The sequence below is a fragment of the Tyto alba genome, unplaced genomic scaffold (assembly GCF_018691265.1).
Source record: "Tyto alba isolate M040663 unplaced genomic scaffold, T.alba_DEE_v4.0 Super-Scaffold_14, whole genome shotgun sequence".
In the NCBI taxonomy this organism is placed as follows: domain Eukaryota; kingdom Metazoa; phylum Chordata; class Aves; order Strigiformes; family Tytonidae; genus Tyto; species Tyto alba.
Window position 1 is genome coordinate 29410964 of NW_024881276.1, and position 64557 is coordinate 29475520.

Here is a 64557-nt window from a genome sequence, read left to right on the forward strand (position 1 = left end):
GAATTTACCAAGCAACTCATTTGCTACAGCTTGTGTTTTTCAGTCAGATGTTACGTGAAATCATGACAGCAACAAAGTTTGAAAAAAGTGAATCATAAACTCTAAAAGGCCAATAAAAATAACCTCACATTTTAAACAATAATCATGATTTTTAAGCCCATGGCTACATGTCCTAAGTTCAAAATACCTGGGGGGTTTGCCTTATGATCCTTGAACATTTAGGCTGGAGACACTGGCAGTGCTGGACAGATCCTCAGAGCCTCTGAGCAGACACTGGTTGTGTCTTAAGAGAAATTTCTATTACTCCCACAGGACTGCTTTAAATGTCAAATTCTTCCTTCATAACAGAGCATAGCAACTCACTGATCAGAAATTGATCTCATTAACGGACGGGTGATGAGTTTCAGTGATCAAAGCCTAGATCCACCAGTAGGAGCCCACGAGTGAGGTCACCTGCTGCCATTCTAATTACTCCTCAGATGACTTCCAAAGCAACACATCCCTGTGTGCTTGTTGTACCGAGCTCAGCCTGCAGCTCCAACAGTTTACTCCTAAGTAGAAGTCCAACTGAAAGAGGACTTCCAGAGTGTCATTAAAACATTTAGTGACAGAAATAGTCTACTGATGCTGAGGATCCTGAAATTCCTGAAGCTCACACTATCAACAAACAGGATTTTGACAGACTAGTCAGATGTACGGAAGAAGCACTCTCGGTCCGTGGGAGCAAATCACTGCATACACAAACCTCCTGGGGTCAAGCCAGTAGCCACACCGAGTGCTCTGCAAGTAGAGTGCTTTGACAGTGCAGTCCACTGAAGAAACCTCCAGAGTATAAGATCCAGCTGAGGAAGAGAGACAAAATTGGGAAAAAGGAGTGATTGAAGACATACCTAAGATCTTTACCGTAAAACCACTTGTGCTCATTTGTTTGCTGAAGGTTAAGATGGAGAAAACATTTCTGAGCCAGGAGAACTGCCAGTTGCTATTTTAATACTTACCCAATTCTGCATATCTCCACAATCCACAAACAAGAAAACCAGAGTATCTAGGAGCATAAAACTACTTATTTTATACACTTGGGAATATAATCTAAGGAAGGGTTGAAGAGCTTCACTATCGGATTCTTTGGTAAACAAAATTTAAAGTAGTGGTATTCAAACTGTTCGGGCCTTTGGGAATGCCAACGGAGTTTGACATTTTAGGTATTTGGCCATGGTTTGGCTGCACAGACTCTTCTGGCTCTCCAGCAACACCACATAGTGTCCTGAAATTTTATTCTTGGACATCAAAAGCCACTCACAGCCCAGTGGGACAAACTGGCTATTGACAATCAAAAAGGCAAAAGCATCTGAAAGACATGCCAAGGTTTCCCTTGTTCTGCAGGGAGAATTTATGCTCATTCAGGGTACAGTTACTCGTTTTCTTCCACGGCACAACTCAGACTGTTTGCTCAAACCCAGAACTGCTCCAACCTTCTGATATACCCCAGCATCCATTCCTGCGTTTACAGCTATTGAGAGAGAAGGCGCACACTGTTATGCATTAGCTTCCCAAAATAGCTAACTACCAGTCTGAGTGGCTGACTGGGCTAAACAAATTGCAACCCAAGACTCCTTCCTTAGCCTCCCCCACCCCACCCCCTATTAAGGCAAAAAAAAATAAAAAATGTTCTCATTAGAAACTATCAATTATGAAGAAAATAGTACATCCAGTTGAGAGCCAGCTATTCAGCAGACCTTTTATAAATAAATCCTGCTGCTGAGAAAGCACCAGTGCTTATGTAACCATGTACCAGTCCAGCAAGCACGGCTCTGCTTGTGGCCACTGGTTTCAGTGGTCAGTGTTTCTATCCCAGAGGCAAAGGCGGCTTTCAGTCACTCCCCTCTGCATGCTCAGTGCTTCAGAAAACAGGATCAACTGCAGCTTTGAGAGATGTGCTACTGCTGATCCACTCTCAGGATGAGCTGGACTCAGGAGCCCATGTCTTCTCCTCTTGACATCCATCAATTTTCTGTTAAGGTCAGAAATGGGTCCCACAGAAAAGAATGGCATGAATGTGATTGACCAAAGGTCCTAATACACAACAAATAATGTCTCTTATTTAACAATAAGCTGATGCGCTCATCTCTAATGAACATCTAGGATTTTCCTTCTGAACACAAGCATCAACCTAGAAATTGAAACAAATTAAAGACAAACATACAACATTTATATGCATACAGCCTCTGTTAACAATCTTAATTTTGTGAAGTTGAAAGCTTATATATTCTCCTTTCTAGTCCAATGAAATCTAGGGCCCAAAGTCCTAGCCAGAGGCAATGTGACTGTAAACTACAGGCTTTCTGTTTGCTTTCTATTTATGAAAAGCCTCTGAGAAACTTTTGAGTAAAACACTTTCTTTTAAGCATTCTGCATTTCCCTACACGTAGTTTGAACTTTCTATGCTGTGAATCTGATTTTTCAGCAGCCCATCAGAAAGGGCAGCTCAGGGAGACAAACCTACGGCTCCTCCTGGCTAAACTCATGCACATATGGAATGAAGGTCTGCCCTACAAGCAAAAATCATTAATAAGAAAAGCTCTGCATACACAGCAACCACAAGATCAAAACTGGCAGTAAATAAAAGAAAAAAAAAACAACAAAAAAAAACAAAACAAAACACGAAACAACCAAACAACCAAAACCAAGTACATCTAATATAGATCCGGCATCAGTAAGCGTGTAGTACATTCTCTCTGCTCTAACATTTTTTCCAGGAAAGAAGAGACAAGAGTCTGCTCTTAAAAGAAAAGTGGATTTAAAAACAGAAAAAAACACCAGAAAAAACCCAAACAAACAAACAAACAAACACCCACAAAAACACACGCGTTCATGCCTTCTAAATGAAGATGTAGATGTACAGATATAAAATTTCCTCTTTCATTTTCCTAATTCACTTTTTCTTTGGAAATAATAATAAAAAAAAAAAGATAGAAGAAACACAAGTTTCTTTTCCTCCTGAAGTTCTGCATCCAAGGAAAAAAAGCAGAATCCCCCCCCAAAAATGACCCACCTAGCTCCATGAAAAAGAGACAAACTCATGATGAAATAGCACACTGAAGAGTGATCACACCAAGGACACCTGTCACAGGCTTCTGGGAACCTGCCCTTGCCCTCTGGACTGACCTTCCCTTTGGCAACACACAACGCTGGAGTGCTGGAAGAGGCAGCTTCCAGATGAAGCTCATTCAGGTAAAAAATATCCTCTGCATAACATCGTATCGGTGTCAACTTATTTTCTTCTACAGAAATAACTATATGACACACACACTCCTTCGGAAGAAGAAATGGCCAGTGCATTCCTTCAGTAGCATGGGGGGAAAGTGGAAATCCCCTGGAAACTATTGAAATTATGTCCAACCTGCAGGACGTCATTCGACATTATCTCCATCTTTTATGTGCACTGCTTTTTCTATGGTTTTCACAAGATCAAAAGACAAACAAAATGTGCATTAAGACCTTTGTCCTGACATTTTCTCAGTTTGAAATGTCCACCTGGGTCTAGCAGATGGTAAAACAAAGCATCTTTTATTCTTCTGTTCATATTTAAGCATGGTTATTCTCTAATCTGCCATCTGGAAGTTTCTGGGCTTTTCTATAAAGAATAACTTTTTACCTGTACTTTGAACAGAGTTATCACCTTAAAGAAAGAAGTATGACGTGCCTTTTGGCAATGCAAGTTATTTTTTCTTGTACCTTTTCTGCTTTTAAAAAATGAGTCAAGTTTTATTTTTAATCGCGCTTTTATTACCTTTTTCCAAAATCAAGCAAAAAACCCACCTCCAACAAATCAAAAAACCTCCAACAAATCACATCCTATACTGCTATATTTACACTGTAGACTTCTTAGTCTTTTATGTAAATATACATATTTTGAAGTAATATGTCTTTGGAAAAGAACACTATTTTTAGCTTTCTGATAATGGATAAATCTTCATTATCAACATAATGCTTTAAAAGAAAACTAATTTTCAGAGTTGTCAAATATCAAAATAAGGGTACAGATTAAGCGTATTCAACTTATTATGAACAAAAAGAAACCTCAAACATTACAATAACTCAAAATAGTGTACTATACCACACACATAACATGGCCAAAGCTGATTATTTTTGATGGACATTAGTTATCACAATTGTTCTCCAAAGCAGGAATAAAAAAATATTTTTAAAAAGTCTCAGACATGCTATTTGGAATATTCACTTCTTCTTGGCAATTAGTTTCTCTTCATAGTTGACTGGGATTATGCCACTGCATTCTTCTGTCTTTGATACCTGATGTTTTACAAAACCACGTCTAATTACATCAATATCACGTCCTAAATGATCCATCATGGTTGATACAACTGAAGGTGGGGCTTCTATGTCTATCAAAAAATACCTGCAATGAGAAACATACACACAATAAAGAAAAAGTTGATGCAGTACAGGTATTTTTAATTCAAGTAACTACTCTGTGGAATTTCTTAAATGGAGCTTTCTAATTTTTTCATGCATTTTGGTACCAGAATGGCTTGAAATAAAAGCTGAGTATTACCTTGATTTCAAATAAGAAAAGTTCAAGTGAAGCAGGCTCAGCCTGAACTTTTCTTTGTTGTACAGCACTGCTTACCCAAGGAGATTAAAGAGAGCTTGCTCTTCTTGTACCTAACTCCATTCATTTCCACACCTTGAACTGAATAGTCTTTAAAAAAATAAGTAGGGTGGCATATTCATTTCAGTTGCAAAATGCATCCTCCTCCTTTGAATTCACAGCGTTGTTTCTTTGGCGAACAGATGCCAGCATGAAGCATCTCAAGCTTATATACATACAGGCACATTTCTTCCTTTAAAGTTCTGCCTTAGAGCTAATGGAAATTTTAAAATTACAGCAAAAGAAACCCAAGGAGATGGACTTATCCCAAATTAGGCACATCTCCGATGTGAACACGGCTTAAATTCTCAATCTGAGAGTGGGAGCTGAAGCCGCGCACGGGCAATGCCCACTGGCACAGCTGATGAGCATTCTGTCGCGCTGGCCTTGGTGGGACTGGAAAGGTCCTTCCACATGTGCACAGCTCCAGGTAAGCACCCTGTGCCCACCACACTGCTATCTTTGGCATCTATAAAGAAAAAGACAACCACCTACCTATGGGAAGGAGAACACTGCTCTCCATTAATATCTTAGGCCACCAAGGTTACTTCTGCAATAAACTCCTTTGCTGAAGAGCTGCACCTTCTTCATGAGCTCAACTATAATTTTGCAAGAGGCTTTTCAAATTCCAGCACACCCGAGCAAGCAAAGATTTCTACTGCACTTTATGAGCCCCACTTCAGACAAGGGACACGACTACACACTGCACTAACTTCACCTCAGATGCAAATTCATATCTCAGAAGAGATCCCATCTCTTAATGTGAGATGTACCTTAAATTCGATAACAACGTTATGTCTGCTTTTCCCACAAGTTATGAGCAACCTAGTGCCAGCCATCGCACTAATGCAAAAAATGAGTAATCCATGTCACTGGCCACCTCTCCTCCCTGGAAATGCTGTGAATGAACCAGCACTGTCAACAGAGCTGCAACCAGGACACTTTTCAATCACTTTGCCTGCAGTTGCCATGGTACTCCCTACTGTACAGTAAAAAGATACTGAAACTGCCTCAAAAATCCTACTGAAGAGAACTAACCACACACCTTGTTTCCAAGACTATCAGTAATTTAAAGGCTAAGTGTACAGCACAGCATCTCCCCGCTAGCTATTTCATTTTAAGCCTTACACACTCTCTTATCAAAGCTCTCCCTTCCTTCTAGTCCACTCAAGCACAGCTCTTCACGAAGCATCAGTATAACCTGAAAGTGATATCCCTTAAATGAAGTCATATTATCCAGGCAGGATTAAGCATCCCAGTTTGATTTAAAAACTGTACCTAACAGAGAGGACTTCGTTCTGCAAGAGGTATGGATTCTTATTCAGTCAACTACAGCATCAGCATCACAGTCCATCTTCATAAAAGTAATCTTGGAGGGTAGGTCCCTAAGACCAGATGCTGAACTAGGAGTCTGAACAGGAGATAGAGGAGACGGGATCATGAACAACACACTCACTCATGTTCTTCACGCTGCATGGAGTTTTCATACAACTAAATGTGTTACATAAAAATATTACACACAGAGGAGACCTATCAGGCCAGAAATGACTCAAGCAGCATGTGTTGGATTACTGCACAGGGGTGGAATCCACCCATGGAAAACATGGCAAAGATGCTTCTCCTTAGCCAGATGTCCTAATCCTGAAGCTCTTACGCAGGCATCTACATCAGCAGCCTCTGAATTTGCCTCTGAAGTCTTTTTTTTTCAGAAAGACCAGACTGAAGCACTGAATTCTTGTACGTGAGGGGTCTGATGGGAAAAAGTCTCCCTGCGGCCCATACTGCAGCAACGAGTCCTCCCGAACAGATGCCCGGCGAGTGCGGGCTGTGGCCAAGCGTCACTGAGGCCAAGGGACCAGCGCCAGGTCACGTCAGCAAAGGAGCTGCTCCTGACTGCAGCAGGCTACTGAGAGCTACAGGAATAACTTGCCTCAAGAAGGATTTGGAGGAACCCTGGTGAGCTCAGTCCCCCCTCACACATCCTCACAGGTTTCAGTGGGGAACAAGATTTGGCATAACGTATTTGGAAAACAACGGCCCACCATTTTCTGGTCTCCAGAATTAAGAGCTGCCACCTGGTTAAAAGTTTAGGGAAAGAAACAATTTTTAAATTTGGACAATTCTTTAGAAATACTGCACAGCAACATCTGAAGGATGCACACCCCTTAAAAAAGGGAAAGTTGTGTTTTCTGTTAAAACCATTAAAAGCCACTGGTAAATTTAACAGATGACACTTAACTCTTCTCGTTGGGAAGAAGCCTTCCAAATCCTCTCACAGCTGCAACTAACAGAAAGGAGGATGGGGGAAGGAATTCTCACTGGTAATCCACCACCACCTTGCTGCCCCCTTCCCTTAGCAAGAGCATTCGTCCGTATTGCAATTCGTGCTCTTTGCTGCACCATTTCAGTCCCACCATTTCTCGAGAATTTAATTTCATTTCTGCTTGCAAGTCGTATGCTGCTTTTCATTGTGTTCTTAAAACAGCAATAGGGTTGGGATTTTTTTTCTCCAAAGGCTGCTTTGCAACTTTGTGCTTTCTCACATTAGCAAAGGGTGGAAATTTCCACTGACGCACTGTTGATAACTGAAGGAGAAGGGGGGGATGGGAGGATGAGCTGTTACAGCATATCTTTATGACTCCTTGCAGAATAGGTATTTTATCTGAGGATACAAAACTGCAGTAGTTAGGGACAATGCCATTTTTTAAAAACAACCACCACTCTTCAACATTAACAAGCAATGAATGCCTTCCTGTGCCAAAAAAGAGAGAAGAAAAAAAGGCCAGAGTAAAAAAAATATTATTTCTTTATTAAAGAAAGGGAAGAAACTAACGGCTGCAAAAGCAATAACCAAACACAATTGACAATGCAAACCCTGAGGAGATCTGGAACCCCTTCCCCCCCAAATTATACATATTTAAATCAGCTGTCACGAAGCTGTGGGGTTTTTTTAACCCACTCTCAATAAGGCATGCAGTGATCTATGACCCGATACGCAATGCTGTAGCTACTGTTTGTGTAGTAAACAAAAGCAATCCCAGTGAGACTTAAAGATAGGGAAAAATACAGAATGCAGGAGGGAAACCACCTCATTCTTGCAAGCAAAAATGCAAAAGCATTTAGGCTCTCTAGGAGTCAGCCGAGTCATCAGGGGAGAAATGCAGGAAAATTCCACTGATTCACTATGAGACCACAGTTATTTTTGTCATCCTGCTTGACTGTAAATAGAAGGATGATTTAAATACAGGAGAGCAGATTGAAACATATTAAAACAATGCATTAACTGGAAAAAAAAATTTCAAATATCATATGATCTCAAATAAAGGAGGACATGCCTTTGCATATGAGAGAAAAAGGAAAAAAAAAAAAAAAAAAAAAAGGAAGAAAAAGCCCAGTTTCATTTATCCTTTTTAACATATTCAAGCCAGAAATTGTTTGAGTCTCGAGTCCTAATGATACTCAAATATTTTTCTTTTCTTTCAAACTGACAGTCTAGGATTTCAAAGAACCCTGAAACGCACCTGGATCAAAACTCACTTTTAAATCTGCCTAGATTACAACTCACTCGGCCTGGGGAGCCAAGGAAAAAGCACATGTATGGTGGACTTGGAAGATGCTGTGAGGTCCCATGGTTGTACCCAAAAAGTGTTTGTAGCTTAAATTTCTCCTTTACATAGTGGCAATAAGTGTATGTAAGCTTCCCTGGTGGGGAGGTGGAAGATACAAAGGAAAGAGAATGTTCTGATGAACAGGTAGAGGTGAAGCATCAAACAGGGAAACAGGAAACCAACCAGAGGCAAGCAAGCTGTGGCACTCGTGGGAGAGCAGCTGGGCATTCGTTCCCATTAAGGTAATCCTATACAAATCAAATTTTTTTGCTACCTGAACGATCACTTCATCTTTGGGACCCCTGCATTGCTCTGAAGAGAGGTAGTTGCTTTTCTTCTCAACTCTTGTGGTAGCTACCCTTCCTCAGCAAGGCAGGCAGGCAAGTTCATGCTCAGAAGATTATCATTTTGTAGCTGGAAGGACTAGTACACGTTACTTTTAGCTTTTAAAAAACACACATGGAGTAGATGGAAGTCCCTTGAAGATCACAAGGATATCAACGGGGACGTGCCAGATCAAAACCAAAAGCTGGTACCTTAGTAACTAGACTGTGCCACAGCAATGACGCAAACAATCCATAATGAGCAAGTACTTTTGGGAAAACTATGTTTTACAATCCACAGTCTTCAGAAGTTTCATTTGCCAAATTCCATACATAGATGCCTGTTATTAAGCTAATTTAATAATGGAAAGACAATCTGCAGCTTTGCAGAAAAATAAAAGAAAATACTGTTACACTGCAAAAGAGAACCAGTGTGACCTATTTGGAGTATTTGAAAAGTCATGATCACTGGGCAGTATTTGAAAAGTTTATAAAATTGTTATGAACGGGTCCGAAGTTACACCGCAAGTATTAATTCTGCTTGTGTCACTTCTTTGCTTTCTGTATAATATACGGCTAAAAAAAAAAAAACAAATGGTGACTGATTCCCATCCCACCAAGCCCACTATTTGAAGGCAACCATCACATTTAATCAATATGCTTGCATAAGGATGCTACAGAATTCAGCGCATCAGAAAATCATACTGGAGCCTTAATATCACAAACTATTGCACAGTGCCATTTCTTCTGAAAAGCAGCAAAATTGAAAACGGCACTCCCACAGGTAAGGTGGAGGTAGAAAAAACATTTCAGGGCTCTGATATTTGAGGCACATCCACACTTACGTGCATGTACATGTTGACAAAAGCATTTGAAGGAAAAATAAAGGTTCAACTCATCAATGAAGAAAGCCCCATCTAGTGGAAGAAAACAATCAATTTAGCAGAAAATACTATAAATGTGCATAATACTCAAACTGGTTTTATTCTCATCCAAGTGCATTACAGACTCAGAATTTCTCTTCGCTGAAAAAGATTAAGATGTTCTAAAATCTGAACAGAAACAAACAACACAGGTTGTGCATTAGCTATAGATTTAGTTTGGTGGTATTAAGAAAGGAAAGCTTGTAACCCCTGTCATCTGTTTTTCCTTCCTCGAGTCTTCAATAACCATGAAAATCGTCAAGAGAGTCTACCTGAGAGAAGCTAAACGTGTCGGTACATTTATCTGCAGGATGAAGTCCTTTAACTATGCAATAGTTTGAATTTTACTAGGGGGTGGAGAGAAGGGTTTTTAAAACTTGTAAACACTCCAGAGAACAATTCTGATGGGCAACTATTATTTTACTCTTACAAATAAAGTAAATAAAACTGTATCCAGACAGCATGGGTTATTGGAAGACACTTCAGCATCTCTTGTCCACAGAGTACTATTCTGCCACAAGATGCTTGTTTAAAAATAAGTTGTGCCAGTACAGTTTCCTAAGCTCAGATACATTATGGAAAGAGGAAAAGTTTGACCATGTAACATAATTTACATAGTTTTGCAAAACATTCAAATGTCTTAAACAACATGATGCTCAATTACTGAAATACTCCTCTTCATAACTATCTATTCCTTGTGCATTAGGCCACGGAGGCACCAAGAAATGAGAAAGAGTCATGCCCCCTTTCCTGAGCTTTGGCAGAGCAATGTTATGTCACGCACCACCCAATGAAGGCAAGACTCAAGGTGCTCCTGCAGCAGGGCCAACCACTTTGGACCCTAAACCACCCAGCAGAGGTGGGAATGATTTGCAGGAAGGCCAGGACAGCCCCCAAGCCTTCCCCACTGCAGCGGAGGGGAAGCTGGTACCGAAGCTCGGTGCTCCAGCTCCTGGGGAGTAATTGCAACACTGCACGGCCTGGAAGCCAAGTTGAGCTCATCATGCTGCACCCTTGGGGAAGGAACTCGCCTCGCCATCTTCCCCCATCACACAAACAAGTCCGCAGCACAACCAAAACTGCAACCTGGATTTTCAACTCCCGATCCCCTTAGATGCTATCGGTATGTATCCTGCGCTCCTCGGTGGACCTTGGCAATCACCAGGGTCCCTGCACACCTCTTACAGAAAACTCCCCATGCATGTGTTAAGATAAGCACCCAAAATACAATTCAGCAAGAACAAACTCAGTAAGACCTGAGCTTGCTATTTCAGAGAACAAGTGGGCTGATGAGATAACTGGGAGTGAACAGCAAAACAAAAAGATTAAGAGACAAGCAAGCAAGTAACAAAAGAAAATTGCCATCTTTTCAAAATCAAATTTGAAAGGGAAAAAAACAACAAGGCAACGAAAAACTGGCAAATAGAACATGGAGATTGTTATGAATAATCAGAACTGTGCAGAGTTTAGCTGGAGAATTCACAGATAAAGTAAATGAAATAATAAAAATGTGAGGAGAAAGGTCTAGAAACATTACTATGTTACAGGTAGATTTCATAGGGGAAAGCACACACATACATGAAAAAGTAGAAGGGAAAGGCCACTGTGCTCTATCGATTTGCAAAACTGTACTAAATCTGAGCACTGACAAGGCTGACGAATATCATTTTTTCTATAACAGAGATAACAAAAATAAGAATGGAAGCAACATTAGGGGGAGGAACAAAATCACTAACAACAAATCTCTAGGGGATAGCAAGACACTCAGTATTCAAAACCCAGTTTCACCTGGCCACTTTCTACTCCCCAAAGCCCCTGTCGTAAGTCCTCCCAGTTTAACAGATTCCTGGTCTGCAAGAAGTTTGAGACATTACCTTCCCAAAGGAGTGTCTGAATCTTATTTGTTTAAAGATCTGTTTTGCAGCTGCCCTTGTACCATCTCCCCTAAAGTAAAAATATCCTACATACCAACCACGTCCCCCAAACCACCTCCTTTATCTGATGCCCTGAGGCATGAAGTGTCATAAGCATATGATTAAGGCACAGCCTGGCAAGGCCAAAGAAAACGGGTATGCCGCAAAATGCAAACCCACTGACTCTGCTATTGAGATCTATCATTTTACAAACAGTTGCAATATTCTCCAGTTTAGTACTGACCAAGTACGTGCAATGGCTCTGCAATGTCATCACCCAGCCCCAGTCTGGACCCTTTATTTGAAAACTCCTTTGAGGGATTCAGTGATTCTGTATCATCTTAAACAGCAAACAAATCCAGAGTTTAACATTCCTTGAATTCAAATGCTAGTACACACCTTATTTAAATCAGCTCACTTTTGTTTGTTCCAGAAATAAGCACCCCCGATACATGTAATACAGTATTAAAAAAAAAAAAAAAAAAAAAGCATTGTGTTAAAAGCAATTTAAATTCAACTTATTAAAAATTATTAACAAGTAGTGGCCAGTAAAACAAATACTTGGCACAAATCTATTGCCCATTAGGAGATAAACTTGGTAATCTTTATTTACATTCTTCCACTGTTTTGTCAGAGAAACAGTGGCCATGGGCAAGTCACTCAGGCTCAGTGCCTCAACTAAATTTACATACCTAACCCACATTGGAAACAATGTGTCCTCATCACATTTTATTTATCAATAAGGTGAATAGTGTTTGTTACAATTTTGTTACAATTTTGTGAGATGTTACCTGAATCATGCTCTTAAATACTTTAAAAACAAAGTACTAATGTTTTACTGCTGCAGTTAATAACATAAATGTGACTTAGGAGCTAATTCAACTCTAGTTTAAAATATCAGTAAAGCAGTGATTTAAAAGTTTGATTCTTCAGACATATCCACGCAGTTCCTGAAACATACTATTTTCATAATTACTTAAATGCAAAAGCTGTCAATATTAGGTCTCTAAAAAAGGAGGGTGTTTTCTGCCAAAAGAGATGCATTTAAGAGAAAGACCTAAATTTGTTTTAATATACCCTCAATGCACATGCACCACCTGTTCGGTGAATATAATTTCCTGAGAAGAAACAAGTCAATTATACATACGATTTGAGCTCTTCAAAGCTGCCTGGGAGAGTAAAACCACTCATTCCAGTGACAGCTGTGGGCCACAATCCCTTATGGCAGGCTTTGAAAAATTTCAGCTTTACAGATCAATTGGCAGTAAAATTCTCATTCTCTGTACAGTCTCCTGGATATTCTTAAATTTATAATGTGCCTGTAATATAGTATATCTGAGACAGATGATGCCAAAGCACTACAGAACTCAGGAGGGAAAAGCACTTTATTAAGGAGGCAACTATCCTCCCTACCAACTTATGAATATATGTTTTCCAGTTTAATTCTTTAGTGTTCACTAAAGACACTACCAAAACCTCGCTAAGTCCAGCAGCAGCTTTGCTGCACACATCACACTTGCGTGCCCTTTCACTGTCAATCACTCAGATTTATGATACGCTGTATATAATGACTTGAATTGCAGTTAAAAATGGAATTAACGAAATGAAGAAGACATATCAGCAGAAGTCTGGGAGAAGGCATGCCACAGAGCACATCTCAGTTGAGCAGCAAGTAGCTGGTGCTGCCCTACCGATGGCCCTCAATTTGAGGTTAAGAGGCACAACCTTGATAGCACTGGGAGTTGTACAAGGCAGCAGAGCTAGGCTCACCATGCTGGTGAGAACGATTTCCAGTTAGTTTTGTTTTTCGGGCAAACACCCCATGCAGGTGGGAGGATTCCATGCCATTCTGAGTGACAGGGAGACGGTTCTTGCAGCGGTCACCAGGACAAGAGCAGTCTCTAACAGACACACTATTAAACTGTGATCCATGCTACAACTACTGCATTGAACTGATTTTCATACAATTTGTTGCTAAGAGTAGGGTGTTCCACTAATTCTCATATAATTCACCAGCCAGGAGGTCCAAGAAATAATGGATTCGGTCTACATCCTAAGTCTCCAACTATCTACACCCTGTTGGAAAACTACCTGAAGCTCTGCTACGAATCACCAAACTAAAAAAAAAAGTAAAATTAAATTTAAAAAAAATTTAAAAGCAAACAAACAAAAGAAAAAAATATTTGAAAGATTCAACACTCTTCCTGCCACAGACACACAGTATCATTTGCATTCTCACAGAAGCCCTTTCAGTTACTTCAGAAGCAGCCCAGACTAAGGAAAAGGTGACACACTCTCTGCTACTTAATACACTACACTACACCAACTTGCTAAGAAAGGGAACATGGACAGAATTAAGAATTGGCTATGAAGGAGAAAAGACCTTAGGATTGATTTCCTAGTAAGTACAGGTATATATTCACCTTAGTGAAGTATCTTGATAGGCCTTTTTTTACTTTTTAACTCTGTCCTGTTAAAAAAAAAAACGATTACTTCTTACAGATGCTGTAAAGTAGAACTGACTGGTTTTATAAGGTGGATCAAGAACTGACTTTTCACTTCCTATTCCTAGATTATGTTTAATACCTTGAGTAACTTATTCTCCAGACCATGTAAAATATTGGATGGTATACCAGGAGTCCACCACACCCGTACTCGGAACTGCAATCTCCCCAGCAAAACCTACAGAAATACAATTCTCCGACATTACTGGGTACTGAAACTGCCTGCTGCTCCCCCTTGTAGTATCTCATGTCTCCTGAATTTGAGTTCTCCAATTAAAAGCACACAAAACAACTATTTCCTGCAGTACCCTCTCCCAATCACTTCTCCCTTTCTTTCAAGAAGCCAAGCAATTTAGGGGAGGGAACTGTTGTATTCAAATACAGAGGATCCAAATCCAGGGCCATCAGAATGACTACTAAATATTTAGAGACACTTGAACTGGGAGGTAGAGGAGGAACAGTGATGGTAACATTAATCTGACGGCTTCCTGCCTGTGTTTCAAGACACTGTCACAATGATTTGCTACTAAAACTTTGCCTCATTCAAAACACAAAATATGTCTGCTCTGAGGAATCTGAAAAGAGGGTTATGCTCTACAGATCCCCTCGTCCTGCTTATTAAGTAGGCAACCCGCTACAGTAAATGAGTTAAGCTAGTTTACACATCTGAAAGATCCCCTGGAGAAATAGCTTCTATTCATTTCTGCTACATAGTTCTTGTGATGCTGGTTACTGTCGTCTTCTGTTATGGTATCCCTGTTGAAGAACCCAAGACCTAATCTGTAGAAGTACTGCCACCCAAGCCAAGCCGAAACAGTCATCCAAAGTGGTGAACCTCAGAGTGCCAAGTACTCTCTAAAATAAACAAACAAAAAAAAATCTAGAAGCTAAAAGTCTCAACTTCAGCACTGAAAATTAGGGGAACTTAAATCTCTCTGCCTTAGCTCCCCACCTGTACAAGGAGAGTAACACCAGCTCCTTGTTCTGCTGAAGCCATTGGAAAAGACCTTAATGTTTATGAAATACTTCAACAGAAGGATGAGGTAATTAGTAATTCTGTCTTGAGACAAGGCTTTGATTAGCTCCCATGTGTAGGCAACAAGACTGCATCGTAAAATGAAAAACTGGCAGGATCAAGCTATGTTTTGAAGGACACCATGGAGCAGGAGTGCAAGACAGTCATGGCCACAACGCCATTGCTTTTGGTTAAGTAACAGGCACATGGTGAAGATTTCCTCCCCTACCCTTCGTGTCAGTCTGCTTTAACTGGCAGCTGTCACCACTCCCACTTCACAGGAGAATGAAGAGGTCCTCAGAAGAGGGAGTGAAACCGTGAGTCACCCCTGGGGAGATGATCCAAGAAGGGCTTCATAAAAGGTGCACCTCTGGAGTCACCTCGCCTTCCCCAGTGCCAAACACCCCTCAAGGAAGACTACAGGTGGGTGGGTCGGCCAACCACCCGATTGTGAACAGTTGCATTACAGGGATTAGGAGGAGCGTGTCGCTAATTGTTATTTTGATTACCGCAGGCAGCCCCAGCACAGTGCGGGTTGCCTAGCAACATTTCTCAGTCCTTGGGAGAGCCAGCATCCATTTCGGAGGTAGCCTCAAGGAGCAACGACACACCGACATCAGTGAGCAGGGGGTGTGATCCACAGCACCTTCCTCCTGCACCACGGGGGAAGCCCGACACTTGAGGTGCCAGTTCACAGCTTCATTTACATTTCTTGTACTTCCCATAAGCCACACGGTCAACTTTAACAGCCTTAACAAAAATTGTATCAGAAACACAAGGCAGTCTTACTGGGTACACATGGTAATTAACATTTAGTTCAGATGCATTAGAGAAAAAGAATCAATCCTGCCAATTAGCAACCAGAAGATTAAGTACGACTTCTACCAGTAAACAGCCTAATCAGCTTGGAAAATAGTTATGTAAAAAAGACATAACAAAATAACATTGTGCACATTGGGGAAATAGTTCTGCAGGCCTGGACTCAGGCTACGTGTAACACAGCAACTAAACACTAATGAGGACACCTCACAGAATAAAAGATACAAAACACTTGAAGAAGCAGAACACTCGCGTGCACAAACAGCCACACAACACCTTAACTGAGACCACAGACATTACAGCTGTACTCCCAAAAAGCACAAGAAAGATCAAACAATGAGAGTTACTTATGGACATTATAAAGGAGCACTTAAAGGATTTTAAGGAAAAATGCATCATGCATACCATCCTCTTCTGTGGTGCTCGTTGTGCTTGGAGATTCTGTAAGGTAGAGACTTTTCTCCCAGGTTTTCTAGGTTCCTCACAATGGCTCCTCTCTCCATAAGAGCCTCAACAGTGCGCTTCAGCACAGCTGCAGTCTCGGGCTTTAAAAGAAAAAAGAAAAAAAAAAAGAGAGAGAAAGAGGGAAATGTACAAAATCTGGTTATTCTTTAGAAGCAATTAGAAGGGACACCTGTACTTGCATGGCTCAGCACTTGAAGAGACCATTCTGTAACCTGAGAGGGCAAAGTGGAAGCAGATCTCCTCCTAAGGAAGAAAGCTTTTAAGAACAAACAGCCAATTCCTCTGTGAATTATGGCAACAGCAATGTTTCCACCAGTTTCGAAGTCAGGCCCCAACAACAACAGGAAACAGGAAATAGTTAATGGCTTTAACTCACCTGGTATCACTTTGGCTGACCCTTGTACAGGTGTAAGTAAATATATGTGGCAAAGAGCAATTATGAATTGGCAACAGTTTTAAGGTCCCTGGACCATCCATGCTAATTAACATTGTTCAACGCAACATTTAAAGTGAACAGTGTGGGGGGAACACTAATCTGCTACAGAGACAACATTTAGCACCACATTCATTCTATATTGTCATTTCAACTGCACATGCACAATATTTAGACCCTTGGCTAAATCACTGCACATCTCATTACTTTTGCATAACACACATCCAAACCTTTTGAAGAGTTAAGGAACTGACGTGCAGTAATTAGTCTAACATGCAGAGATTTCACTCCTTAGAAAAACAAGTTTGAGGGACAGGCAGCCAAAAAACAGTAGGTAAAACAGATGCAACATATTCTTGCTCACTGCAGATCAGAGCACTTTAGAGTGCTGAATCATTTCGGCAATGACACTCAACAATATCTGTGAAAATGTTAATAAAGTACAAATTAGAATGTTTTGGAAACAACTACCAACTTATACACTCTCAGCAACAAGAAATATTTTAAGAAACAGATCTCCTACAGAGAAAGGAAACTAAACCGATGTCCAACTGAACACAAACCAAACTGTACAGCTTTCTTCTGCGTTTCTTGCAACATTTCACATCAAGATATATTCCCAAGTCTACTTGTCCAGTGAGATGGCAACAGCTGTAAACGGAAAAGTAAAGAAAGAACTGATTTTCAGCTTTAACCAGATTTTATTTTGTTAAATCAGACCACCATAATAATTTCACTGTCCCTTCTCAATCAGAAGAAAGCCGGTGTAAGCCTTCAATCACCTCATAAGATGACTGAAAGTTAGTTTCCTCAGTTTAAAGTAGAGATGTACACAATTCCCTTAATGGAAATTTGTGGAAAAAGGTGATACCAGAATCTCACAACATGCAGTGCAGACCATGCTCCTGCGTGTGAAATTTCTCCTTTGTTTTCCTGAGGATACAAGGTGATTTGAAAGAGCCTCCAAATGCAGAGAAGAGATGTTCAACATACGATGTTTTGCAATGTTTGACTGCTCTTTGAAAGACCTGAAGTACGGACAGTCTGAAATGTTTTCTTGTTCCCATGGGCTAACGGTCCTGTGGCAGTCAAAGAGTCAATCACGGGATCACACCTACTGCCCCTTGCTATCAATCAGAAATTTTATCCCCCTCTCTTCAGTTGCATAAACTGCCTGGGAAATTTATTATCAACAGAAAGAGCCTAAACAGTTATAAGGTCAGCAAAAACGCCTGGACTTTTTTTTCAACATATGTTTAGATTGTGTTGTAAAACAATTACGGGGACCAGACAAGTATGTATACACATGGAGAAATGTTGCTAGCTTGCCAAAATTCCTCAACGCATTAAAATCATTGTTTCTCACAACAGATAAATTCTAAAAGTATCTCTTGTCACAGGTGAAAAGTTAGGATGAAGTGATTAAGACATTTTATGGATTATACTATATTAATTTAAATCATATTTTAGCTGAAAATCAGGAATAACACTATTTTTCAGTTGACTTGGGATGGCTGCCTCCATTATCACTCATCAGATTTTCAAGCAAGCACCTTTCATGATTAGGATGCCCTTCTCCAAAACATTTGCAGAACTAATTGGGTCTCCCTACAACTCTTTTTGACCTCTTGCCACAAAACAAGCCATTCCCACAAACGTTACAGGAGTCTGAATTTCTGAGATTTCCAAAACTCATTCAAGGTTACATGGAGCAAAACCAGTGTGCTCAAAACTTACAAAGGAGAGACTGACAGATGGACAGGCAGACCACAACCATGCAGCTCTTTGCTACAAAAATAGCATAAAACCAACTCTGTAAAATCAAGTGGGCCCTTGCCTGTCAACGCTACAGCTGATGATGCTGACCATATTAATACTTCCATTCCTCCCTTTAAATCTACCTCTTGTATCTCACATACTTCTGCATATTAGATTCAAATACTAGAGAGTATCCCATCAACACAAGGATTTTTTTCCAAGACTGGGTTCTTAGCCTTCTCTGTATGCTCATATTTTACATTATTTTTCATCCTCTAATACATCTGACAGCTACCACCAATCAGTCGCATGCAGTCCTCTCTCTCTCTCCACAAACCCAAGGAAAAGGACAAGCAAATACTATCAGAGAACTGGGAAGCGGCAGCTATGACATGTTACTCAGAACTTTGAGCAGCATTCAAGGAGTGGGAAGGGTAACTGTGAAATCTGTTGGCTGAGCTGACAGGACTGAAGGTGAGGAACAGAATCATGCTAAGTCAAGTAAGGAGATCAAGTAGTATGTTCACAATAATGCCAGCAACTTGGAGTGAGCATAGAACAAAATCTCTTACTCTGCATTACACCCACGTGTTCTTTTGCTGTAGAGGAAAGTGTTCTTTCAGACTTCTGCTATCGGAGAAACATCAGTAACAGCCAGAGAAAAGGTAGCAGCTCCACTTTACTTGACCCTTTTCTTCACACTCCACAAATGCCAAATCACAAGCAGATAGTGAGGAGCAGAGGCTCTTAAGACTCTCCCCATGAAGAATTTCTACCCAAGCTCCTTATGGCTGTTTTAGCTTGACTTACGTGACACAAAGGTGAGAGAAGCTGGCCCAAACTCTAGACAGTTTTTATGCTGCTTTCATCAATGCAGGATCTCAGCATTCAAACCCATCTAAATCAGGAGCTGCTGGTGAGACACCCTCATTTGTTGTGAAGCAGCAGGCTAATATAGACAAGCCAAAAACTACAGAGTTAATGGAGCTGCGAGTGACATCCATAGTTTAATGCTGTAAGAACTACACCAGATATCTGGCTTCAAGAAAGAACAACAACAACAACAGAGTTTGTGAAGAAGGCACCAAGTTATGCATTACTATCTAGAAGGTTTTGCCTTTTGAACAAGAATCTGACGTTGACCATTGGGATTTTACATACCCACATTAGTAAGGGAAAAGAGCAGTTTTAGGAGAGAAAGGGCAGCTAACCTAACAGTTTTAATATTCTGTGCACTGCTGTGCACCTGTAGTGCTTCCAACCCTAGTCTTGAAAGCACATTCTTGGAAAGCAATAGGATCTGCCATCTAAGTCTTCTCCCACTGTGCCTGCTGTGTGTGGTTAGGTTGCAGAAGCCTCCATGGTGCTCACACAATTATCGCAGGAGAAATCTCTCGGGTCAATGAATAAAAATACCGTTATGTTTACTATTGCCACTTATCTCCCACTTGCATTAAAAAATGCTGATCCATACACAGAGCTCCATTCAAAAGCGATTTTAATTGATGGAGACCTTCAGACAAACAGCTGTCTGCCCAGTGGTGGAGTTGTTTGACATACCCTCCTTAACAACCATGCAGATTTAAGTTAAATGTTATTGAGTAAGTTTACTCCTCTACATCCCTCATATCCTCAAATGACACATAAGCTTTTTGGCTCTTTTATACATGCCAACAGATCAGCACATTCCCTGAGCGGCTGCATGTCCAACATGATGTGCAGTTTCTAAACACAATGAAGCCTAAGATCAAGTCCCATGTATTTAAAAACAAAACAAAACAGAAAGAACAAGAAAAGAAAGCCACAGATTTCTACATTAAGGATTGTAAAATATTACACGTTTTTGCAATCTCCCCACTTGTGGACATACTTTGAAAACATAAACTAATTGTTGGTTTTGAAAGCTTGTCACTGTAATCCCTCTCATTCTTCCTCTCCAAAAAAGATCATGGTTTATCATAGCTTGCCTAAAGCCATCAACCAAACTATATATAGGCTAGCCTTTCCTAACCATAATATCCACAGACACAGGTTCCTCGGTTTGCCTCAGAGCCAGACCAGTTGAGTACATAGGAAATGGTATTGCCTGGCTCCCAACCCAAGAGCCACAACATTTTTTTCCTGAACAGCCAGCACTAATTCCAGTACCACAGATGTGGGGAAGCAAAGATGGGGGAATTAAAAAAAAGGAGAAAATGGAAGCTGGTGCCAGGATATCCATGCTGGAGAGCAGGAAGCACTAGCAAGAGCATGTAAGCCCTGGTATGTAATTCTAGCTCTGGTTCCCCCTTCTGCGTGCATACTCAAGCCAGAGCCCTTTCAACTGGCTTCACCCTCAGTGGACTTGGTGAACTTTGTTAGGGAACTTGGCTCACTATCATTCAGCCACCAGTATTTACCTTGTTCTCAAAAAGGTACATGCTCCTACAGACCCGACCAAGCCATGGAAGGAAGAGGAGGTCACTGCAGACAGTCCTTGGAAAAATGACCCTGGAAGAAGTAACTCAAGGACTGTTGTCTACAGATCAAAATTCCCCACTCCTCTACCCCCACATTTTTTAACCCTACAGCTGCCCAGAAGAACATATTAACTAGCATGTCAACCCTGTATCTGCTGGGCAAATCACAACAGAGGTACATTACAAAACATACTTTCAGTGTATTGTTGGCTTTCTCCATGGATGAGGATCACCACAGCCGCGTTCACCAGGCAGCTGCACCACCAGGGAGGCCCCACGCAGCTGCTGCTGATGCCACAGGAACATCCAGATCACCGAGCCCCTTTCCACAAAGAGTCCAGTTCAGTTTATGCAGAACAGCACTACTCCCATGAAGGCATACATAGCCCCAGGTGTCACGCAAACCACAACTGAACACCATGACCTAAGCACTTTCTCCACACCTTGGCTTCTCCCCTTCTCCTCACCAGTCTTTCAGCTTAATATAATCATCACCCAAGCAAACAGAAAGCAGTTTAAGGCACAGCCTTCTTCAGCGTCTCACCAGACCATGCAGATGGAAATGGACGGGGGCGCACCATCAATTCTTGCCCAGGGCCATTGCCACAATCGCACAGTAATAAACAGCAAGTACTGCAGCACAGCGCCAACCACCTGTTTTTGAGGGGATGTTACATACCACCAGTGTGAATAAAAACTATAGCATGGGTTTTATCAGTCATCCAGAATTCACATGGCAACCGGGAAGTGTATTAAAAATAGGCGAAAAGGAAAAAAAATGGGGAATACTCTGACAGCAAAGTATCTTCTGTTCTATCAGAGGCCAAACAGACATGAGCTCGTCAGCCATGAAGCTGCAAAGAACAGGCTGGAGACAGACCAGAAACATAGCAAGGGCTTGAAATAAAGCCTCTGTAATGCTCATGTCTCCTAAAAAACAAGGAGCCAGCCTCCCAGTCCTAAAGCGAAGGACAACGCTGGGGCTGGAACTCTAGACATGTGAAAGGACTCTGTGCCACTGCTCAATTTTCCATCCCATTAGTTGGCCTGAGGGAGCTCAAGAGAGGACAGAACGAAGGATAGAAAAAACAGAACTGGCTAAAACAGAAGACAACTCAAGCCACCAAAGCGCCTCCAAAAAGAGTATTTAGAGAGAGAAAAGGAAGCGGACACCAAATACCTAGTTTTAGGGCTAGGACTGTACTCAAGTTCTTCTGGCCACTTACTCAGTTCAACAGGAAGCATTTAAGGTCAGTGGGCACATCTCCTTAAATTATAAACAGAAAGAAATCCATCATAATTAGCTTGATTATCCCTTCAACGTAGTAGTAGTAGGATAAAATTATGTCTTTTTTTGGTCGTTAAACAGTTACAAAAAGGTTATTCTGAGATTATTTAGTGAGGTAGAAATCAAAGAATGCAAAAATCTATGTTCAGAAGAAAGCTGCAATTCAAAAGCAGCAAAACTAAGGGGAAAAAACCACACAACTCCTTACTGTCATTTACCACATAATAAAACATTAGAAACTTATTAGTGAAAATGATAAAAAAACCACACATACATTGTGAACTAGCCAAGATCAACACTGGCATAAGAAAGAGCTTTGCAATGAGAAACAAGGGGAAGCTGGAGTTATTTAATTGTCACACCCTGTTTTAGTACACAAGAAGACACAAAAGAGAGATGAAAAAATAATCAGCAGATTAAGAATGGACAGCAAAGAAAAAATTAGTGCTAATATTAGTAAAAATCACAGCTAGACATACAAGACAGCTAGGGGCAGGGTTGTTTATCTGCCTAAGGTACAAACTTGAACAACCTGGTGCAAGATGCAAAGCTGCAATTACTACAAAAGCATAAGCAACACCAAATAGCAGTCCTAAGTAGGGTACAATCACTGAAGGATACGTACACAGAAGAGATCAAAATACAGATAAAAGCAGATGATCAAGCTTACAGAAGATGTGGGAGCTGTACTACACCCCTGCTAAAAACGGCCTGCATGTGACCAATGAGCACAATCAGAACATCCAAAAAGTGAGCAACAAAAATGTGAGGACTCTGGGCACCTGCCTGGAAATTCAGACCTGATCAGGGGTCAGGGGGGATCAGTCTAGGGAAAGCTGGACATATGGCAGCACTAGGTAGGGACAGAGGTTTCTGTAACTATAGCAGTACAATTTCCCCACTATAGAATACAGAACAAATGGAAGAAACCCAGGTGCTCCTGAACGTGACAACCATTTCATATTTCCATCAAATGTTGATTGAACAAAAAGGCATGATACTATTCTAGAAACAGATTTGGCAAATAGTGAGAAAGTTCTAGCAGGCGAGTCACCAAAAATAAGTTTGGGGGAGTGATCAAAATTGACTCAGTCTGAATTAAAAATAACACCCCATCCTCAAAATAGATCTTTAATTAGCATTTTAACAGGGTATAAGCCAAGGAACTATCAACTTCACTTGATGTGAACATGGAGCCCAGGGACTTGGACACAGAGGAATCAGCAACTTTTAAACTCAAAGTGATACTAGTATCTCTTCTGTCCCAAAATCCACCTTTCTTCTTCAAATAATCTAATTCCACAATATCAAAAAACATTATTAAAGAAACTGAACTAAAAACCAAGCAATACAAACACCCTACAAATACCAAGTCACAGTTAAATTAACACACTAGTCTCAACACCAAACTTAGTCGAATTTAATTCATTTTAGAGAGCTGATACTCTTGCAAATTCTAAAAAGAACTCTACAAGGTGTCTTGTAAGGCTGAAGTGAACAGCAACCAAATCCTCTGTGATTCAGGACCATTTCAAGGGGTTTTTACTAGAAACAGTTAATGTAACAATTGGCCACAACTTCAGAATCAATTAAACACCTTCCTTAAAACTCCATTTAGAAATTTACCATCTGCTTCTCAAGTACAATAAATTATAATATGGACTTCAAACTAACATTCCTGGTCAGTTAAAGTCTGCTTATCAGAAACTTGCTAAGACCAAGCTTACCAGAAACTACAAGTAAGTTTTGTTCTTCTCATGACTGTTAGACATGGATACGTTTCATCAAGTTTACTTTATATATTCATTAAATTTAAATAAATCGGAAGTGCAAAGCGAAAAAAAGAAAAACAAAACAAAACATAAAACAAAAAATCCAAACCAAACATGGAGGGAATTATTTTCAAACACCTTTTCTCCTTGGCTTTTGAAATGCATGCACACACAAACACACACACATATTCCAATAAAGAGAATTTAAAGATAACAGTAGGAGCAGAAAAAGGGGAAGGTGAGAGGAAAAGAAACCTCCTCCAGTCTGGTGAGACAGAAGCTGTAACCAGTCAAGAAGACAGTACTTCTCTCACCATCTTCATACTTCTCACTGGTAAACCTCTCCCTGAGCACGTGGCAGGGGGGATAGACAGACAGGTGCACTTTGCCAATTCAGGTCATCAATTTCTCTCCCAAAAGCAATGACTTGCCAGTTTTAAGATACCCTGGAATTTTCTCTGACTTTTCAAACTTTCTCTTTGATTCCTCAAGTTTTTGGACTGCAATTGCCCAACCTCACAGATCCATCTTCAGAAGACCCTGAGATAAGCAAAATGTAAAGCCAGACTTAACTGCGCAGCCTAGTCTAATCAAGATCCGCATCAAATCATCTTTAGATAAGTTTAAAATAGAAATCCTGTGCATGACAGTATTTTTAGATATATTCACAATTTTAACCACCACAGAGGAGCAGAAGCTTCGCTCTTTCTTCCTACCCATCTTCCAAGATTACAGCTGACTGTTAAAGTTTACTGCTTTCTTGAGAAAGCTGGTTATGCCTCCTCTGGATAAGAGGTCTTGCGGTGCAATTATACCTAGTAAGATGTTTAATATTACATAATTCCTATGAAAACAAGCTGCAGATGAAAAATAACACATACGACCCAGCACAAGAATTAAGATGGAACTTAAGTTTAGAAGCTTGCTTTTCAAGAATGTCACCTATACTATCATATTTCTCAAGGCAAGACTAATTTTAAGTAAGAATTTTAATTCTGGATAAGATCTCCGTTCTCCCAAATACTCTCCTTCTTTCAGTCCCTCCCCTCTAATTCAGCCTTGTTTCCATCTCCACACACTGCTCCATACACACTGTATGGCTCCCCTCGTATTTTTTCTCATCAACTAATTTTAAGCTCTTCTATTCATCCACATATTTAACACCAGCTTGGAAGACTTACAGACATTGAAGGAAAGGGTCCAAAGTGATGGCTGCTATTTCCAAGATAAGCTGAAGCCCACCATCCCACACCCCAAGTTTTCGAAAAGAAAAGGCTGCCTGAACACAGAGCTATTCGCTCCTTCAGCTGCCCAGCACCTCCATCCACTAGTTTCTCTGCAGGTTGGGGAAGGGACATGAATCAAACCACCATCACGCTGCTGCTGTTACCATCTGCTTCCCTGGATACTTCAGGGATAAAACCAGTGGTATTACCAAGAAGGAAAAGGGCTTCAGTGTATTGCAAACAGTACACAACATGACCAGAGCTCACAGCCCAAGCCGCCTCCCTGCCATGCGATACTGAGCCTGGTACTTCTCCTGCAGGGAATAGCTCGCTGTCCAACATGGCACACGTGCAGGCAGCTCCGAACCCACACAGGTTCTTCCAGTGTAATTGCTCTGGGCACGTTCAGCATTTTTCAAATCAGCTTTCACACTTCTGTAACTGGGAGAAATCTGTGCAGCGGCAAAGGAAACGGGCACTGAGAAGCTTCCAGAAGACAAACACTACTTTGGTTGAGTCACAGCTGCAAAGGCCAAACATAGTGAATTTTTACGTTCTCTGGATCACAGGTTTCCAGCCTTGGAGGGCCAGCAATAGTCCAGCTTTGGAAAAAATACCTGCAACTGTTCAAAGCATCCATTGTAGCAGTCAGGTGTCAGAATGTATTCCAAACAAGTCCCCAACACTCCAGACCTAGGGTGTACCACCAGCACCATCAAGGCCAGTCTAAGTCACCAAAGATCTCCCTTCTATTAGAAATCTTTCAAGGAGTAGAGATCTGGTTCCTAACATGTAGCTGTTACACCCATCATGCCCATCCTTACTGCCACGAAAGAACAAAAAGTCAAGACTAAGAAAAAGCTGAATATGGTTAGTAAAAATCTTTCCAAAGAACATGTGAGGTCCACAGACATAATTTTTAAATCCTCATGCTTTTGCAGAAAAGTAACTATCTTTAGCTCTAAACCAGAATGGCATTTAAGGTGGAAGCCACACTGTTTTCACCAATTGATGTGCACAAGTAAAAGTGAACCTTAGCAATTTCTTGCTCAAACTCTCCCGTACACTACAGCATATATACCAGGATACTCAAAGCTAGCTTATAAAACTAGCTTCATGGTTCAGGTAAGTATTAAAAATATTTGCTGACAAATTAAAGGGTTATAAACATCAAGACCATGAAGTCAGATTGTCACCTTATTCCTATCTATCTGCAAACACCGCAAAAACCATGTCTAAAAAGCAAATCAGTAAGTACAACCTGATTAAACGTGCTTGATATATAGGCAGAAAGAAAGCACAGAGCTGAAACCTCCTGGCTTGTTCACCTTCCTGGCACGAGAACATGCACAGGGCAAACTGGGACAGCCACATCCAAGGAGGGAGAATTCACTTTAGAGCCAGCAGGCAAAGAGTACTCATTACCACCACCTCCTTGGGTTTTTCCAGTGAACCCTCAAAATAAATGCCGCTGCAGCATTTATTGAACCTGCCCACAACTTGCCTGGGCCAGGACTCCACACCCAAAGAAACTCTGAAGTCTCAAACATCAGTAAACTGGGGATTGACAGAGTCTTTGCTAACTAATAGGAATGGAACCAGCTGGAGACAGAGGCTTCTTGAACCTCTTTTAAAATCAATGAAATGGAAGGCTGCTCACTGAATGATTACCTAATAAACTAATTAGATAATCAGTTAACAGATAAGTAATGAAAACACAGGAGTTCCACTCCCTCCTGGAAATCACAAATCCAAACCAAGTCTACAGGCAGGAAACAGCTTATTTTTCATGCCAAATCCAAAGATTCTCAAAAAATGTTTTTTATCCATTCCTGTGACAAACAACAGCAAAGCTTCCACTTTTCTTTTACAACACGGCAACAAAAGTAGAGAATACCAAGAATAATTTTGATGAACACAGCATTTCCTCTGCAGCTGAACATTTGGGCTTAGTGTCTCTCCGTTTTCATCAGCATCCCATCTCTGAAAGAACATCTTAACCCCGATCCACAGGTGATTGAACGCCAGGCCTGCCCCACTCCTTGCTGAACCACCATCACTGGACAACGAAGAAATCCTGATTCACACCATGCTTTCTATGGCTATTAGTTCAAACATGTCTTTATGGGGGACAGGGACAAAGGGGAGAAGGAAGCAGAAGACTCATGTTGGGTTTCTGCTTACAGAACTGTGTTGATGTTTTGGTCTTGTTCAAATAAAAATTGTGAGAAGGTATCCTTCCCTCCCCCAAGGCAACTACCTATGCACTGGCTTCCGCAAGCTATAACTGCTTCCTGCAAAGGAGATGACAGCATCACACATCATTCTCAGAGCGTGACTGCTGGCATGGTCTCCTTGGAGGACTTGGCCATCAGGACTGATTCCCAGATCACAGTCAGAAATAAACACAAGACAGACGCTGTGGCATCAAGGCTGGGGCAGTCCCAGAGGGATAGCAAAGCACAGCTGGAGGTATTAAAAAAAAAAAAAATACAACACAATTTTGCACAATATCCAACAAGGCTGCTCTGGTAAAGGAGGGTTCACCCATATTTTGTTTTGCATGCAAGCTGCTGCTCTGCAAGGTGCTCCAGGCAGCTCACCTTGCCCTGCCAGCATCCTGAGCTTCGGGTCGTAGAAGCATCAGTCTGGTGCAGTGCAGCCCACCCCAGCCCCACCTCCCCACAACACAAGCTGGCCTAAAGTGCCAAACTCTGCACCCATATTTTGGATTCAGTTCTTGCAGTTTCAAAGAACCTAGTTTGACTATTTTTTTTTTTTCCCCTTTCTTTGACCAAATGCCCACACCCTCCTTCAAGAGGTCTGCCTTTTAATAACAGGGGAAAAATGGGAAGTATTTTTATATATAGGGATGCAAGGCTTACTACAAGTAAGAATACGTATGACAATTATGGACAGGTTCTCCAAAATAGCTTCACAAATATCTATTCTGTTGTTGTATTTTTTTCTCTATTTTTATTGAAACTTTGTACAGAAGTTTTAAACATTTCCATACAATACTTTTAGACAGGACAAAATGCCATGGTAAAGGAATGTAAACTGCAAGAAACACAGTCTGAAGTATCCAAATACTCTCTAATAAGAGTTTTAGTTTGAGACTAATGCAGTAGGCAAAATAATATGCATACAGTATACAAAGAACAGTATACACAGGGCCAGCAATGCTAACTATGAAAATTTTGCATCAGATTTACTTCAAAGATTTATAGCAATATGATAATTCTATACACTAGACCAAAATTAATTTATCATACATCGTTTCTATGACAAAAAGCTTGTCATTAAGGACAGTAGCAACTTACAATATAATTAAGCTGTATTAATCTCATTAACACTTCTAAATCTATACTCCTACTACAATATTATTTTTTTTTTTCAGTATATTGTCTTATAAGATCTTAACAGACCTTTAAATAACACTTTACCAAAAGAGACCTGGATCCATTATAGTGATCTTATCTACATGCCCATTTGGATTATTTCAAAGGAAAAAAAAAAAAGAGGGACAAGGAAAAAGGCAGGTTTCGAATGCTATATGATATCATTTGGTTTTGGTCTGAAATGTATTTTAGTTCAATAGTTTAAAAAACAAACGAACAAAAAAAAAAGGTAGTTCATTAACTGGTATTTTATATAAAATCTGCAGAAAAATACAACAGCAACAAAAAACAAAAATACTTCACAGATATCTAAAAAAACATTATATCAGAGATACAAGGTAAAGCAGCATCACTTTGACACTGTGCTTTAAAAATAAGAAGATGAATGAAGAGACTGCTCTAGTGATATTAGAAAATTTGCTTTCTTCTTGAAGAAGACTACTAACATTTTGCACAGCAACTATTTTTATAACCACCTCATTTAAAAACGTGTATTCATAGACACAGAGAATTGTCATATCATTACCATTTTTGCTCAAAGTGTCTGACTTTACACAGTGAAACTGATAATGCTAAGTGTCACCAGATGTCACTATACCATGAATTCAGTATTAGAACAGAAGTGAAGCAAATGCCTTTAAACCAACACCATAAAAGAAATAATAGAAAGTGTTTTGTAAACAAAACAAACCACTTTGCAAACAAGAGAGTTCAGAGATCTCACAGTGAAATCAGAAATCCTAATTATATATGTTTACATTCTAGGACTACTCTTTACCTTAGGCCAATTAAAGCACATTAAACCATTAATTATATACAAACATTTTCTTAAAAAAAATTTAAAACATTGCACACAAGTCTGCTTTTTAACATCACATAACAAAGTTAGTTTTATTTTCAAAACAATTACATTTAAGGGCACAGAACATACAGAATACCAAATTAACAGATGAGTATTTTTGCTTCGCTATACATGCTAAATCCAAAGATTTCCTCAAGAAAGCTAGAGCTTAGCAACTCCAACTTCTTCCATGTATCCTGTTCTCTGAAAGGGAGCATCTCCCAACACCTCCTTTATCTTAGGATTTAAAAAAATATATATATAAAAAAAATAAAGCTGTACGTTTTAAAGTTGTAAGCATTTTCTGCTTTAAGTGTTCGCGCAGAGATCCTTGGATGGCTCTGCCTGCTTCACTGTAACCTTGTGGGAAATCCTTTTCACTACTCAGTTACAGTACTTTCATGACTTGCATCAGAAGTCTCATGCTGGCCCTTCTGGGATTAGGGTGGAAAGGGGAACACAGAACTGGAGAAGTAGAAAATACACAAGCAGTATACTGAAGACCATTTTAGTTTCTTACAATCTCTCACTGTTTCCTTTCAGGTATTAGTAAAAGCTAACAGGAAAAATTACAAAAACAACAAAAACCCCTTAAACTTTGGCAGAGAATAGCATCAAATCATTCATTTAAAAAAAATTAAATAAGAACAGTCTCCCAGAATGTACTATTAAACTCTCAAGAAGCCTTTTTTTTTTTTTTTTTTTTTTTAAATAAAAAGCTTCTAACAAGTTCCTGGGAGAAAATTCAAATATCTTAACAGAAAAAATAAGTTAAGGGAAATAACAAAAAAAGGTGTTATTCCAAAATAAGTTTTGCAAGACTGCCATTCTAAGCTCAAGGCAATAAATAAACCAATTGCTGCAAGACAGAAGCACGTGTCCTCCTGGATCTACCCCTGCAAGACTAGCCAGTCCTGCCAAGGAGGAGGCCAGGCATTAAAATTTATGGAACTGATTGTCCATTATGGGAGACACTTTGTAGTTTTACTGGACCAAAAAGTTGGTGTTTAAAACGTATTAACCTGGGTTAACACCTCTTCCATGTAGAACATGATCAGAAGAGTAGCAAAGGCATGTTTACGCTATAAAAAGTCATCAAGCAGCTGCTTATACTAAGATCCATAACACAGAGCAAGGTATTTGGTTACCAACAGACAGTTTACTTGAAGCTTTATAATTTAACTGGTTTGTTTTTTTTTTTTTTTTCTAGTAAAGGCTTTTTATGAAGTGATAATATGCAAAGAACATTAGCAAGTTCCATGACCTCTAAGACATGAAAACAGAATACGACTAAAGAGGCCAGCATTAGGCAGAGAGTAGCATAGAAACACATTTTTAAATGACTGAAGAGGAAAAAGCACTGAAGAAATAATTTGCTTAAAAGCTTCTTCACAATAACAGATCTAAAGATGGGGGGACGCAAAGTATTACTTTATTAAGATCCTGACTGACTGCCAATTTCCACTGTGATTAATGTGGCAACTTCCTAGTTTAGCAAAAATGAGAATACATTAACTGGAAGATGAAGTATCTCAGATTCAACAATCAAATGCTGCACCATACACTTGCAAAGGATTGTGACTTCCTACCAGTCAAAGGATAATTTCACTATGGATCTGACTATAGTTATACTGAACACGATACAGGCATCCCGTGTATTAACATTATAAACATCAAATGACTTGGGGGTGAAGAGAGGAGAAAAAGCAAGCTGGGAAAAGCCATTATAAGCAAACCACTCTTCAGGTGGCAATAAAAGCCATGCCTTCAGCTTCGTAACCATGTAAGGCACCCCGGGAAAAAAAGCAAGCACAGATGAAGCAACAGCAGCCAAGCAAAAGGGTCCCTGAGCTAACCTGGCTTCTCAGGTTAGGTGGCAATGCATTTGTTAATAGAGAGCAAAGAGGACTGGTCTGGAAAATCCAAGTACCAGTCGCGGATAGAAAGACATGCCAAGTTACTAAGGGACAGTGCCTGGTAGATGAGTCTCTCTCTCTCTGTGTGTCAAATTTGGCACATTAGCCAGATCCTGGCCTTTTCAAGACAATATTGTTGGACTAAGACTTATCTTTACTCTCCACAAGTATGTTCATTCTGATCCCACTAAGATCAAATCTTGCCCTAGATTACTTTATCCTGCATAGAAACAATTAACTATGCTTTAACATCTTATAGTACCATCCTTCCCAACTCAGCTCACTAATGAAGTAACTTGAGATGCCACTTATGTATTTCACATGCTAGAATTCTACCATTAAAAAGGATTTAAAATAGGATACCAATTTTACCAACAAAAAGGTTTTTCTGAATGAAGCCAGCCACACAAACTGTAAGAAAATGTGTCCTGTCACACTGGGATTAACATCAAGACTTAGGTATGGTAACTCTCCTCTTCTACATATATTGCAACTCCACTCCTACACTTCTTACTGTATTTCCAGTTAGGAGTAGTCTACTTTCCAGCAGCAACAACTAAACGAAGTGAAGAAAGGTGGGGCATCTTGGCCTCTGTTTAAAGTCTCGGAATGAATGGAATGCCACTGATTTAAAAATACACCAAAACAAACAAGAAGAGACACAAAAAATGGAAGTTCATCATTTTATCTGAAAATACGTATTATACATCATACTACTAAAAGCTATTTGGATGGCTTGCAGCTTACAGCACCACTGTACTGGAAAGCAAACTTTCTCCAGCAGTTGAAGGCAGGATTAACCCAGATTTCATCTCTACAGAACTATTTCACCCACAGGGAGTGGTTCTTGTTTAAGTGCCAAGGAAATATTGCTGGGCCCTTGAATCAGTGCTGATGAACTATCAGCATGGTCCCTCAGACTGTTTTTGGCCTAGCCAGTTTGTGCTTTCCCAAACAAGTCCTGAGACTAGCCTGGGAGCAAAGACAACTGGAGGAATTATTTTCACGGGAAGCCTGGATATGACCACTCTGTCCTAGAGAGTAGGTAGTTTAATACTATGAGTGCAGCCATACACTGTCAGCTGGCCTCTGCACCCAAAACCAGGCCCTGACTTGGTTTAGCGTAAGAGCAAGAGCACCCCAGATGGTAACACGTTCTCCTGCTCTAACAAGGGGGATGTGGGCCAAGTTCTGCAACCGTTTGGTCTGCTGAGCTCCACCGACCTGCTGCACACACACGTCCTCCACACCTGGGAACTGTTCATCCCTGCCTCGGGCATCCATCCTTTGGGACAAAAGAACCTCAGCAACTTGAGACCTGCTGATCCTCTGGGATCACCTGGGAAAAGTTTCACCTTGTTTTGAATAATTGTAAGGGTAGACCTCAATTGCCGACACAGATTACAACTGCACATGCTCCTTCTCTCCTGACACAGAATCCCTCAGGAGTTATTCCTTAAAAAAGAAGGTTTGGCAGGGTGAAAGAAGAAGTGGGAGAAGACATGAGGCAAAAGGACTCTGGAAAATAAAAATCACTTCCACCTCTTTCCCCCACTTCCCCTTCTTGTCTTCCCCACTTGTTTTTCTCCCCTTACAGACTCAGTATGCAGCAATGGTAGGGCTGCAGAGTATTTCCTTCTAGATGTACACAGCAGAGGAAAAGAGTTATTTTTCAGTGTGCTTACCAAACTGAAGACATGCAAAAGTCTCACACTTCTCTTTTTCCCATGCTGTAGAACGTACGTACAGTTTTTTCTCTAAAAAGAGGCTAACCCTAATTATGTCCTAAAGGTTTGGAGACTGAAGAGGCTGAATATATACTCTTCTATTTCAGTATACTACAAAACCCAAATAAAGAGTATTTTATTTTTCCTTTTCCCCCTTCTCCTCCACTGCCCGTTTGTCATCTCCAGGGTTTGCTGGTTTTTTGGTTTGTTTGGGGTTTTTTTTATATTTTTTTTTCTTTTTTTAAATACAGCAACTTTTCAGTAGTAGAATTTACAGTGGGTAAAAATCAAAAGCCAAAAATTTTCTTACAAAAAAAAAAAAATAACAAAAAACTACTAACAGCTATCATGTTTTTAAGTGCTACAAGACAAGACAAAACGTCTTCCTGTTGTTGCCGTAAGAGAAATGAGAAACTGAAAAAAAAAAATCTAGAAGTGAGCAAAATTAAAAAGTGCTAACTTGGCCGAGGTAATACAGCTGTTACAAAGAACAACTACAGTGATGTGCATCGCAGCCCTACATTTTTTAAAAAATAATCTTTTGACACAGCTTTAATCATTTAGATTTTACACAACAGTAAATGATTACTTGTTATCTTCATCTTAATGATAACTGAGCTCTGTAACTGCTTGACTTCAAACACAGCCACCTGAATGCCTTTGGTATATTTATACATTTATACTTGAAAAAACAAAATGTTAGTACTGCAAATGGGAAAAAAAAGTAGGACAAAAGGGAAAAGACAAAGACACCACACAACACTTTCTGCTTTCAGCAGAGATAGGACAACATGTCTCAAATGGTCTCTAAATAGGCTAGAGTTGATCTTACAATTATAGCGTAAACAATGCCTGGGTTGTGGTTATGTTATTTGTAAAGAAAAAAAAACGAAACAAAACAAAATCTCCAGAGACCTGTATCAACTTCTGTATGTTTAGCCATACCCTTAAAAGTTCACTATTCACTCACAAAGAGAAATAGACAAACATGAATATTCCAAGCGAACAGACACAGACCAGTCCAGTATTTAGTAATAGTTTAACTTTTGGAGTCTCTTCCAGCATTTGTAAACAAACAGTCTCTTCCTCAATCTCCCGAACAGCTCTCTTGTTCATGTTTTTACTTTTAAAGCCACAGAACCAATCTATGAATTTCAAATGTCTCTCTCTATCATCAGTCTCTTCCTCATGTTTCTTCTCCCCCATCAAAGCTGCTTGTCCGTTCGAATAACAATCAACTGGTGTCTCAACTTCAGAGTGACTCACAGAAATCACCGGGTTGCTGTCATCTCTGCAAGTGACCAGAAGATTGATATCCTCCGGCTTAATATTTTTAATATTTTCTTCCGATTTGCCGTTTGGAATGATATGGTTAGCATTTTCATTGCACTTGAGGATGCTCTTTTCTTGCACTTTGTACAGCTCCCCCTTTGTGGCATTCTCTTTTACATTCCTGTTTTTCACAGCCCAGAAAGTGGTCGTCCGAACCTGCTCCTTCGTAGGCGGAGGCGTGAGGAGGCTTACTACAAAGGTCACAATCCCAGTGATCCAGAACAGAGCTGTCGCAACATACATGTAATGGATGTTTTTGATAAAGCTTGGCCTAGTATCCGGCTGGTTACACTCCGGAGCACGATAGACAAACGCCAGTATCAACCGTATCGCTCCAAGAACAAACCCGGCCATTCCACCATAGAAAGCCCCCTGCTCATTGCAACGCTTCCAAAAGATACCCATAAGAAAGAGAGCAGCCACCGGTGGGGTCAAGTAGTCTGCTACCTCTTGAATATAAAGGTACATCTGACCACCTTGCATTTCTACAATTATCGGGACCCAGGCAATGCTTATAACTACCATGAACGCAACAAAGACTCTTCCTACAATCATCAGTTCTCTAGACGTCGCACTCTTCCGAATGAGTTTGTAGACATCAAGCGTGAATATGGTGCTGGCACTGTTGAATATCGAGTCCAAGTCACTCATCAGTGCAGCGATCATCACAGCCATCATCAGTCCCCGCAGACCAACTGGCACAAGTTTCATCACCAAACGTGGATAAGCAATGTTAGAGCATCCAGCTCTGCTCCCGCAGACTTGAAAACAGTGTTCCGGATTAATGCAGGCGATATCATCTGCAAACAGTATTCGTGAAATCATCCCTGGGACAACTATAATAAACATCGGCAGCAACTTTAAGAAGCCTGCCATCAGAGTGGATCCTTTGGCATGAGCAATGTTTTTTGCAGCTAAAACTCTCTGAACTATGACTTGATCAGCACACCAGTACCAGACAGAAGCTGGGGTCTGTCCCAACAGAAATCCAGGCCAGGGAATATCTTCATCAGTTGGCTCGCGCAACATTTTAAGAGCATCAGGTTTGGGGTCGACATTGCAGGAATTGGTATTGGAAATGTTGTAGGTTAACAAAATAGACGTAATATTTGGTGACGCTAACATGTACCTTCTTTTAACTTCTTCAAACCCACCAACCTCCGTAATACTTATGATCATAAGTGTGAGGGCACCAATAATCATAAGCAGAGCTTGAAGGGTATCTGTGTAGATGACAGCCACAAGACCTCCAGTCACAGTCAACAGTGCAGTCATTCCAATAAGGAGGATAACTGACAAATAGAGGTTCCAACCTAGCGATTCTTGAATAAAAAGTGCCCCTGAATACAAGTCAACTGAGAGTTTGGTGAAGATATAAAGAATTAGAGACAATGCTGCAAAATATATTTGAATTCTATGCCCTCCAAAACGCTTGGACAAGTATTCAGGCATGGTGTATACTCCCGACCGGATGTAGACTGGGACGAAGACCCATCCTAAAAGCTGCAAAAGCATTAAGGCGTTGAATTCCCATGCACCTACTGCAAATCCACTTGCTGCTCCAGATCCTGCGAGCCCAATGAAATGTTCACTTCCAATATTGCTCACAAATAAAGATGCACCAATAGCTACCCAGGTCATAGAACGCCCTGCCAAGAAGTAGCCACTTACGGTGCTCCGATTGTATTTCCACATGGCAAAAAAACCTATGCACATTACAAGCACGAAGTACAGTGCCACAATGGCAATGTCTGCTGTTTCCAAAGAAGCCCTCATTTTTGTAAACAAAATGACTTCGCACAGCTGACGTCCACTTCTCGCCCCCCAGCAAACGTCTTTTAAGCAACACGTGAACCAGTTAACATATATCAACACTGTGGATCAAATTCTTTGTCCCTTGGTTTGCTGTCCTGATGCTGGTGGTTGTGGTACATTTACTTTCTCCGCTTCTCAAATGGAAATTTGGAACTTAGCACGCACTTTTAATCCACATTCCACAAGAGCATCAGCCTTAACTCAGTTGATGTAGGAGAAATTCTTAGTTGCAGCTAAGTTTAGTGAGGCCTACTGTACCAACCCTGCAAGGCAGCAAAGACAAAAGACAAAGATTGAATTAGAGAAGAATTTCATGAAGTAATGAGAAAAAATTTGAAGTCTAATAAAACAATGACTGAATACCACAGATTTTTTCCCCCTTATATTTCTCTGCTGTATTTACGCAATCCATAATACACATAATTAAATATTTGTAGAACTAAATAGTAATGCCTTTTACAAGTCAACTTTAACATTTACAAGTACCTTAAGAGACGCAGCAATTCTAGAGTATTAAATGACCCAAATTCCCCACAACAAGGCAAGGAACAGAAATACATTTTATTTTTCTTTAGAGTCTCACAAGTCTACTTCTCAAGCCACTAAACAGGCCTTCCTCTTTCAGACAATCTTAGGAAAAAAAAATAAAATTAAAAAAAAAAAAAAAATCAAACCACCACTAAGGAACATTAACCTGGCTAGTCATTTCCTGTATTGCTCTAGCACTGCACCCCACAAAATCTTCACAGATCCTGGCATCATATGCATGCACTTGAGACACCAGCTGGCTGCTAGAGCTAGAAATCAAAGTGAAGTCACAACACTGTCAAAAAACAACATAAATTTAGTATCAGCTGGAGAATCAAGGTTATTCCACAGGTTTTAGATGAGTTTGCACCTGTCTGGGGTACAGATGATGACAGGGTTACATTTTACTCTGAAAGCTCTTAATACATATCCCATGTAATCTAAGTGAAGAAAAAGTCCCATTCAAACAAGTGACAAAAGCAAAACTATGCCTGACATCCAGCTTTAGGGTATTTCTGTCAGCCAAGTGCCTTTTGATACCCACATGGTTTCAGGATTTTTTGAGAGCACCCTAGGCACAGGAGGGAAAACTGAATAGATTTGGTATCAGTCACAGTTGCTAGGATGCCAGGAAGCACTGTGCCCAGCACCATCCATTTGCATCCCCACATGAAAAGGACCCCTAACATCAGAGGTAGAAGGTTTTGAGGCAAAGCATATCCTGATGCTCTATTCCTGAACTCCCCAATCACACTCAATTCTACCAAAGCATGTCAGGAAACAGGCACTCATTTAGGCAAGCAGGACTGAAGTGCCCAAAGCAGAGGAAAGGGAATATTAAAAAGACTTGCTGGCAGATGGCCAGACAGGTGGGAAAGGAAAGGGCACTGAAAAGCTGCACATTGGCTCCTACCTCTGCCATCGAGACAGGATGCTCCTCTCCCCTATTTATACCTGGGGAGGTATTGTTTACCTATACCCACCCAAAACCTTCTAACGAGTTTAGAGAGTGCTGGACATCAGAGTCTTCTACTTCCTACACTGAATGGGCACAGCAAAGGAAGAGAAGACCAAAGCAAAGAACCGGTTTAGTCTAAAGATCAGAACACAAATCTTTAGTATTCAAGATTACTAAAGAAGAGTAAGAAACAGGGTCTGACTCCACTCTTTCCCACCCAGTGGTAAAGGTAATGTAGGCACAAAAAAAATCACCAGATCTTTTTTCTAACCATAAGGTCCACCAGTCTTAGAAGTCTTACAAGCATCAGCTTCAGGCATTCCCCCTTCCACTTCATTGGCAGAAGTGCTTTGGCACTATGCTGAAGCCCACATTTCCCTATTAATCTATGATAAATACAAACACCCAGATAACATATTCTAGTATTTGGGTGGTTTCTTGTTTAGCATCCTTGCAGAATATTAATTTTGTTTAAAATAACCAATTAAATAAAAACATTACAAATTCTCAGATAGACCATAATAAAAACTATAGTTAAGGTTGAAAATGTACACACTCCCCCCTCTGCCTTACTTTGTGCATTACTGAAGGCAGCAACAGTGCTGATGTAAGAATGTGCACTTCTCCTTAAGGCAGATGAATTTTAAAAATACCTTACAGCAAACCACAACTTCAGCCTTAAGGAGAAATTCACTATTATGTTATTCGTACAAGCTGGCTGTTTTTCAAGAGTAGTTCAGAATCGAAAAAGATAATAAGGGTTCCCCACCACCACCACAAACCCACATGAGAATACAGATATTCATTCTGCTGGAGTTATAGCCAATAATGACAAGACTACAGAGACATGGCACAAAATGGACTGATTACAGTAGTGTGCTAAATTTATCATGCTCATAAGCCTCAAACCACAGATGTATTTTAAATTCTTCCATAGAAAAATTCGCATTTATCCCCACCCGGAAATGCAGCAGTAGTTAAATGGTCTATTAGTTTAATCCAACACAAAATTGTAAACACTTCAGATTATATGATACCATCAGATACAAGCATAATATACTACTCATTTTTAAGCACTTCTGAGTAACACTTTAACAGCGTTGCATCTTTTACTATGTTCAGCTAAATTTTCAAATACAACTATATTATAATGTTTATACCAAAACTATAAATATTTTTAGGAAAGGGGAAGAAGAGATTTTACTCAGACACAGTGAAAAGAAAAACTGCTATACAGAAATTTAGAATAATGGACAAGATAATGAAATAGAAACAATCAGTATTTTCCCCCCTCCTATTGTCCTGCTCTGTTACTGAAAAACATTAGACTTGAACTTTAGTTCACTTCCCACCATCTTCCCTTTAGGTTAATCAACGACCTGGCAAAACTATACTATATAGTGAAATGCATAAATCACAAAAATATTTGTTGAAACTACATCTATTTGATACAAGGGGTACCCAGCTCATAGTATGACTATTCCAAGCACGTTCAAGCCCTCTGAAAAGTATATAAGTAGAAGATGCAGCTGCCCTTAAATAAATTGTAACATTTCTCAGTTAGGATATTTGCCAAACTACAATGGGCTCATTCTAGCCCAAATAAACAATATGTGAAGTTTCTTGAACATTTTCCACCGGAAGGTACAGCCAGGCCATGCATTTGAAATAATCAGTCTACAGAAACCTGAACCATCACTTTGTAATCAACATTGTAATTTTGCAGGGTTCAGCTTGCTTGGGCAACACCATGAAAAGTTTTCAGCAGCCACTACAAATTTCAGAAAATCACAGAATGGTTTAGGGTTGGAAGAGACCTTAAAGATCACCCAGTCCCAACGCCCCTGCCCTGGGCAGGGACACCTCCCACCAGACCAGGGTGCTCCCAGACAACCTGGCCTTGAACCCTTCCAGGGAGGGGGCAGCCACAGCTTCTCTGGGCACCCTGTGCCAGTGCCTCAACACCCTCACAGGAACTAATTTCTTCCTTGTATCTAGTCTAAATCTACCCAGTTTAAAACCGTTACCCCTCATCCTATCACTACATCCCCTGACAGAGTCCCTCAACATCTTTCCTGTAGGTCCCCTTTAAGTACTGGAATGCCACTATAAGGTCCCCCCTGGGGTTTTCTCTTCTCCAGGCTGAATGACCCCCAACTCTCTCAGCTTGTCCTCATACAGGAGGTGCTCCAGCCCCCTGATCATCTTCATGACCTCCTCTGGACCCGCTTGAGCAGGCCCGTGTCCTTCTTATGTTGGGGGTCCCAGAGCTGAACACAGCTGAATGCTTGCTGCACTATCAGTAAATTATTGTACTAAAGTAGCTTCTTGTACCAGTTTCTTATTAGACCTAATTCTAAAATAACCCTGGAACGTTTTTTCATTACAAAAATGAGACTCATCCCTCTGAACTTTCAGCAAGTTATGACCTCAAGTCTTAAGAAGGACTTGAGACGCCCCATGCGAGTTTAATCTCAAGTTATTAGAGCAACGTACATTGTGGCACTGACAGAAAAAAAGACAGAAAGCGCTGCTGCTAAAGGACTGTGAATTTTTTTTCCCTATTTTCTAGCTGGATCATATCAAAGACACAAAACAATGCGTTGCCCTCTTGTCTGAAGATAGAGGGCTACAGCTTGGTGAAACAATACACGTCCCTCCAACATGCAGCCTGTCCTTTAAAAAAAGTCTCAAGCAATTCCCTGAAGAGATACCAGATATTGCAAGGCAGATTTAGGGTGAGATTTTCAGGAGAAATTTGTATGATTGTTTTAAAGGAAAACTTTCTCCACAGTGCTTTTCTAATAAGACGGGTCCTTAAATATGCCAGGATCAAACTGTTTCAGTCCTCAAGCAACTGTTTTCTGCTCAATCTATTTCTCTTTCAGCAGATGGGAAGTTTCTCAGCTAACTTCCCTTTTCTCTTACAGTTAGTCAGTCCTAATGGCCAATGCTTTAAGGGTTAATTTGATAATGCAGACACCCACATATCACACAGGAGTGTCCACTGCTATCATTTTTTAGCAAATTAAGCACATGCTTAACATTGTTCATAGACTTCGAAATACTTTTGACATTCGCTCTTAGAAGCAATGTTTTTCTTTTCCACCTTCTTCTAGCAGGGGTATGTTAACTCATACTGGTAGCATTTTACCCATTGAAAAACTCACTTTCATTGAAGAAACGTACCCAGATTGCCAGGCTCAACACCTATATGGAAAATACTAACAATCTCTTGCCCTGAAAAAAAAAAAAAAAAAAAAGAAAAAAATAGAAGTCTCACACCTTGAGCAGGCCTATACAACATTCCACCCCTCAAGTCTGTTTTTTATCCTGCTTAAACTGCAGGCTACCTGCTACAAACACGCAAACAAGTTCCTACCTGTCCACTGCTCCACAGTAAACACAAGGTTGTCTGAGGTAGCCTGTCTAAGAAAAAAAAAAAAAAAAAAGAAAAAAAAAGAGGAAAAAGCTTCATTCCATTTACTGCAGCACTCTAGAACAGAAAAAAAAGCAGCACAAACGTTCTTCATGGAATAACTTATACATATCAAGTTAGGTAGTACATGCCCTTGAAAAAGCAGAGGCTATCCTTGCCAGCTGCTCAACAGAGCCCTAAACGTCCAGGACCGCAGTTTGAGGACTTTTCCTTGTGAACCACAAGCTGGGGTAGAAGAGTCGAGGCAGAGGAGCCGGACAGGAATCCCACCTGGGACAAACAGGGTATGTCGTAGGAAGCAGGAAAGCTCAGAGGCAGAAGTTGACCTGTAGCATCTAATAAATAACTTGAGTTAAGGTCTGGACTGGCATTCCCAGCAGCTCAACAGGCTGGAGTAGAAGAGCACCACATTTACAAGTTACCTGAACCAGCAGCCACCTGACTAACCTGTTTGCCACACGTGCTCTGCTGCCCCAAGGTGGTACTGCATCAACACTTCAGCTGGCCTTGGAGAACACAGGTGCTGCAGAGGCAACTCTATAAACCATCACTACCACAAAAGTCCAATTTGAGGTGCAAGGTTCAAGTCAGTCACTCAAAGGAGTCATTATGAACACATAATGCACTTTTTTTTTTGTCTGGGGTTTCAGGAATCGCTCCAGTTCTGGTCTTCACTTTACTGCAGCATCAGAAAAAGCAGCTTGCTCCACAATACATTCTTCTTGACTCTTTTCTAAAGGACAGCTGAAGGAGACATGAGAGAAATAAGTGACCTCACAGCATGCAGTTCAGCAGAAGAAACAGAGAACTACACTGCATTTGCCAGTCAGAAATGTAATGCTATTGTGGACTATTACTGAAGCAGTAACTGGAGTACTGTAAGGTCCACTGAGGCTGAAACGCACCATGACAGATAGTGTTAGAGTAATAGATCAATTTAGTTGTTGCTGGTTTTAACCATTCTTCCTCCCCATCCCAAGTGTATACACCTGTTTAGGTCTCCCACCAAGTCACAAGTGAAGGAGGGCAGGAAAGGAAAAAAAAAAAAAAAGCAGAAGGAGTATGTGGATTTATTGCAGTGTTCATTCAGTACTCCGTAAACACAACAGCAGCTGCATTACTGCTGAACTGCAAAGCAAGAGGAAGATGGCTTATTTTCTGAAACATACAACACTAGCAGTGCCTCAGCAAGCCACTTCATGCCACTGCCTGTGGCATTCACATTTGGATGGTTTCTTTCCCCATGAGTCAGTCCACAGCACTCTGTCAGGAATAGTGGATTTATTTGCTTCCACTGTTCTTCCAAAAACTCCAAACACCTAAAGGGGAAGGGGGGAAGAGGGGAGGGTTAAGCTAGGGACAGAAGGAAGGAGATAGAAAGTTCCTTTATATTTGTTAAAATAAAGAGGTAACAGAAAGAAAGTCTATCTTCTCCATTCCTACCTAGACATACTGTAGTCATCTTACTCAAGTCTTAAGACAGACTAGTTCATCAGCTTAAGTTAGACTGACTATTAGTTTAAAGAAAATATGTCATAAATACTTCCTTTTCCCCTTGTCAGCCCAAAGAATTGACTTATGTTTACACAGGTGACAGATGTTATCCGGGTTCTCTGAAGAGAGCAAAAGTACAGCTGCTGCTCAGCACCGCTGAGGAACTGGGCCACACTTCCCTGGCAAATAAGGAGAATCATTCATGCCTCTGCCATAAATCAAGCAGATTGACTACCAGAGGCTCAAAGACAGGTTGTCACTATGAGCTGCTCCACCCCTCAGCAAGGAAACCATGCTTTTCTTTGCAACTGCAGACAAATGACATTCTTCCTTCTACACAGGAACTGGAAGCAGAAGAGGAAAGAGGGTACTGAGAAGACACATTGTTAACAGTAACTAGGAGCACAATAGGGCAAACAGGGAAACCAAGCCATTTTAATGGAGGTGGGAGATGGTGTCTCCTCCAGGAGATGGCAAAAAAATAGAAGATTCTGGCCTCATGCAGCACCAGGCAGAACGTTTCCTGCCAGGTAACTGTGTCAAGATGTCAGCTAACATACTAAGCTGAAAGCTGCAGAGGGACACTGAGCCCGAAGACTCAAATTCCTTCTTGTGGCAACCTAAAGTTCAGAAACACAAACAGTACTTGCCAGTAGCAGTGAAAATGTTTACCTAAATTACTCTGATGAAGTACTTAGTGACTAAGAGCAACAGCAAGAGAATGGGTAAAACAAGCATAAACATGCAAGTATTTGACTTCTGTAGAGGTTTTGGGACCACATAATCAAGTTTTCTGTACATAGAGGAAAAATATTATCTTCCTATTAGAAGCACACCATCAGAAAGTGTTGTAAAATCCCTAATACAACTGAAGATACCAGTTTTCTTTAGCTGCAAGGTACAAAGATGCAATTCAGTCAGTGGCTATTACCATTCAGTGGTAACTGATGCAACCAGCATACTCCTAACTAGAAAAAGGTGCTGGTTCACTCCACTTAAAGAAGATTTTGGCTAGGCGAGTTTAGGCTTCAGAAGTTAGCTGGGGAATGAGAAAGGAGTAGTAGAAGTGTCAGTCACCATGCAACTGGGCAAAATACTAGGAAGAAATTCCTAGAATTTCTAGGGAGGATAAAAAAAAATAAAGCCAGGCTCCTTAAACTTGCTTAGGATTTCCCCAAGCTTCCATCACATTTATGGCTGCCCACGATCTTTCCAAGAACGTAAAGCATCACAAGTTTTACTGAAAAGTGAGACAGAAGTTTCAGGGGCTTATATAATCCTAGAATTTAAGTTTGAGGCCCTCCAAGCTTCCTAGTTTGCTGGGTGCTCTTTCAAGATTTCTGATCCTTCTTGGAGATTTTAAAACACTGACACAAGGCTTAAATAAAGTTATCTTGGTTGTAAAACAACTAATGCTATTCTACGTCAAGCTTTGTAATTACCTACATTATAAGCTAGCAAATATTGATTTATTTTTCTAATAGTCTCAAGCACTCCACTGATCACATTCCCCTCCTGTATCCATGCTCTGTATGTTCCTTTGTTTTTAATTATTATTCCTTAGATATCTGCATAACTGAAGCACAAGGACTGGCTTGCAAGTGGACAAACCAGGATTTAAACAAGATGAGAAATGTAGTTTCCTCACAATCGTATTTCTAGGGTTAATGAGTCTTCCTTTACGCTATCTGCCTCCTTCCCTCCCCTCTCCTCACCAGGGGTGATGCATTTCATATCTCATTTCCAGCACCAGTATCTGCACAAGTGCTTCCACAGTACAGGTCCTTCACTTACACAGATCTTGCCTTACTTTCTGTATTTTTACTTCCCATCTTTCCTGTTCCACTTCTACATAAATAGCTGTATATTGCCTGTCCTCTCTTTTATGCCCCCCTCCCCTCTCACATTCTTACCAGCTCTTCTAAAGAATGCACACCAGATACATTCCTACTGGTCCACTGGGCAGGTGGTTTTGAAGGGAACAACCTGGTACCGGGTGATTCCTGCTGCCCTCGGATAAGCAGCAGAGGCTGCTATATGCAGCTCTATCAAGCAACTGCTTCCACATAAGCAACTCTTACATTGCCACAGACTGGTAGCAGAGGAGGTCTGGGCGGCTGTCACTCAAATAATTAGCAGCCTGCTCTCGCTGGACTCTGACAAAAAGCATGATAAATTATTTGATCAATAATCAACAACCACCAAAGTAATGTTGGGGTGAAAATTGCCAGAATTATAGCTCTGGAATAAGGTAATTGGAAAAATCAGCTCCTGAAAGAACATATAAAGAGAGCAAGAACTACTGTCATTACAAAATATGGTATTTATGACGTATTAGAACAAAGTAGACTCATCCATATCTGAATTAATTTAACAGCTTATTCTAAATGATACAATGGACATCTTTAAAAGAGCCAGTCACTTTTGAGGGTTTTTACAACAACTAAGCAGTAATACTACTTTATCACAACAGGTTCACCTTCCTTCTTTTTCAACAGTTAAAGGACAGACGACCTGCTCATGCTGAAGTTTACAGGAGTCTCCCTGTTCATATACAAGATACATCCGCATGTACACATATACACAGTGAACAAATGAGGAGAGACACACAGCCAAGAGAGAAGGGCACATTGCTAAGTAGGTAACAGGGGCAAAGAGAAGTCATATCATAAAGGTTAAGCTGCCATTCCTGCCGACTGAAGAGGGACTAGCCAAAACCCTCTGAAGTCTGTCAGTCCCAGCAGGGACACAAGTGCCTGCCCACAGTCCCACCTCAATGCTCAAGCTTGCAGCTCTACAGCTTAAGGAACAAGAGTGGCAGAATTAACCAGGGCACCCCATTCCATGCACTCACTCAAGCACATCACCCGATACATTGCAGAAGCCTGTATAAACTAAGAAGCTTTTGAGTCCCTTTTTCTTTGTCATCAACTTAGTACTCACTTTGGACAACTGTTTCAAATTCACTTAGCTAACAACTATATAAAGGCTTAAACTATTTTGTAAAAGAGAATAATCCTCTGTCTCCCCCCATGCCCAAGCTAGGCACATATCCCACACTTAGCAGAAACTTTATAGAGGACCGCTCTCAACTCTTAAGATTGAAAAGTGGCAAATGTCAGCCAAGAGGGTATCATTCTCAAATGCTATCTGTATCATACACTTCAAAATCCAGTTATTCTTATGGAAATGCTTAAGGCAGAATACAAAAAGCTGACTACTACAGAAAAGTCAACGCTAGATCTTGTGGTTTTCCAATCTTGTCTTTTAGTTCCAACTCTTCGGTGTTCTTTCCAGCACCACCACCAACACAAGGGTCCTTCCCTGCTAGGCATAATACTGTGAAGAACCACCTGCTTCAGCCTACTAAAGAAGTCAAGGGGAACAGAGGGAAACTTTTGTGCAATTTTAGCCTAAGTAGCAGGGAGGGGCAAGGAAGATGTAATATTCAACTGTAAGAACTGGCAGGTTCACCAGAAGGGAAAGAAAATAAAACCAATACCTGCCTGCTTACTGCCCTCTTCATTCTCTCCCCTTCTTCCTAGCAACAAAGATATCAAAATCCCAATTGCTGCAGCTGCCTACACAGCAATTAAGTGTAACAGTCAAGATGTCAAGCAACCCTACTGCCCATTACTTTGGCTTTCCTAAAATAGCTAACCATCTCCACAGCAGGTAGGGAATTTTTGAAAGATGGCAACCCACTCCAAAGGCAACAAACAGATGCTGAAGACAAGTTACACTGTGTGAACATGCCAGTCAAAGTGAGAGCTCAGATGCACTGTAGTATTACAGAGGCAGGTGGATGGGTTCCTTAATCTGAGTATTTACTGAAATAACGTAATAAGGTTTTAGAATATTGACACATATACTACGTATTTGTCCTTCACTCCAAGTGACATGGGGGAGTAAAGTATGCTGCTATTAAAATATTGATATGCTTCTTAATTTTTAGTGAAATATGCCAGCAAAGTATTTTCAAACTGTTCATTCACTTCAGATCCCGTTATAAAGTTGTTCTGTCAAAGACGGGGTAGCCCAGCTCACACGAGCCGAGCAGCAGCAAGAACAGCACTGCGAGTACCGCCACCTTCCCTCTCTGTCCTAGGTTCTTCCCCAAGCTGGCAATTTTCCTTGGAGGGTGTCTCGCATTGCCGCCCTGTGGTCAGTCTGCAAAACAGCATCAGAGCAATAGGAAGCCATTTCCAGCTCTTCCTTCCATTTCCCACCCCCCCCACTTCCTTCCCCCGGCTCTCCAGGGAGTTTCGGCAAGACAAGAAGGGTAGGAAGAGGAAGGCTCCCAGAAGACCTCTCCTTTCTCCAGAAAGAAGACAACTCCTGCTAATTCGCTAGCGGGTCACTACCCTTTCCTGTTGAAGGTCCTGCTCCGCCATAATCCCCCCACTGAGAGCTGAAGATGAGTCTCCTGGGAGAAAGTTAGAAATAATTAGAAATTCATCTTTTGCTACAAATAGTAAAGGTTAGAGCATGAGCAGCTGTGTCTTCATTTTGCACCTCAGCCTTCATCATAATTGTAGTCTTTGGCTCAGGCTCTTGAGGGTAGGCAACATGTTATTTACATACATCTGTACACTACCAATAACAAGTCTGCCCTCAAACTCCCCAACCTCACCGTACTATTTGTTATTTGTATGCTGGAGTGTAGAAAGCCACACAGGTGAGCAAAATTCATTTACTTCCACTAGAATTTACTGGCCTCACACCTTTCTTTTCCCAAAGCATCTCCTCCATATACTCAGACACAGAGTAACACAACCCAAGTCCCTCACTGCAGCTACTCTTCAAATACAGTGATACTGCAGAGAAGTAGTTTTTCATTTATTTACTTATTTTAGGGGTGCTTTGAGGGTTTTTTATTATTGTTTTCCTAAGAGTCACTGACCAGTCTCTGCTGATGGAGGACACTGTCCATGGGCAATTTACAAATACGGTATTTCTAGTGCAAATCAATTACCAGATAATATGCAAGCCACAAAACAGGACAGAGAATGGTTGTTCAGCTTGGACTTCAGAACAAAGTCACAAGCTTTTGTGAAAAGTACATGCAGACAACTGGTGACGGAGTTTGAAAGTAAAAGTCTTCCCCCTTGCCCCCTCCTCCCCCCAAGCTCTTGGGTGTTGCATTTTTAAGATACAAAAGAAAGCTGAAGAGGCTCTGAGGAAGCCTGCCAAGAAACCAGGGGACATGGGAGCATCAGGCAGGACAGAGGGCTCACGCTCTCTCCCTGTAACCATGTGGAGGCTAGATGGGTGGGGAAGCAACCAGCGGCACAACAGACTCCGTGGTTCACAACAGAAGCCACATGAAAGAAAAGAATGAGGAGGGATCCCCAACCTGAACAGAAGCAATGCTAGGAAGCAACAGAGTTTAATGCAACAAAAATTAATTTGAGGGATTTATTCTGCCTAGGTCTACGAAAATGCCAAGGTAGCTATTAAGAACAATTGTGGGTGGGGGGAGCCCCACAGAATCATGAAGTTTGCCTCTGAAGAGGGGCATGAAAGCCTACCAGGCTGTAGCTCTGAGAAGGCTTGTGCTCAAGCTGCCAGGGAGCTCACAGGAGTTAACAGCCCTAAAGTGCAAGAAAGCCAGGCAGCAGGGCCTTACTTTGGTGGTTTTGATTTTTATTTTTTTTCCTCTCGCAAGGCAGGGAAGCTGTCAAAGATGAGGAAGGGTGCCACAGACAGCAAGAGAAGAGTCAGCACTTGTTCCAGCTTCAGACTAAAGTAGGCACCGGAGCACGCAGCCACCACACAGAGGGACCGACACAGCAGGACCGTGAACCCCTGCCCAGGGCAGCTCCATCAGGAAGCACTCCTGTTAAGGAGCAGTGTAATTTATTCAGGACTGTATATGATCTCCCCAGCTTCTACAGGAAGCAATTATGCAGTCACTCCATAATTTCAGACTATTTTATTAGTCCCATATTCAGGTCTCCATATTCTGACTAATTTAAATTAGCATGACAGTCAAGATTATGCATTGCTATGGAGTTCATTAGAGCAACCCTTTGCTGGGATTCAGCAGCACCATGTAGCATATAACCACTACAGAAGTTTTTTTCAAGTGTTCTCATTACACAAGAAAGGCAGCAGTAAACACTAAAAAGCACACAGATCTGATGTATTGTCAACAGCAACAATAACAAAAAAAAAAAAAAAAAACAGCATCTAGAGATAGACTCTCTAAATTTTAGAATTACAGCAAGGGTAGGTTAAAAATAGAAGTACACCTGAACCAAAACTTAAGTGTTTTAACATAATCACGGAGCTAAAAAACACCTTAAGATACATCTATCAGGAAAGAATATAATAGTGTCAAACTTCAAAGAGGAAAAGGTTGCAGATGTTAAATCCTGAGGGCACTGATGCTCATTAGAAGCTTCTTACAGCTAAAAGATTATCCCCGTATCTCTGAGCTCAAATCCTAGGAACCAAAGATGCCTTCCACCAGACAGCACTCCATGGCACCCTTTCAGAGTAGTCAGGCTTTTTGTGTCTCAATATTATGTCAGTTTTGCCATGCTGTCCTGCTCTGCATTTATAGCATCTGCACTGCATAACGCCTCTCCCACATAAACAGCATGTATACAAAAAGCATCTCATCACCTTACCTATGGATTATACACACCTGGGGAGGTGTGTGGAAAATAAAAATAAAAAAAAAAATAATCACATGTTGACAACCCAAGTCCACAAGCAGCATGTTTTGTCAGAGCGAATGCTGCTCCATGAGGTGGTGCGGCAATGTCACCAGCTTCTTTCCCTGTTGCTGTATTTCTCCACTAGAGGACTCACCTGAGGTCTACTACAGCTTCTGCAGTTAAGCCAAATTACGAAAAAAAAAAAAAAAAAAAACACCAACCCTGACATGTGGATGGTACATGTAAAATGAATGGAAATGTACTAGTATATGCAGCACATGTAATACATGAAGACATGCTCCCATAACTACGAAAGAAACACAGCAACGCTATTTAGCTTCCTGCTATTCTATGACAAATACACATGTTCATTTAAGTGAAGGTTAAATGTGAGAGAAAGCATGTCCACACTGGGTCAGATCAGAAGGGTTACAGCCCAGCAGAAGTGCTGCTACATTCCAACACCAGTACTGCATATTAAGCTGGAAAGTGGCAGATAAACAAAGGCTATAGAAGGTACTAGAGAAGGGCCAGTATCAGCTATTATTTTCCAAATAAAGGGTCCCATCTACACAGAGATGTTTCTATTTTATTTTTACACACAAGTACACACACCCCCCGCACTGATTCAGCTCTTGTAAAATAGACAGAGCATCATATAACCTCACTCGCTCACACCACAGCTTATCACCACGCCGCCAAAAACAGCGGCAACGGCTAGCATCCCTTCCCGTGGGCGATACAGCAAGCCGTATCAGCAGAGCTCAACTGGTGTTAGTAACGGCAGGAACAAAAAATTCCTAAGACTTCCCTGGTAGAGGGGGGCTGGACAAGCAGGGAGCTGGCACCCCACGAGAGGAAGCTTGCTGGAGCGAGTCCTTGCTTTCCCCCACCCAGGCTCACCACAAGGCCTCCCACGGGCGAGGGGACCTAGCGTGTGGCTGCCGCGACCTAGCAAGGGACCCAGCGAAGCCACCGCAGGTGCTGGGGGGGGGGGGGGGGGGGGGGAAGGGTGGTGAAGCACACGGCAAATAGAAAGCGCTGGTGCTGCAGAGGAAGGGGGGGCCGTGGTGGCACCAATGCACAGGGGCAAGGAGAGGGCTAAGTTCACTTGCACCAAACGGGGGGCGGAAGGGGGGGTATAAGAGAGGCAGAAATGCAGATGTTTCGCCGAGCGTGGGATCTGCTTACCTGCGGACCAAAGGGGGGGAAGGGGACTGCGGCTGTAGGGGAGCAACTAAGCAAACTCTCCAAAGGAGCAAGGGGGAAAGAAAAAATAAAAAAGAGGAAGGGGAGAGAGGGCGGAGAAAGGTACGCGGGAGCCTGAAGCACGCTGCGCAACTCCGCTTCCGAGCGCGGAGGCGAGGGCAGGGCTCGCCCCGGGGGCAGGGGCCGGCCGGGCCGCCCCCCCCAGCCCGCCGGGCGCCCGAGGCCGGGCCGTGCGGCTGCCGCGGGGGGGGGGGGGGGGTGGGAGGGGGGCGGCACACGGCGGCGGCGAGGGGAGGGAAGCAACGAGGAGACACGCCGAGGGCTAGGGCGGGGGGGGGGGGGGGGGGGGGGGTGTCTCTCAGATCCCACCTGGCTCCCTCCCTCCCGTCTCCCCTCCCTCACTCACCCTCTGCATGGCTTTCAGGATCAAAGCCAGTTCATAGCGGGGCATCTTAGAGCTGGCTGTGGCGGGAAGAGCGGGGATGCGGCGGGGCAGAGGGTGAGGAGGAGGAGGAGGAGAAGGGGGCGACGATGCCGGGGAGAAGGGGACCGGAGGAGGAAGGCGCGTCCCCGGCGGTGCTGGCGGCGGCTCCTGCCCTCACGGCTCCCAGGCTGCACAGACACCCGGGCGGGAGAGCGGTCGGCGCGGCTTAAAGGGCGCCGGCAGCTGCGCAGGCTCCGCCGTGCCGCCTCCTCCCCGCGCCCGGCACCGCCCCCGCCGCGCACACGCCCGCCGGGGGGCCGCCGCCGCCCGCCCCGGGCCGCCCCGGGCCGGGGGGAAGCGGGGAGGGGGACGCCCCGCCGGGGAGGGGGCTCGTAGTCGGGCGGGCCGAGCTGCGGCGTGGCCGCTTCCCCCCGCCCCGCCACCACCGCCCCCCCCCCGCCCCCTCGCCGCCGCGGCTCGGGGCCTGCGCCCGCCTTCCTCCTTCCCGCCGCCGCGGCGGCGGTTGTGGCTGCTGCAGGGAGTGGAAATTTCCACTGTGTCCGCCCCCTCGCTCCCCCTCTCCGCATACACACACACACCCGAGACCGCACATGGAGGGGGGGGGGCGGCCCTGCGCCTGGCTCCCAGCCTCCCGTGGCCGCGGCCCCGCGACCGTCGACCCCACGCACCTGGGTGAGCTGGCACCGGGCGGCACGGCGAGGCAGAAGCGCCCGTGTGGCGGAGGGTGAGGCGAGGGTGCCCTGGCCGCGCGTGTGGGTCACCCCCAGCTCTTCCAGAACCTTCCACCTCAGCACCCGAGGGAAGCGCGGGTGGATGCGACCCACGGGTGTAGGGACCCGAGGGGCAGCAGGGTCGAGGTAAAGCTGTGGGGCTGGGAGATGGCCGGCCTCGATGCCTGGGTGCTGCCGCCGAGGGAGCTTCGGGGCAAATGTTTCCCAGCCGGCGGTGCTCGGTGCACGCCCTTGGCGCTGTGCTCGCACGCAGCCGTCGAGGTCGGTGATGGGTGGGTGTCCTCCATCGGCAGCACACCCACCACCCGTGCCCAGCTGTGGCCGTGCTGGAAGCCTGCGACCACCTGCATCCACCAAAGAAGGGCATTTGGAGAGCTGGTGGTACGTGAGGCTGTTTTGACAGTGTTTCTTTCCTCCACAGCAGAGACGCATCCCTCTGGGCGTACCCCCTTCCCTCACACTGGTGTGTACCCCAGAGCACCCAGCACACGGGCTGGCCTTGAGGGGAGCGAGGTCACACTGAGTTTCTGCCCAGAGTTTTGAAGCCCTCATCGCTTTCCCCTGTCTGGTCTCAGAAAAGATGGTGGCAGGGGATGAGAGAGCAGAGCCGCCACACCATGGCTCAAGGGGAAGCAGGGAAGAAGGCAGATCTCGAGATTAGAAAACTTTAATGAAATAGCTATCCATGAAATACCAGCCCCACCCCATCAAGAGAAGCCTTAGTGTCTCACGTGGGAACCCCAGCCGTGCCCTTCCACACCAACAAGCAGGGTCATTTGCGTCTGCTTGCACGGGAGCGATACCACAGTCGGTGAAACGAATCCCAGGGGCAGGTATTGCTAATAGAAAACTTTTCCCAGCACTTGCCATCGTGACTTGCACTGGCGGTGCTGTGGGCCTTCCTCATCTTAAGCAAGTGTGAGTTGTAGGTAGTTCCCTACAGGTACAGTGCCCCACAGGCACAACAACGCCGAGGTGGGTGCTAGGAGCCGTTTTGTATACCACTACAAGTAATAGGCTGTTCAGGATGAATTGCTTGTGCAGAAGTGTTTACACATATTCCCAAACTCCCACCACCCCAGTGCTTAGGCAGTAATTGCCAGTCAGCTGACAGGTATAATTTAATGCCTGCTAGTGCTTACCACATGCAAGCACTCCCAGCATTACTTTGCATGGTTTTTGTTTTGTGTTTTTTTTTTAATACGGTGTTGTCTGGCCTGAGCTTCTTCCTTGTTCTGAACAGGTGCCCGGTCTGTTGCAGAGGAAACCCAGAGAGTTTGTAAGTGATGGTCCCCAATGGAGGTGAGAATGCCCAGGGTATTCCTGCCATACGCCCACGATAGGAGAGCCGTTCCCACCTTCCCCGTGTATCCTGCCAGTGGTGGCACGGGCACGCGTGAACCATGCTGTTCTCTTCCCACAATGTGAAACGGCTGTGCCCTGCTGATCTAGCAATGCTCTACCTGCTTAAAATGCTCCTCTGCCAGAGAAAAGGAAACAGTCAATCCCTGTTCCTGAAGCCTTTCTCTCTCCACACAGAACTTTATGCAAATCCCCAGGTCTATATACTGAAATATCTAGTGCCACTTTCAAATGCCAATATTTGATTCTCAGTTGGATATACATTTATATTCACCGTTCATACTCCTAACTATATTCCACATGCGAGCCCTGCAAATACACATCTGCATGTGGCCAACATGCCCTCTCCCACTTTTTTGTGAATCCTACCCACACCCATACTTCAACACTGCGTCTCAAGACCTCGTAAACATAAGACTGAGCCTGAGTCCACTCACATCTGTGCCTAGGATTTGTTCACATATGCAGAAGCACTTGTGCATGAGATCTAATAAACACACACCCAGACAGGCGTTCCTATAGATAGTCACTGAATGAGATCTATATGCCTGAGGGTCTCTCATGTACATTAGCAACACAGATACAGTGACTATATCTATCTGTGTCTGAATGCCACACACGTATGGGCATCTGGGCTCATGCATCATGCCTACATACAGCTGTGTGCACTTGCTCATGGACTGACCGCTGCATACACTGCGACGTCCTGTATCTTTGTGGGAGTTCCTAATGCTTTCTGACTTTCTCGCTACTGATGTTGTGTGTCCACCAGGTATGAACTGCCTTGAATCTCACAAGTTTGGTTTTTTCCTCAAAGCACTAACCCCAACTATCCAAAGACCATAGGAAACGCTCATTTAATATTTAAAAACACACGGTTATAGAGGAAGGTCTGAAAAACATGTAGTGGCCATGCCATAAATACTCAGTAAGGAATTATAAACTCCCCTAATATAGATTCTTTTTTTTTTTTTTTTTTTTTAATAAAAAGTGTAAACTTTTGACTTTTGAAGGCTTGATTCGCGACTTTCTCATGCTGAAGGTTGGGCATGCTAAAAAGGCAAACTGTCCTTTCTGCATTGTAGTGTCTTTCACATCCATCCCTGTGCCACAACAGCACAGAGAGTGCTAATGAATAATGTCACTCTAATAAAGCACACGATAAAAATACGTCCTCGTGTGTTCTATATGCATATGTAAATACAGAACCTATTCTGTGAAAAAGCTGTTGGAAATGTTTTAGGGAATTAAAAACCGTCATGCAATATCTCACAGACTCCTGACAAAGAAGCTAGTCCAGTATGGCAGGATGAAGGGGAAAATTAAAGAAAAAATACTGCACTTCTAAAGCCTCAAAATTACCATTAATAGCCTCTCTAAACACAACTATATTGAGCTTTGGTGATCTCTTTCTTATGAAGGAACATACCTACTTTTGAAACAAGTATTCTGTGCACCACAGAAAAGCCAATTCTCTCCTCTTAATAAAAGCTTTAATTTCTAGATTTCATACATTGCGCAATATCAAACTAAAATCAAAATTTATCATAGGTTTAGGACTAGGACATTGGCTGTCTTGAACTTCAGCTCAGGACAGATTTTCAGAGGTGTTAGTAGAAAACAGGAATTGCCTGTGGAAAGGGTGATTACACTGCCAAGTGTGTTTTCGTTTGCTTGTACTGGTGTTTGTCTACAGACTATAAACAGGGATATAGATACAGGTACAGATACATGCCTGTTCTCCCTAGTATTTACTCACCTTCTCGGTAAGGTTTGTAGCTGAGCACTATACATTGGAGGTAACAGCAGGTGACCCAGGGAGTACAAAGCCTGCATGGGAATACCGGCATGGCTCTGCAGTCATGGCAGCAGTTGTGGTCCAGACATACCCCAAAGAGGTGATGGGATGGAGCTGGGTCAGAACAGTGCAATACCAGGAGTCATCTGGTCCCCAGGGAGCAGATGAGTGAGCAAAGCTGAAGTAAAGGAGATAGTATTAATAGACGGGGCTGTTGTAAGCTTGTATGTAAGGCTCCTGAGGTATCTGGCTGGGAATACAGCTCAGACGTGGGCAGGGTTGCCCCTGGAGGAAGGATTGAGAGGGAACAGAGCTGAGAAAAAGTGGGGCTGTCAGGGTAAAGTGTGGGCCAAAGAGACAAGAGCAGGGACAAGTGGGGTGGAATGTGGAGGAGATTGTGATGAGGTGCTCTCAAACTGGGACTAGGATCTAATGAGAGGATGTAAAAGAGAGGGCAAGAAAGAAGTAAGAACGGATGGAAAAAGACTAGGATGGAGAAAGGGCAGTCTTGAAGGAGACTAGGACAGGGGAAAATGCGATAGTAGGAAGCTGAATGGGCTGTGCCAGAGGAGAACAGGAAAGATCAGGTATTTCAGACTTTCTAATGAAACCACAGATCTCTGTATTCCCCACCCCCACTCACACCCTGCCACCAGTCCTCTTCTGTCAGCAAATACCTGTGAATCCCCCAACAAAGTAAATTTGTCTAATAATCCTCCTCTCCACGCACGGATGACAACCCACTGCTCTTAACAGTTTCCCTGTTAGCTCAGAGTGGCAGGGAGCTCTGTGGTAAAGCTAAAGGCTTCAGCCCTAATGACATTTACAACAATATGATGCTGCATGATGGAAGTGGTTTTGATTTTTTTTTTTTTTACTGTTTGCTTTTTTAAAAGCTAGATAATTGCACATACAAAATCTGCCTTAAATGAGGACTAGGTTGCAAAATCAATACTACATAATGAGGAGTGTTATTTTCTCCTTCCTCTCCTTTGCATATGCATATGCAATGTATATAATTGCATACTTTTCTTTCCATGGGATCTCTGCCACATTTATTTTTCAGGGTGGAGCTGCTCTGGAGCTGTGTCAGGACTACATAGTGGAGGAGGCCACTGTCTGCAGGAGTTCTTCCACATTTTTTTCAGCAAATGGGAGATGTGCAGTAAATGACAGTACAGGATCATGTGAAAAAGGATGAGCTCTTGGTTAAAACAGCTGAGCTCTGCCTTAGGAATTGAATTCAATCCCTCCTTTGCCACATAGTACTTGTATGATGCTGGATAAGTCAGTTAAACCATGGTTCTTGCAGGTGGCCACAAATTTCATGCTTCTAGTTTCTGGGTATCTGAATTGACATTTTGTGGTCTAATTTGCAGAAGTGCTGAATGATCCCAGATGAAACTGAATTCAATTGGTGCTAGACATATAAAATGCTCTGAATGAAGAACGTATCGGCTTCTTGAAATACTCACTTGAAATAATAACTGTCTCAAACCAAGTGACCAGAATCTACAAAACCTTAAGCTACAGATAATTCCAACCCAAGCCCATCCCAAAACCGTCATACCCAAGAGGTAACAAAATGTATGACTGGTGATTCTTTTTTTACAGAAAGGGGGAGAAGAGGCATCTTTCTGCTGTTCAGCCTAATACCCCAGGAGTTGTCTTGCCCACCAAAAACTCAAATCCAAGATGGTACACTAAGGTCGCTGTGACTCATCTGACCCTCTCACAGAGACCCTCTACTGGTCCTCTGCATGTGTGTTAATGGTTCTGCCAGGTAGGACCATGAGCAAGTCAAATACAGCTGCATGGTGGTGGGAGTGACATTGGAGGGATCAGGGGCTCTGACGGGGTCTAGTTCTTCCAGGCAAAGGCACTGGCTGTGGCACAGTGGAAATTAATGTGTGGTTGGGAAGGTGAAGTCACCAGGAGGGCTCGGGTGAGTTTTCAAGAACTGCTGAGTGCCAGTGGGGCCTACGGAAAAAAGTGGGAAGAGAGGGCTTGGCTGTTTAAGTAAGGCTTTAAACTAGGAGGTAGGCAGCTCAGTGATACAAGTCCAAAGGTAATTGTAACAAATGGTAGTTTATGGGGAATACAAGATGATGAGGAAACACTTATAAATGCATGAGCGGGTAGAAGACGACCCTGGAAAGAAAACTGCAGAGCCACAGCAGGGACACCATCGGTTTCTGTGCCTCCGCTCAGAGGCAGCAACTTGTTTAAAACTCAGTAAGTGGCTCATTAGCACTCCAATGTGACCATACACTACAGCAAACTAAGGACAAGAATAAATGCATAAAAGAAGCCTGCAAGAATAAAATTAGAAAGGACAAGGCAAAAAAGTCAATATAATTAGCAAAGGAAAAAGGCTAACAAGAAAACACTTTTATGCGTTAGAAGTTACAGCAAGATAATGGCAAAAAAATTATCTACCCTTGGACAAGGATGGAAAGCTAGTAAGAGGTGACACAGGAAAAGCTAAAATGATTAATGTCTTTTTTCCCTCCTCAGTGAAAATAATTAACTATGATCAGTTGACTAACCATTAATGTCTAAGGCTAAATAACAGAAGGAACAGAATAGAGTACTTTGGTAAGTCGGTTATTTTCCAGTCAGCTAGACCTGACAGAAACCGACTGAGAGCATGTGGGAAACTGGCTGAAGCAATCCTGGAGCCATGAGGGATCCGTTCCCACAGCACCTGGGGAGTGGAAGACCAGTGACAGGTGACTGCAGTACCTGTTTTTTTTAGAAAAGAAGAAAAGCAGCTTGAGGAATACAGGCAGAGAAAACAGCCTAACTTGAATTGCTGGAAATATATTGAAACAAATAATTAAACAAAGTTTTCTTTTGTGTATGGGAAATAATGAAATGATAAGTAGAGGCCAAGAAAGATTTTCCAGGAACATATCATGCTGAACAAAGCTGATTTCCTTCTCTGACAAGTAGCAGGTCTTATGGACAATAGATATTACATATCTTGAGTTGAACAAGGCTTTCCACACAGTCTCTTGTGATTTCTTGTAAGCAAGCTAAAATGAAACTATTGGAAAGTGGACTCATAGCTGCTTGAAAAAAAATACTAGAAGAGGAATTATTGTTTGTTCATTGTTGAAGTGGAAGAATTACGGAAAGCAGTTCCCCGGATGCCCCTCCCAGGACTCGTACCACTCACTATTTTGGTTGTTTTGGAAGATAGCATATTGAGTATGGCTATCAGATTTGCAGAGAAAGTTCTACAAACACCTTGGCAGGATTAGCATCTTGGATCAATTGAAGAAACAGTCTGAAAACAATAGGATTTGGTGCAGTAAGAACAGGTGTAAACTATTACACTTAGGTAAGAATAAAGTCCCAAATGGAGAGCAGCCAGTAAGGCAAAAGACCTGCATAAAAATGCCTTGGGGATTTAGGAAGAGCTCAAGCTAAGAATTAACAATGCCATACTGGTGTGGAAAAGCAAGTATTGAGGTGAAATGTACAGATGGGCTTGGTGAGATATGTGAAATAATTTCTTGACTTCTGCTCAGCACTGGTGAGGTCTCAAACTGGAAAATGGACTGGTTCACTTTGGTCACTGAACTCAAGAGAGGAGTGAGCAGTTAGGGAAAGTCCTGAGAGCAACAAAAAGTACTAAAGGTCTTAAAAAACTGACCCTGGAGGGAAATCTCAAAGAACTGGATTGGTTTAATCTAGAGAAAAGAGGACTGAGAAGAAACATGATAACAGTCTTCAAATATGTAAAAGGTAGCTGCTCAGTGGAAGGTACTAGGTAACTCTCAATGCCTAGAGGGGAGCAGGGAGCCTAGATAGTATCTAGAGTTACAGCTTCTGATATATATAAAAGGAAAAACTTACTAGTTAGGAGGCTAAGAAAGCCTTGGTGACAGTGGAGGTCATTGAGTCTTTAGTACTGGTAGTTTTAAACACAGCTGAAAAAGGCATCATTTAGATATTGTTTAATGTGTTTGGGAAGGGGGCTACTAGACCCAAGGGCAACAGCTTGAGAGGCAAGTGTACGTAACAACTTGCAGACACATATTTGAAAGGCATACATAGCATCTGGAGCTGGGAGTCATGGCATCATGAGTGTGTTGTCATTGGATGAAGCATCTCTCAGCTCCCAGTAAGTTCTTTCCAGCACGTGTAACCTCAAAGCAGGGAAAAAGAAATCAGATCTAATATACAAATTTTGAAAGGTTTCTCACCCCTAGGTAATTTTTGAGGTCTCTTGCTATCTTCTACAATTGTAAATAGACACAGACTGTGCCAGAATGGCCAAATTGCTGCTGCAGTGGTTTCCTGTTACAGGTGAAAAACAAATATTAAGCCTTCATTGGCAACTTAAAAAAAAAAAAAAAAAAAAAAAAGAAATCTAGCTACATCATGTGCATTTCTGGCAAAAGGAGCTTGAAATCCCATCACCTGGGAGACAACCAAATACTAGCATTTCTCCTTTATGAGAGGACTGAAAGGTTTTGTCATGAACCTGAAAGACTGTTTTTGTTGCATTGCTTTGCAAACGTTTGGTAGGCAACAGTTCTTGTCCTTGTCCTGGGGGCCTGGTGTTCTGAATAGCCAAGCCAAGAAAATGGTGTGAGAAGCAGCAAAGGTACAAAGAGGGGGAAATTACATGCATCAAGTTGCACAAAATGCGTATGACATGAGTGGGAGTAAAACCCAGGTCTTTTCTGGCGTTCATACCAGTACCATCCATCTTCTTGCACTGCCATCATACAGCAACAGTACTGGTTGCAACAGTTAGGTTTCCTTTACAGAGAAGTCGTGTGAAGGTTGCATTTTATGTTGGCAATGACTGCAGACTGTGTATATTGCTAAGGCATTTTTCTAGTGCTACAAAAGTGATAATGTAATTCTACGCAATTAAAATGATGCCTCCTACATGCATAATGCCTCTCCCCAGCTTTGCAGCTGTTCGCCATGTTCTCTGTGAGGGCATTTGCTGCTAATAAACTGTGTTGTGGAAATATAATAACATAAACAAGGAAATCTAAACTGATATAATTGTTTAATCTAGTTTAAACCTACATTTTCTCAGAGGCATCCCTAACCCAGATTAATTTAGAGAAGTTATGAGGTTTGATCCCATCACCCTTATAAATCACATATGCAAACCCCATGCTGTTATGTTGCTATTAATAGTGCTGACATGTATATGTATGCTCAAAACCTTGTAAATACATGAGAAAAGCAAAACATAAACAAGCAAATACAATTCTCCCTTTTTTCAGTGGACCCCACCTGTCCCCTGCTTTCTGGGGGAACCCCTTCATCATGGCTTCAGATTATTCTCTTCCCAAATCCTAGTTTATTAAAGTAAAGAATGTTCAGCCAGTCTTTGTCTCTGCCTCTCTTAGGGAGACAATAACCTCTGCACTAGGTTACCGTATACCCACGTTACCTTGGACATTTATTCTTTTTCCATTCAAAAATTGTGTCTGGGCAGGAAACACAGATTTCGTACATTTCTTCAGAACTTTCAGGTATCAGACAGTCTGACTGGCATTGTGACTTCGAGCATGGCTGATAGATGTCTGACTATCATTGACTCACCTATTGCACGCACACCTGCAGATCACCTCTATGCTTCATGCACAGTGAGCTATTGTGTGTATACTATAGAGTTGATTACCACCTGTGCAGGACTTCTGATGCAACAGGACTGATTTGGATTTACTGTGCATTCAAAGACCAACTATAGCACCTTGCAGAACAAGCCTAATGATTTCAAAAGCCTCAGATTTGGTGCACGTGTGTTATCTAGAACATGCACAGGTATTTTTTTTCTGAGAAATCCCCGTGGAAAAAATAGCCTCTGTAGGTCTCTGTGGAGATACTAGAAATAGTCAATAAACAAGAAACTGTTAAGGCTAAAACCTAACCTACACTATGCTTTTTCAAAGATGCAAGGGAAAGAGCAGGTGAGAATCTGCTGAGAAGAGAGGAATATTTGGGGGAAATGGTCTGTTTATTCCAAGTATGTTTAGCAGGTGAGGAGGCAAATCTACCCCTCCCCAGGCTGCCTGCCTGGCAAGTAATCTAGCTGTGACATGCTTTACTCCCACTTTGAAAAGTGTTATGTATCCCACATCATTCATTCCACAAGATTAAGGAGTTCTCTCTTGGCATGACATAAAGAGTATTCGTCAGGCACCTTCACTGTTTCCCTCTCATGCTGTCAGCTAGAGAAAGATTGTTGTGGGGCAAAAAGGCCTTGCTATTAGTCTTGGTTCCTCCATTACAGAGCAACCATTTGTAATTGTCCATAACAAACAGGATCACATATTTTTCCCAGTATTAACTTCAGTGAACAGAACTCACTGGAGTCATAGTACAAGGGAATTTAGTCTTAGCAATATTATATTAAGAAAGCTATTCAGTACAATGTGAATAATTTCAAGTAGAGAATTTTAAATATTTCAGGTAATACAGTTATTCATGCACGTGCAACCTGCTGTAAAAGCCTATACTGTTACAACCGGAAGCTTTGAGTTCAGTTTTTACAGATGACTAATACATTTGTTACTCAATTTCTAGAATTAACAGTTGTGCAAATACACTATCCTTTATAAAGGTCAGGCTGCTTACAGGTGTTTTGTGTTACTGATATCATCTACCTGGAAATGAGATCACTTGGGAATTATGTAGGTTTTAAGAATTTAATAGTAATTGTTTTTCTAAAACTATTAGGAAATTTCTGGTAATTTGTATTTCTGTCTGGATGGGAATTCAGTAGCAAGATGTCTTTTTTATAGCATTTCAAAGCCCCACACAACAACAAGACTTACAAAGTGAAAGTAAAAGCCAGAACATTTGTCTGAACTCCCCCAAGATCTGGAAGACTTGAGACTTTGGAATAAAATTATAGATTAATGTCTGAGTCTTCCTTTATTTTTCACAAGCAAAAAAACCCCAAGTCTTGGAAAAGTTATGAGACAGCTTGATATACGCTCCACTGGAATGACTTTGAGAATCACTTGGCTCTTCCCTTCTCAACAAATGCAGTCAATTGTGTCACAGAAAAATGATAGATAGCTTCTAGAAGGTTAGCAGCTGGCTAAGGAAGCGTTGAACAGCTCAGCCTGAAATCAGGCAGGACCAACATAGTCACAGTGGGGCAGAAAAAATGTCAGAGGCTAGCAAGCACACCAGCTTCTGCCACTGTTTAAAGCACTGCCCCTTCATTTAGCAAGGAAGTATGAAAGAATCGCTCCAGATTCTGCAAGTTGCAAGAAATGCAGAAACCATTCCACTTCCTCCTAATGAACATACAAATGTTTTGACTCACCCACTTACCTCTACATCATTAGAATAATCTCACTTAGCACAATCAGGAGCAGAGAGTGGGGCTGTGTCCTTGCCTAACTTTGACCTTTCTGCACTTCTCAGGTCGCACAGGAAAAAGCGTAACCTTGGAGAAAACACTTAGCTGAAGATCATCTCTCACTTCAAGGTATTTCAGGGTACAAAAGTGGTGTTTGGTCCTAAGGTCCTGCAGCTGTAGCTGCCTAATAAGATGTGCAGACCCACAGGGATGCTATCTGGTGACAGACCAGAATCATCCATGATCTTTAAGAACTAAGACTCCCAACAGATTTCTAAACCACTTGCTTTTCCCTTTTCCTCCTCCTTGCAGATTCAGCTCTGTCAAGACAACTCACCCAGATCTTACAAAACCAAAATTCTTCGCGTTTTTGTTTGTTTTCATCTGTCACATTAATCAAGAAGAGAAAATACCATAAATGAGCTAGGAAAAAGTGTGCAGGTGGAAAAAAATGATCACCAGAAATTAAAGTATCACAAATGCTAAATCATCTCAGTGGATATTGTGGAAAACCACACTGAGGGAAAACCACAGTGTAGGAGATCTTCACAATACAAAAATACTGATATAACAAAGAAGAGTGAGCCAATGTTCTTTCTGCTGCTAGCGTAGATTGATTTGAAATGACCTGTCATGCTCACACAGATCCATTTCTTTCTTCAAAAAAATTAATTCCTCACAAAGTTATCCCAATGAAACCTTCTAGCTAAACAACACAATGAAAATACCTCTGGTTTTGATATCACTTCATTTTGACCTGTCTAATTCAACTACAGGTATAACTTAAGTTCTCTTAAGACAAGGAACCAATGCAAGTTTACTGATCTTTTTCATGAAAAACAATGTAATGAGCACATATATTAAATAAGTAATCTGATGTCTCGCTTTTTAGTATCTTTTTAAAATTTAAGTAAAAAAATATGGGATTCTGTGAAATGATTTATAGCAAGCAGTACAAGATATCTGCATGGTAAATATATTCAGCTATATATCTAGTATCCAGCAAACAAAATCAGTGCATGGATTTAGTGTATTTAAATCACAGGTATGTTCAAACCAATCTACATTAAGAACTTTGTGGCTTTTGAAAAGCTAATGAAGCTTGTAGTAAATCTTCAGCATAATATACTGCAAGTTTCTCAGTGAATGAAGTGACAGAAGAGTACAATTCTGTCTTAGTGACAATTACAGGCTGGTTCTGCATTTGTGGGCATGAAACTTTCAGTTAGTCTGAACTTTAAAATGGGATTCTACCATGAAAAAAGGCCTGAAATAGGAATCAGGACTTCCGTATTTGTGTCTCAGTGATTTTTACAGGAAAGGTGCTCCACCTAGAAATAAAAGTATACTCTGAGCTCCAAACCTGAATAAAGCATGGGCTCTAAGGATCAGCCCAGGGATATTTTAATAGCATATGCATCATATCCAGTCATAACACTTGTTGGCCTTTTTATGGCCTTACTGGCATCTTAGCTATTCCATAGCCTTCAACAAATTTGCAGAGAGTTAACTCAATATAGTGCAGTAAACAGCTCTGTCTCATCTGTAAGAGGGAAAAAGCTCCAGCTTGTTCAGTCGGTTTTTTATTCATGATGAATTAACAAAGCAAAAGCCTTGGAAGAAAACACTGCAAGCAAGAATATCTGAATGTGTAAAAATGGAAGATCAGCTATTTCTTTCATACTTTGAATAAAAACTCAGAAACCTCTCTCAGGACTGCAGCCTCAAAAAAAAGAGACAAAAATGATACAGCCAACAGATGAAAACACTTTGCGCCATCATTCCTTATGGATACCAATTTGCATCCATAATCTCTAACTTGTTAGCTTTTGAGAAAATCAGTAGGATTTGCTTTCTACTTACTGTCCTGCCGGGTCTGTTCTGCAATTTAACACACAATTTAACAACACAGCAAGCTTGGTAGGAGCAAGAGTATGTTGAATCTGAGTTACAAAGCACAGCAAGTTAGGGCAAGCACGGAATCTGGCAGCAACACACACAGCCCTCCCAAGAGTGTGTGTGTGTGTGTGTGTGTGTGTGTGTGTGTACACGTGTGCATGCACACATTATTGTACAGCAAATGAGATTGAAATGGGACTGTATTTATGAGGTACCACAGTGATTCTCAATAGTGTCTTCCATTAAAATAAGGATTTTCAGATTTGCTTCAGCAGCTATAAGTGTCTGAGAAAGAGTCACACTTTTTTTAGTGGAAGGTGATGTAGCTGTCACATTTACTGGGACTTGCAATGAGTGCAGGGCAATTACAGTATTGACAATGTTACCAAAAATGAGGTGTATCAGAACAGAACTTTGCTTTCAGAACTGTATATTGTATCAGCAAAATGTGAGGATCTATGTACAGAAGTT

General features: G+C 41.9%; 2 protein-coding genes across 7 annotated transcripts; both read right to left on the reverse strand.

The window, feature by feature from the left end:
- Positions 1–3780: 3780 nt before the first annotated feature.
- Positions 3781–51002, reverse strand: MRPS6 (mitochondrial ribosomal protein S6). The gene is made up of 3 exons (XM_033011282.2): positions 50907–51002; positions 16180–16319; positions 3781–4417 (listed from the first exon to the last, which is right to left on the reverse strand). Exons 1-3 carry the CDS (start codon positions 50949–50951, stop codon positions 4237–4239), a joined length of 366 nt encoding a protein of 121 aa, XP_032867173.2. The 5' UTR covers positions 50952–51002; the 3' UTR covers positions 3781–4236.
- On the reverse strand, positions 28124–51024 carry SLC5A3 (solute carrier family 5 member 3). 6 transcript variants are annotated; one of them, XM_033011281.2, is made up of 4 exons: positions 50907–50940; positions 42302–42451; positions 41580–41876; positions 28124–36470 (listed from the first exon to the last, which is right to left on the reverse strand). In XM_033011281.2, the coding sequence occupies exon 4, from the start codon at positions 36166–36168 to the stop codon at positions 34027–34029; it is 2142 nt and encodes a 713-aa protein (XP_032867172.1). In that variant the 5' UTR covers positions 36169–36470; positions 41580–41876; positions 42302–42451; positions 50907–50940; the 3' UTR covers positions 28124–34026. The 6 variants fall into 6 exon arrangements, with proteins under 6 accessions (XP_032867172.1, XP_042644368.1, XP_042644371.1 ...); XM_042788434.1 differs by lacking the exons at positions 41580–41876; positions 42302–42451 and having other exon boundaries at positions 50907–51024; XM_042788437.1 differs by lacking the exons at positions 41580–41876; positions 42302–42451; positions 50907–50940 and adding an exon at positions 50483–50640.
- Positions 51025–64557: the final 13533 nt, after the last annotated feature.

What these genes read in the sequence shown, in the direction of transcription:
- MRPS6 (XM_033011282.2), bottom strand. Translation starts at nt 50,951, where the DNA reads ATGCCCCGCTATGAACTGGCTTTGATCCTGAAAGCCATGCAGAGG. An exon ending in TCCTGAAAGCCATGCAGAGG is followed by an intron (nt 16,320 to 50,906) that starts GTGAGTGAGGGA and finishes TTTCTTTTAAAG; the next exon opens with CCCGAGACTGCAGCTGTGCT. An exon ending in GAGCACCACAGAAGAGGATG is followed by an intron (nt 4,418 to 16,179) that starts GTATGCATGATG and finishes TTCTCATTGCAG; the next exon opens with GTATTTTTTGATAGACATAG.
- SLC5A3 (XM_042788434.1), bottom strand. Translation starts at nt 36,168, where the DNA reads ATGAGGGCTTCTTTGGAAACAGCAGACATTGCCATTGTGGCACTGTAC.